Here is a 65,817-nt window from a genome sequence, read left to right as displayed (position 1 = left end):
ACAGGCTGGTCCCAGTCCCTTGGCGCTTCACTGTTGCCAGGTGTCAGTTGTTTTCTCCACAACTTGTCTCGAGTCAGCAACCCCAGACACAGTTTGTAGCAGAACACATGTCCTTGAGCGGTCTAACAAAGAGGCAGTGTGTGTGTATGTGAGACACAAGCCTTATCTCAGCCTACCCCCTAATAGTTCTCCACATTAATCACAGCTTGTTATGTTAAACAGTCTATATCAGTACAGCACAAACCTATTATGTTTAATCATTAATGCTTTCTTATTAAGCTAACAGCACATCTAAAATATAAGAGAATAATTTCCCACACTAACTATAGCTACTGAAACAGATTATGTCGTTTTGCTATGTTTTTGGGGAAGAACATTGTTTGCATCCATCAGCTAGCTAGCTTTTTAATGACCAGCACTGTCCCAGAGCTTTGGGAAGTGTGTCTGTGCTCAAGTGCGGCAGAGGCAGGTGCGCAAGACAAAACTTTACCAGCATCATAGCATACGTATCTGTGAATCGCTGTGACATATTAAATACAAGTGATAGTGTAATCTATGTTGTGATGTCACGAGAGGCTGTGTCCTGGAGGGACGTTACATCCCCCTGAGGTGGCTGCAAACCCAGACAGCTATGGCTCCATCTGCTGGTATGGTCGGGAACTCCACCCCTCTATGGCCAATCTTCCCACGCAGCTGAAACAAATGAGGAGCTGATGAGCTGAAGGTTTGGGAAGGGAAGAGACACAGTCTCCAACCTGGGCTCTCTGGAGGACAAGAGTGCTGCACGTCCACTTCCATGAGGAATATAAGGATTTGGAGATACTTACCTTTGGGAAATACTCACCTTTGGATATATGCACCTGTGGAAATACGTGAGAGACATTTGGAAGGACTTTTTGCTGGGTTGGCCACTAGCTGCAACGTGGGCTACAGTAAGGCTGGGGAAAAGTTATCTGAGCGAGTGAGAATTATGATTTTGGATGTGGAAGAGACATCCCTGAACTGTTAACCCTTAAAGAGCCACAAGAGAACAGAATTTTGTTATATTTTCGTTAATTTCCCAAGACCTATAATAAAATCCTTGTTTTGTTTGAACCTTGTCTCCTTGCACTACTTGAGCAATCCCGCTGAAAGCTGTGTAGCCTCTCGTGACGTCACAGATGGTGGAGAATACGGGCACGCTAAGCGTTAATAGTGCATGTCAGAGGAGGATACCGAAGGTTTGATCACCCAGTTTTCCAAGTTGGCCGTAGGCTCCCCGCCGACTGAAATGGAGGACATATTGAAAGCCCTTGTTGCTGGCCAGCAAGCCCAGATGCAAGCAAACGTGGCTCTCTTGGAGGAGCAAAAGAAAGCCAACCTTCTGAAGGCAGAGGAATTGCAGTTGCAGAGACAGAGGGTGGTCCAAAATACCCGCCCAATAAAGGCAAGTGACTTTATATCTAAGGTGGGAGCTACCGATGACATTGAGGCATACCTGCATGCATTTGAGGCCACGGCCACTAGGGAAGCCTGGCCCAAGCAACAGTGGGTTGGTCTGTTAGCCCCCTTTCTAACCGGGGAATCGCTGAATGCTGTCCGGGACCTGGGCCCTGACCAGGTTACTGACTATGATGCCCTGAAGTCTGAGATCCTCAGCAGATATGGACTCACAAAGTTTGGTATGGCCCAGCGCTTTCACAGCTGGACCTTCCAACCAGACCAACCTCCTCGGGCGCAGATGCATGAACTTGTCCGAATCGCAAGGAAATGGCTGGATCCGCAGAGGAATACAGCAGCGGCGGTGGTGGAGGCCGTTGTGGTGGATCGTTACCTACGCGCCCTGCCTTATGAGGCAAAACGGTTCATCAGTCAACAGGCCTTGACCACGGCTGATCTGACCGTGGAAGCTGTGGAAAAGTACCAGGCCACAGCGGAGATGCTGAATGCTTCCCGAAAAGACCCCCGGAGGGCGGCCCCACCACAAATGGGAAGAACCCGTCCAAAGGACCCCAAGGTCTCGAACCCAGCCACGTCAGGACTTATCCCGGCTCCAGGGGGAGCCAGAAACCAGGCGGGTCCAAGAAGAGTACACCAGGAGGGGGAAACTCGACAGTGTTACCGGTGTGAGGAGATGGGACATATCTCCTGGCAGTGTGGGAAACCAGCCGATGAACCTATGCCCACTGCGGAGTCCTCCAGCTCAGCACCCACACACCGTTTGCCTCGCTCTTGGGAGTCGTAGATGGCGGCCCAGATCGACCCCCCACCTGCCCGGTAACTGTGAATCACCATGATGTGGAGGCCTTACTGGATTCTGGTAGCCGGGCCACCCTGGTGCGTAAGGATTTGGTGGGCCCAACGTGTCTGACCCCCGGGAAAGTCCTCCCAGTTTCCTGTGTCCATGGGGACACCAGAGAATACCCCATTACTGAACTTACAATGACCAGCACACGGGGAACCATACACACGACGGCGGGGGTGGTTGATTCCCTCCCCGTCCCTGTCCTAATTGGACGAGACTGCCCAGCCTTTTACCCACTCTGGAGAGAGTCTCAGGAGAGGATAACCCGAGTACCTCGGAAACGGAGAGGCAAGACTCATCCTGGGAAGGCTCCGGTGCAATCCTCCGAGTTACTCACTCCCGCCCGGGCTCTGATAGGGATGGCAGGTGCCCAGACCGACACAGAGACGGAGCTACAGAATCTGGACAAAGAACTGTCTGGTCTGAAGGGGACCGCTGAGAGGTATCGTTTGTTAAAGCAACAGTTAGACATGAAGACAGAAGAGTTAGATATCCTCCAGGCTAAACTCCAACAGAGCTCCTTCCCTAAGCAACAGGAGGAGCTGGAGAGGCTGCGCAGGACCATCGAGGAGTGTGAGGAGACCCTGCGCAGTAGTAAGGAGGTCCAGAAGAAGGCAGAGGAGAAGTACAAGGTGTTGGAGAACAAGATGAAGAATGCGGTGGCAGAGAGAGAGAAGGAACTGAAAGCTGCTCAACAGAAGCTAAACTCTGCTAAAACCAAGGCTGATGCGTTCAGTAAGAAACTCAAGGAGAGACAACAGGAGGCTGAGTCCCTGGTCCTAGAGTTGGAGGAGTTGAAGAGAGAGCAGGCTGGCAAGCACCACGGCAATGCGGACGCCCTCTCCCGGCGTGATGCCTTCTTCGCTGCCTTTACCCCGACGAGGACGTCGGTCCCGAGGAGGGGGGATGTGTGATGTCACGAGAGGCTGTGTCCTGGAGGGACGTTACATCCCCCTGAGGTGGCTGCAAACCCAGACAGCTATGGCTCCATCTGCTGGTATGGTCGGGAACTCCACCCCTCTATGGCCAATCTTCCCACGCAGCTGAAACAAATGAGGAGCTGATGAGCTGAAGGTTTGGGAAGGGAAGAGACACAGTCTCCAACCTGGGCTCTCTGGAGGACAAGAGTGCTGCACGTCCACTTCCATGAGGAATATAAGGATTTGGAGATACTTACCTTTGGGAAATACTCACCTTTGGATATATGCACCTGTGGAAATACGTGAGAGACATTTGGAAGGACTTTTTGCTGGGTTGGCCACTAGCTGCAACGTGGGCTACAGTAAGGCTGGGGAAAAGTTATCTGAGCGAGTGAGAATTATGATTTTGGATGTGGAAGAGACATCCCTGAACTGTTAACCCTTAAAGAGCCACAAGAGAACAGAATTTTGTTATATTTTCGTTAATTTCCCAAGACCTATAATAAAATCCTTGTTTTGTTTGAACCTTGTCTCCTTGCACTACTTGAGCAATCCCGCTGAAAGCTGTGTAGCCTCTCGTGACGTCACAATGTTTAATAACTACTTTAAAAATGCATGAACGTGTTACATTTTTATGTGACATGCAGTCACATTCAGGTGCTGATTGGTCAAAAAGCTTATTTGACGTGTGTCTTTTTTGACAAGCAAAGACCCAAAGACACGCTGTGAGAAATTTTACAACATGACGTCACAATCACAACACAATCAGAACAATTACGAACTATTTCACGCTGGGAAGATTTTTACATGACAGAAGGCACCATTTCTTGTTTTTAAATTTACGGATAGCCAGGGGCACACTCCAACACTCAGACATCATTTACAAATGAAGCATGTGTGTTTGTGAGTCTGCCAGATCAGAGACAGTAGGGATGAACAGGGATGTTCTCTTGATAAGTGCATGAATTGGACCATTTTTCTGTGCTTCTCTGCATTCAAAATGTAAGTACTTTTGGGTGTCAGGAGAAATGTATTGGGTAAAAAGTACAATATTTTCTTTAGGAATGTAGTGAAGTAAAAGTTGTCCAGAAATATAAATAGTAAAGTACAGATACCCCCCAAAACTACTTAATTAGTACTTTAAAGTATTTTTTATTTAAGTACTTTACACCACTGATATTTTTACCTTTTAAGTAGGGTGAGTATTGGCAAAGTGGGACACTTTCTGAAAATTGACTTTCCGGAACACCTTACAGAATCATCCCATTGTCTTAACCCCCAACATGATAATATTCTAGATAGCTTAAGAACTCTACTACACTATAAAAAAATTAATAAAAAATAAACTAACGTGTGTGTGTCCTCAGATAAGGAGTGCAGGGGATTCGTTCCGGTGCGTGTCTTCAGCCTCTGGGCAACACCTCTTCTCTGTTTGTCCTCCCCTCCATCCCCTCCCTCTCTTTTCTCCTGTCATCTGCCTGATGTCTCTATTGTGTCTGTGCCTCATAGTTCCCCCAGGAAACCTGTAAGGGAGAGGGAAATAGAGAGACAGGAGAGGTTAATCTTAGGGACAGTTCCAAGCCCAGTGCAACCACAGTTTCTTGTTTTTTTGCTTAAAGAATTGGAACTCTATAAGGTCGTCGCCTGCCATACCTCTTTCGTGTCAAGGTACGAGTTGTGCATTCTTTTATGGGTTTTTGGGCAACAATGTTGGTACTGGACTGTCAAATAAAATAAAATAAAATTGTATTTGTCACATGCGCCGAATACAACAGGTGTAGACCTTACAGTGAAATGCTTACTTACAATCCCTTAACCAACAATGCAGTTTTAAGAAAGAATACTAAAACAAATCACAAAAAAATACAATATAAAATAATACGAAATAAAATAAACAAATAATTAAAGAGCAGCAGTAAAAATAACAATAGCGAGGCTAAATACAGGGGGTACCGGTACCGAGTCAATCAATCAATTTCAATCAATTTTATTTTATATAGCCCTTCGTACATCAGCTAATATCTCGAAGTGCTGTACAGAAACCCAGCCTAAAACCCCAAACAGCTAGTAATGCAGGTGTAGAAGCACGGTGGCTAGGAAAAACTCCCTAGAAAGGCCAAAACCTAGGAAGAAACCTAGAGAGGAACCAGGCTATGAGGGGTGGCCAGTCCTCTTCTGGCTGTGCCGGGTGGAGATTATAACAGAACCATGCCAAGATGTTCAAAAATGTTCATAAGTGACAAGCATGGTCAAATAATAATCAGGAATAAATCTCAGTTGGCTTTTCATAGCCGATCATTAAGAGTTTGAAAACAGCAGGTCTGGGACAGGTAGGGGTTCCATAACCACAGGCAGAACAGTTGAAACTGGAATAGCAGCAAGGCCAGGCGGACTGGGGACAGCAAGGAGTCACCACGGCCGGTAGTCCCGACGTATGGTCCTAGGGCTCAGGTCTCTCAGTTGGCTTTTCATAGCCGATCATTAAGAGTTGAAAACAGCAGGTCTGGGACAGGTAGGGGTTTCGTAACCGCAGGCAGAACAGTTGAAACTGGAATAGCAGCAAGGCCAGGCGGACTGGGGACAGCAAGGTGTCAGCATGCCCGGTAGTCCTGACGTATGGTCCTAGGGCTCAGGTTCTCAGAGAGAAAGAGAGAACGAGAGAATTAGAGAGAGCATACTTAAATTCACACAATGTGCGGGGGCACCAGTTAGTCGAGGTAATTGAGGTAATATGTACATGTAGGTAGAGTTATTAAAGTGTGGTGGGGGGAATGCAAATAGTCTGGGTAGCCATTTGATTAGATCTTCAGGAGTCTTATGGCTTGGGGGTAGAAGCTGTTAAGAAGCCTTTTGGACCTAGACATGGCGCTCCGGTACCGCTTGCCGTGTGGTAGCAGATAGAACATTCTATGAATAGGGTGGCTGGAGTCTTTGACAATTTTGAGGGCCTTCCTCTGACACCGCCTGGTATAGAGGTCCTGGATGGCAGGAAGCTTGGCCCCAGTGATGTACTGGGCCGTACGCACTACCCTCTGTAGTGCCTTGCGGTCGGAGGCCGAGCAGTTGCCATACCAGGCAGTAATGCAACCAGTCAGGATGCTCTCGATGGTGCAGCTGTAAAACCTTTTGAGGATCTGAGGACCCATGCCAAATCTTTTCAGTCTCCTTAGGGGGAATAGGTTTTGTCGTGCCCTCTTCACGACTGTCTTGGTGTGCTTGGACCATGTTAGTTTGTTGGTGATGTGGACACCAAGGAACTTGAAGCTCTCAACCTGCAGTTGACTGTGGTATTTTGGGTGCAGTAATTGCAGAATAACTGCAGTCTACTGCAGTTGAATTGCAGTTATACTGCACTCTAACTGCAGTTAAACTGCAAAATTACTGCAGTAAAAAAAAAACGGTGTTATTTTGGACACAGTATTTGCCGCATACTGCAGTTATACTGCACTCTGACTGCAATCCTTTTTTTGTAAGGCCTGGTCAGTCTATGTCATTGAAAGAGCAGACGTTCCTAATGTTTTGTACACTCAGTGTAAATACACTGATATTTTATTGCCATCTTGTGGTAGCCTTGTACTCTACCTCTGCCTCAGCTGAATACAACTCAGAACACAAGTATTACCATTATTGTCCAGGGGGTGGTAGCAGAAATCCAGAAGCATGGCCAATTCTGATATGGGCAAAATCCTAAACATTATGTGCAACAGTGGAATCTGCTGAGGGGAGGACGGTTCATAATAATGTCTGGAACGGAGCTAATGGAATGGCATCAAACCATGTTTTTGATGTATTTGATACCATTCCACCTCTTACGCTCCAGCCATTAACATGAGCCCGTCCTCCCCAATTAAGGTGCCACCAATCTCCTGTTATCTTTTCAACGGCCGTTGTACTGCTTTAAATAAACTTTATCGCTTTAGGACTCTATTCAATCCGCATCGCTGAAGTTCAGCTTTACAGCGTGATTTAAATTTAAAGGCAATGTTCTCGCTTTAACGGAAACTGCTTCAGCTTTACAGATTGAATAGAGCCCTTAAAGAGACGTTTACCTTTCTCTCACCAAGGTATCTCTCAGTAGAGAAGAGCGGACTAAAACAACAATCATATTTTTCCATTTAGTAGCCTAGTTTATCATTTGCAACAATGTTCAATGTAGCTATCATGCAAACAGTGGTGATACATTGACAAAAAAATAACACATGGGGTAGGCTAATGTTGCTATAGGCAATTGCCTATTGGTTGTGTTTCATTTGTTGAGGTGTTGGATAAGTTTATAATTTAATCTAACAAATGTTGAGTTTTAGCATTGGTTAGTTAGTTAAATAAATGGCTACATTGGTTGGTTTTGCATGGCCCGGTGCCCCGGGGGCGCGGACCATTCCATTGGCCCTTGAGTAAAATCTCCACCCACCTGGTGCACCGGACCATGCGAAACGAACGCATCCATTGTAGGGCTGTCCTTGATTTTAAAATATCTTGGTCGACCGAGAGTCGTCTGTTCTTTCGAACAATCGATTGGTCAAAATGTTGAAACGTGTATTTTTCCATATATAGAATAAATATGTTTGAATAAAATCAACTATATGTGGGCTACTGAGCTTGTCTGATGCTTTAAGCACTGCAATTAAAAATGAAGACACACAAATTACTAAAGAGGGAGCCAGAGATCAATATAGCCTAACAGATCAATATAGCCTAACCAGAAGAAGAAAAAAAACTGTTCTCTACCCTCCTCCTCCCACTGCTGCTGGCCTTTCCAGCCTTTATGCTCCTGAAGTTGCTGGTAATAGGTTACACCAGCGGTGGGCAACCTTTTCCATTTGGAGTGCCAAGTTATCGTACCATTTCTACTGATCTGCGTGCCAGTTATGATTTTTTAATATGCACATCTTTGTGGAACAGTTTAATTTAATTTATAATAAAGTCTTCATATCTCAAAGTCAATGTCTGTCACGGTTTCGGCCGAGGCTGCTCCTTCTCCTTGTTCGGGCAGGCTTCGGTGGTCGTCGTCTCCGGAGTACTAGCTGCCACCGTTCGTTGTTTCTGTGTTTGTTTGGTTTGGTCTGTTTTGGTACACCTGTTTCTCATTTTGTCTTAATTATGTGTCCTTTAAGTTCTCGTTGTTTCTGTCTTGTGGTTGTGTGTAGTTGTTCCTTGTCAGCAGGTGCTTCCAGTCAGTTAGTGCTCTATTTTGTATTGGATAGAGAGTCCGCACTTGTTGTGCGTGTTTGCTGTGTTTAGCATTTATACGCTGTGTGCGTTATTTTTCTCGTGCCTCCGGCTTTGTTTGTAGCCGTTCGTTTGTGAACTTTACTAAAGTATTTTTGGACTAGCATCTGTGTCCTGCATCTGATTCCTACACCACACCTACGCCCGCTCTGACAGAATTACACACCACCCATGGAATCAGCAGGAGCAGCAGCAGCGACCGAGTCTTGGGAGGAGCGCGTCCACGGACAGGACGAGCAGATAGCCCAAATCACCAACGCTCTGCAGGGAGTAATGAATACCCTGCATCGCCTGGAGACCAGTTGGGCACCCACGCCTCCTACCACATTACCACCAGCACCGGTCAGTCCCTTTGTCCACGCTCCAGAACCTAGTGGGATTCAGCTCTCGCTCCAGAGGGCGTATGATGGTACCGCTGCCGGGTGTCAAGGTTTCCTCCTACAAGTTGAACTCTACCTTGCCACCGTACACCCGGTGCCCTCGGGACACGAGAGCGTTTCCGCCCTCATCTCCTGTCTCACCGGCAAGGCGTTGGAGTGGGCCAACGCCGAATGGAGGAGAAGAGACCCCGCGACAATCACCTATGCGGAGTTCTCCCGTCGCTTCAGGGCTGTATTCGACCATCCACCTGAGGGGAAGGCGGCGGGAGAACGTCTATTCTACCTCCGACAGGGGAGGAGGAGCGCCCAGGAGTTTGTACTGGAGTTCCGGACTCTAGCGGCAGACGCAGGGTGGAATGAGCGGGCCCTCATAGACTACTTCCGCTGCAGCCTACGGGAGGACGTCCGTCGTGAGTTGGCCTGCAGGGACACCACCCTTACGTTTGACCAGTTGGTGGACATGGCCATTCGCCTAGACACCCTGCTGGCTACCCGCGGACGTCCTGAGTGGGGGTCGTCCATTCCACCCTCCAGCACCTCCGAGCCTAGTCCTATGGAGCTCGGGGGTGCTGGCGCTAGAGAGGAGAGGAGAAGGTGCCCGAAAGGGACCAACCCCTGTACCAACTGTGGCCGTGGAGGACACACTGCGGCTAGGTGCTGGGGGGGGGTCTCCTAGGGGACGAGACGGCAGGCCCCGCACTGGGGAGTCCTTCCAGGTGAGTAGGCGCCACACTTACCCAGAGCTCTCTGTTGTGCACCTAACCATACCTGTTTGTTTCCCACAGGTTGCACCTCGTTCCCAATATAAGGCGCTAGTAGATTCAGGCGCAGCCGGGAATTTTATAGATCAGAGATTTTGTGTAGAGTTAGGGATTCCCCTCCTTCCTGTCAACAATCCTTTTCCTGTACATGCTCTAGATAGCCGTCCATTGGGATCGGGGTTGATTAGGGAGGTCACAGCTCCACTTAGGATAGGGACGCAGGAGGGTCATGAGGAGACTATTCAGCTATATCTTATTGACTCTCCTGCGTATCCGGTGGTGCTGGGGCTTCCCTGGTTGATTACCCATAATCCCTCTATTTCGTGGCAACAGAGGGCTCTTAAGGAGTGGTCTGCCCAGTGTGTAGGGGCGATGTCTGGGCGTTTCCGTAGGGGCGACCTCGGTGGAGAGTCCAAACCAAGTGCCCGCATTGCACATTCCCCCCGAGTATGAGGATTTAGCACTTGTGTTTAGTAAGGCGAAGGCGACGCAATTGCCACCACATAGACAGGGGGATTGTGCGATAGACCTCCAGGTAGGAGCTGCGCTTCCGCGGAGCCATGTGTATCCTTTGTCTCAAGAGGAGAAGAGAGCTATGGAGACTTACATAGCCGAGTCTCTGAGACAGGGATACATACGGCCCTCCACATCCCCTGCGTCCTCGAGTTTCTTTTTTGTGAAGAAAAAGGATGGAGGTTTGCGCCCGTGTATTGATTACCGCAGTCTCAATCAGATTACTGTGAAATACAGTTATCCACTCCCTCTGATTGCGACTATGACGGAGTCTTTACACGGGGCGCGGTTCTTCACAAAATTGGACCTCAGGAGCGCATACAACTTGGTGCGTATTAGGGATGGAGACGAATGGAAGACAGCATTTAGTACCACCTCGGGTCATTACGAGTATCTCGTCATGCCATACGGGTTAATGAATGCTCCTTCAGTCTTCCAATCCTTCGTAGATGAGATCTTCCGGGATATGCAGGGGCAAGGAGTGGTCGTGTACATTGACGACATTCTGGTGTACTCTTCTACCCGAGCCGAGCATGTAGCCCTGGTGCGCCGAGTGTTGAGGAGATTGTTGGAGCATGACCTATATGTCAAGGCAGAGAAATGTCTGTTTTTCCAGGAGCCAGTCTCCTTTTTGGGTTATCAGTTGTCTGCGTCAGGGGTGAAGATGGAGGTTGACCGTGTGTCGGCCGTGCGTAATTGGCAAACTCCAACCACTGTTAAAGAGGTGCAGCGGTTCTTGGGCTTTGCGAATTACTACAGGAGGTTTATCCGGGGTTTTGGACAGGTGGCAGCTCCCATAACGTCCCTTCTAAAGGGAGGTCCGGTGCGCTTGCAGTGGTCTGCTGAGGCTGATAGGGCTTTTGGGAGACTGAAGGACCTGTTTGCCTCGGCGCCGGTGCTGGCGCATCCGGATCCCGCGCTACCATTCCAGGTCGAGGTAGACGCGTCTGAAGCCGGTATAGGGGCCGTGCTCTCGCAACGGTCTGGCACGCCACCGAAACTCCGTCCCTGTGCTTTTTATTCTAAAAAGCTCAGTCCGGCGGAGCGAAATTATGACGTGGGGGACAGGGAGCTGCTAGCCGTGGTACAGGCCCTAAAGGTGTGGAGGCATTGGCTTGAGGGGGCTCAACACCCTTTCCTCATTTTGACTGACCACCAAAACCTGGAGTACATCCGGGCAGCTAGGAGACTGAACCCTCGCCAGGCTAGGTGGAACATGTTTCTGGCCCGGTTCGTTTTTAAGATCACGTACATCCCTGGGTCCCAGAACGGTAAGGCAGATGCCCTGTCCCGGCGGTATGACACGGAGGAGAGGTCCGTTGAGCCCACGCCCATACTACCGCCGTCTTGCCTGGTGGCACCGGTGGTGTGGGAGGTCGATTCCGAAATCGAGCGGGCGTTGCGTACCGATCCTAGCCCTCCACAGTGTCCTGTGGGTCGGACGTACGTTCCACTCGAGGTTCGGGATCGACTTATATATTGGGCTCACACGTCACCCTCCTCTGGACATCCAGGTATTGGCCGGACAGTGCACTGCCTTAGCACTAAATACTGGTGGCCAACGTTAGCCAGGGATGTGAGGGTTTATGTTTCCTCCTGCTCGGTGTGTGCCCAGTGTAAGGCACCCAGACACCTGCCCCGGGGTAAGCTACAACCCCTGCCCGTTCCACAACGACCCTGGTCTCACCTCTCGGTGGATTTTGTTACTGACCTTCCCCCCTCCCAGGGGAATACCACCATCCTGGTCGTTGTGGATCGGTTCTCGAAGGCCTGTCGTCTCCTTCCCATGCCGGGTCTCCCTACTGCCCTACAGACCGCTGAGGCACTATTCACTCACGTCTTCCGGCATTACGGGGTACCCGAGGATATAGTGTCTGATCGAGGCCCCCAGTTTACCTCTCGAGTCTGGAGAGCGTTCATGGAGCGCTTGGGGGTCTCGGTGAGCCTTACCTCGGGGTACCACCCGGAGAGCAATGGGCAGGTTGAACGGGTAAACCAGGATGTGGGTAGGTTTCTGAGGTCGTATTGCCAGGGCCGGCCGGAGGAGTGGGCGAGGTATGTTCCCTGGGCAGAGATGGCCCAGAACTCCCTTCGCCACTCCTCCACCAGACTAACTCCCTTCCAATGTGTATTAGGGTACCAACCGGCTCTGGCACCTTGGCATCAGAGCCAGATCGAGGCCCCTGCGGTGGATGAGTGGGTGCGGCGCTCGGAGGAGACGTGGAACGCTGCTCACATACATCTGCAGCGGGCCATCCGTCGACACAAGGCGAGCACCGATCTCCACCGCAGTGAGGGACCGGTGTACGCACCGGGAGATCGAGTCTGGCTCTCGACCTGCCCCTCCGCCCAACCTGCCCCTCCGCCTGCCCTGCCGGAAGCTGGGTCGGCGGTTTGTGGGGCCTTTTAAAGTCCTGAGGAGGTTGAACGAGGTGTGTTACAGATTACAACTACCTATTGATTATAAGAATATTAACCCCTCGTTCCATGTGTCTCTCCTCAGGCCGGTGGTAGCTGGTCCACTCCAGGACTGTGAGATAGCAGCGACTCCTCCGCCCCCGCTGGACATCGAGGGGGCTCCGGCGTACACAGTTCGGTCCATCCTGGATTCGAGACGTCGGATGGGGGGTCTCCAATATCTCGTGGAGTGGGAGGGGTACGGTCCGGAGGAGCGGTGCTGGGTGCCGAGGAGAGATATCTTAGACCCGTCCCTGCTGACTGAGTTCCATCGTGGTCATCCCACGCGCCCTGCTCCGCGTCCTCCTGGTCGTCCCCGAGGCCGGGGTCGGTGCACGGCTGGTAGCGCGTCAAGGGGGGGGTACTGTTTCGGCCGAGGCTGCTCCTTCTCCTTGTTCGGGCAGGCTTCGGCGGTCGTCGTCTCCGGAGTACTAGCTGCCACCGTTCGTTGTTTCTGTGTTTGTTTGGTCTGTTTTGGTACACCTGTTTCTCATTTTGTCTTGAATATGTGTCCTTTAAGTTCTCGTTGTTTCTGTCTTGTGGTTGTGTGTAGTTGTTCCTTGTCAGCAGGTGCTTCTAGTCAGTTAGTGCTCTATTTTGTATTGGATAGAGAGTCCGCACTTGTTGTGCGTGTTTGCTGTGTTTTGCATTTATACGCTGTGTGCGTTATTTTTCTCGTGCCTCCGGCTTTGTTTGTAGCCGTTCGTTTGTGAACTTTACTAAAGTATTTTTGGACTAGCATCTGTGTCCTGCATCTGATTCCTACACCACACCTACGCCCGCTCTGACAATGTCATGTGGTTAATCATAAATTCTATCTAAATGAAAATGATACAAATCTAAAAGTAACTTCTATTGCCATTATGTAAAAATAGCTTACATAAAGCCAACAAATAAAAACATTGCAGCCTGCAGGTAGAAAATATCCTGATAAAAATAAATATCCTATAAATCACATTGGCTATGCAAGGCCTGTCTGCAAGGAACTTGAAACATTATATCAAGTATTAACATGGTCTGGCCCAAAGCAGCTGGTGCTAGCAAACTTGCAACATTGTATAAAATATTATGGGCCCTCAGAGTTTCCTGTGTCAGTGAGCTCCGGACAGACGGACACAGCTGTAGGCTATTTGCGCAAGGGATAAGAAGTAATCAGGTAGGCCTATTTTATGACGTTTCCACCGGATCAGAGCATGATTTTTATTCCCCTTTCATTCCAAATGGTTATCGAAAGGGAGAGAGCTGGAAAGATTTTTCAAATAGGCTACGTTGAGGAACTATTGTCATTCTCAATGGATGTAAAAACAGACTTTGTTTACTTGTTGTTTGAGAAGCTCCACAGTGATTGTGAGTTAGGACAATCAGAAATAGTATCAGATCCTCAAATGGTTTTGCACGCAGGCCAGGTAGCCTAGGCCTACTTCTATGCGTAATCAGGTGCGTGTCCTTACTCAAGATTGACAGGAGCGCTCCAAACACTCGTAAATTGAATTAAATAAAGCAAAACCTTTTTCTCACAAGTGTAGCCTAGGTGGTGCGCTCTGCAAACGGCGTGTCCACTCCTACAATGATAACGGTAAGACTGTAATAATAATAATATATTGAATGCATTAACAGAAATTGTAATGAGAAATCATGGGAATTATCGTTAAATGTACTACTGGTAATACGAGTGTGCCATTCCCACGGTCTCCGCAATGGATTAGTCCCCTCAGACAGGCATGAATCAGAAAGGTGTCCCGTGTGCCATAATATTTACAAATATAGACAGTACCAGTCAAAAGTTTGGACACACCTATTCATTCAAGGGTTTTTCTTAATTATTACTATTTTCTTAATGCATTTCAGCCAATAAGTTGTGTTGTGACAAGGTAGGGGTGGTATACAGAAGATAGCCCTATTTGGTAAAAGACCATGTCCATATAATGGCAAGAACAGCTCAAATAATAATTACTTTAGACATGAAGGTCAGTCAATATGGAACATTTCAAGAACTTTGAACGTTTCTTCAAGTGCAGTCGCAAAAACCATCAAGCGCTATGATGAAACTGGCTCTCATGAGGACCGCCACAGGAAAGGAGGACCCAGAGTTACCTCTGCTGCAGAGGATGAGTTCATTAAAGTTACCAGCCTCAAAAATTGCAGCACAAATAAATGCTTCACAGAGTTCAAGTAACAGACACATCTCAACATCAAATGTTCAGAGGAGACTGCATGAATCAGGCCTTCATGGTCGATTGCTGCAAAGAAACCACTACTAAAGGAGACCAATAATAAGAAGAGACTTGCTTGGGCAAAAAAACACGAGCAATGGACATCAGACCGGTGGAAATGTGTCCTTTGGTTCGGAGTCCAAATGGAAGATTTTTGGTTCCAACCGCCGTGTCTTTGTGAGACGCAGTGTAGGTGAACGGATGATCTCTGCATGTGTAGTTCCCACTGTGAAACATGGAGGAGCAGGTGTGATGGTGTGGGGGTGCTTTGCTGGTGACACTGTCTGTGATTTATTTAGATTTCAAGGCACACTTAACCAGCATGGCTACCACAGCATTCTGCAGCAATACGCCATCCCATCTGGTTTGGGCTTAGCGGGACTATCATTTGTTTTTCAACAGGACAATGACCCAACACACCTACAGGCTGTGTAAGGGCTATTTTACCAAGAAGGAGAGTGATGGAGTGTTGCATCAGATTACCTGGCCTCCACAATCACCCGACCTCTAACCAATTGATATGGTTTGGGATGAGTTGGACCGCAGAGTGAAGGAAAATCAGCCAACAAGTGCTCAGCATATGTGAGAACTCCTTCAAGACTGTTGGAAAAGCATTCCAGGTGAAACTGGTTGAGAGAATGCCAAGAGTGTGCAAAGCTGTCATCAAGGCAAAGGGTGGCTACTTTGAAGAATCTAAAATAAAATAAAATATATATAGTAACTTTTTTGGTTACTACATGATTCCATATGTGTTATTTCATAGTTTTGATGTCTTCACTATTATTCTACAAGGTAGAAAATAGTAAAAAATAAAGAAAAACCCTTGAATGAATAGGTGTGTCCAAACTTTTGACTGGTACTGTATTTGCCACTGCTTGACAAAAAAATCTTGGTCGACCAACAGCCTATCACAAAACAATCGACCAGTTGACCAAAGGGGTCAGCCCTAATCCATTGTTACATTCAGATAATTTGAGGTCCATCTCTGTGCATATGGCAGATTGTCATTTGGTTTGAAGGAAAACCCCAAAATGCACCAAAAGAGCAAATCTTAACAAAATGAGGCCCGGTGTTAAAACGCCCCTATTGAAAAGCAAATCATTCTAGTCGCTCAGTGAGCCTAGAAGACTAAAGTGACATGGTCCTACATTTACACAATTTGTGTAACATAAGACCAGGGCCGGACTACCTCATTTGGGGCCCTGGGAAAACAGCTAACTTCCTGCATTTCAACACATTTTATGTTGAACAAATTTGCAGTTTTATAATGCTATTGTACACACTTTGTCATGACGAAAATGTATTAGTTTTAAAGCTAATTTCATGCAATTCTACACTTATTGCCATGGGCCAGAGAGAAAAATTGGCTGTTTTATAGCTCATCTCATGCTATTGTTCACATTCTGCTATCATATGCTATCTGGGGGGGCTGTCATGCCCAAATAGTGTCCCCCTGCCAAAAAGTGTCCCCCCCACAATGGTATTCGATGAGTTCTAGCTTCAGGCTTACGTAATGAACCAAAGCATCCATTGCTATGCTGGTTGCTTGGCTCTGTTTTACCTCGTAGCAGTCGTGAAGGACGGAGGACGCGGGCAGTTCTAGTTCTATTTCACCTCATAAGCGCTCGCTCAGTCTGCGCAAAATGATTACCTCAGAATTGCTCTCCAAGGACGGTGTTTTTGAACCTGCTGACTACCTGCTGACTACCATATAGTTGTCTTTATATAAGAAAATATTGTTAAATTGGAATCAATAATTTAATCTGTTTTTAGATTGATGTTGCTAGCTACTGTACTTACTCAGCCTGCCTAGTCAGCTAGCCAGCTAGCTAGCCAGACAGTTTTATTTAGCTAACGTTAGCTAGCTAGCTACTGTAACTGTCATTGTAGCTTTCTGTTTGTATGTAGCTTGAACTTCAATGGCATCCCTCGAGGAGATTTTAGTTTATCTTTCCAACCAGGCGAAGTACTATGAAGGCACCACTGATCTCGACAAGAGGCGCAGCATTCAGAGAAATTCACAATTCAGGGTAACGTTGAGCAGTAAACTTCTATTACATAACTGGGTGGATTTAGCTATGCAAGTGCCTTGCAAAAGTATTCATCCCCCTTGGCGTTTTTCCTATTTTGCTGCATTACAACCTGTAATTTAAATCGATTTTTATTTGGATTTCATGTAATGGACATACACAAAATAGTTCAAATTGGTGAAGTGAAATGAAAAAAATTACTTGTTTCAAAAAATTCTAAAAAATAAATAATGGAAAAGTGGTGCGTGCATATGTAATCACCCCCTTTGCTATGAAGCCCCTAAATAAGATCTGGTGCAACCAATTACCTTCAGAAGTCACATAATTAGTTAAATAAAGTCCACCTGTGTGCAATCTAAGTGTCACATGATCTGTCACATGATCTCAGTATATATACACCTGTTCTGAAAGACCCCAGAGTCTGCAACACCACTAAGCAAGGGGCACCACCAAGCAAGTGGCACCATGAAGACTAAGGAGCTCTCAAAACAGGTCAGGGACAAAGTTGTGGAGAAGTACAGATCAGGGTTGGGTTATAAAAAGATATCAGAAACTTTTAACATCCCACGGAGCACCATTAAATCCATTATTAAAAAATGGAAAGAATATGGCACCACAACAAACCTGCCAAGAGAGGGCCACCCACCAAAACTCACGGACCAGGCAAGCAGGGCATTAATCAGAGAGGCAACAAAGAGACCAAAGATAACCCTGAAGGAAATGCAAAGCTCCACAGCGGCGATTGGAGTCTCTGTCCATAGGACCACTTTAAACCGTACACTCCACAGAGCTGAGCTTTACAGAAGAGTGGCCAGAAAAAAGCCATTACTTAAAAAAAGAAATAAGCAAACACATTTGGTGTTTGCCAAAAGCCATGTGGGAGACTCCCCAAACATATGGAAGAAGGTACTCTGGTCAGATGAGACTAAAATTGAGCTTTTTGGCAATCAAAGAAAACGTTATGTCTGGCGCAAACCTAACACCTCTCATCACCCCGAGAACAGCATAGTGGTGGCAGCAGAATTGAAGGAATGATGGATGGCGCTAAATACAGGAAAATTATTGAGGGAAACCTGTTTCAGTCTTCCAGAGATTTGAGACTTGGACAGAGGTTCACCTTCCAGCAGGACAATGACCCTAAGCATACTGCTAAAGCAACACTTGAGTGGTTTAAGGGGAAAACATTTAAATGTCTTGGAATGGCCTAGTCAAAGCCCAGACCTCAATCCAATTGAGAATCTGTGGTATGACTTAAAGATTGCTGTACACCAGTGGAACCCATCCAACTTGAAGGAGCTAGAGCAGTTTTGCCTTGAAGAATGGGCAAAAATCCCAGTGGCTAGATGTGCCAAGCTTATAGAGACATACCCCCAAGAGACTTGCAGCTGTAATTGCTGCAAAAAGTAGCTCTACAAAGTATTGACTTCGGGGGGGGGGGGTGAATAGTTATGCACGCTCAAGTTTTCTGTTTTGGTCATCTACAGTGCATTTGGAAAGTATTCAGACCCCTTGACTATTTCCAAATTTTGTTACATTACAGCCTTATTCTAAAATGGATTAAATTTAAGTTTTTATCCTCATCAATCTACACATAACTCTTTGGCCTGAATGCCAAGCGTCACGTCTGGAGGAAACCTGGCTCCATCCCTACAGTGAAGCATGGTGGTGGCAGCATCATGCTGTGGGGATGTTTTTCAGCTGCAGGGACTGGGAGACTAGTCAGGATCGAGGGAAAGATGAACGGAGCAAAGTACAGCGAGATCCGTGATGAAAACCTGCTCCAGAGCACTCAGGACCTCAGACGAAGGTTCACCTTCCAACAGGACAACGACCCTAAGCACACAGCCAATACAATGCAGGAGTGATTTCGGAACAAGTCTCTGAATGTCCTTGAGTGGCCCAGCCAGAGCCCGGACTTGAACCTAATTGAACATCTCTGGAGAGACCTGAAAATAGCTGTGCAGTGATGCTCCCCATCCAACCTGACAGAGCTTGAGAGCATCTGCAGAGAAGAATGATTGAAACTCCCCAAATACAGGTGTGCCAAGCTTGTAGCGTCATACCCAAGAAGACTCGAGGCTGTAATCGCTACCAAAGGTGCTTCAACAAAGTACTGAGTAAAGGGTCTGAATACTTATGTAAATGTGATATTTCCGGGGGGGGGTTTATATACATTTGCTAAAAATCTAAAACCCTGTTTTTGCTTTTTCATTATAGGGTATTGTGTGTAGATTGATGAGGGGAAAAAACACAATTTAATCAATTTTAGAATAAGGCTGTAATGTAACAAAATGTGGAAAAAGTAAAGGTGTCTGAATACTTTCTGAATGCACTGTACATGTTGCTAGCTATACATACAGGTAAAAGTCAGTAAATTAGAATATTTTGAAAAACTTGATTTATTTCAGTAATTGCATTCAAAAGGTGTAACTTGTACATTATATTTATTCATTGCACACAGACTGATGCATTCAAATGTTTATTTCATTTAATTTTGATGATTTGAAGTGGCAACAAATGAAAATCCAAAATTCCGTGTGTCACAAAATTAGAATATTGTGTAAGGGTTACATTTTGAAGACACCTGGTGCCACAAACTAATCAGCTGATTAACTCAAAACACCTGCAAAGGGCTTTAAATGGTCTCTCAGTCCAGTTCTGAAGCCTACACAAACATGGGGAAGACTTCAGATTTGACAGCTGTCCAAAAGGCGACCATCGACACATTGCACAAGGAGGGAAAGACACAAAAGGTTATTGCAGAAGAGGCTGGCTGTTCTCAGAGCTCTGTGTCCAAACACATTAATAGAGAGGCAAAGGGAAGGAAAAACTGTGGTCAGAAAAAGTGTACAAGCGATAGGGATCACCGCGCCTAGTCAAGATTGTGAAAAAAAACCCATTCAAAAATGTGGGGGAGATTCACAAGGAGTGGACAGCTGCTGGAGTCAGGGCTTCAAGATCCACCACCAAGAGACGCTTGAAAGACATGGGTTTCAACTGCCGCATACCTCGTGTCAAGCCACTGTTGACCAAGAAACAGCGCGAAAGGCGTCTCACCTGGGCTAAGGAAAAAAAGAGCTGGACTGCTGCTGAGTGGTCTAAAGTCATGTTTTCTGACGAAAGCAAATTTTGCATTTCCTTTGGAAATCGAGGTCCCAGAGTCTGGAGGAAGACAGGAGAGGCACAGGATCCACGTTGCCTGAAGTCTAGTGTAAAGTTTCCACCATCAGTGATGGTTTGGGGTGCCATGTCATCTGCTGGTGTCGGTCCACTCTGTTTCCTGAGATCCAGGGTCAACGCAGCCGTCTACCAGCAAGTTTTAGAGCACTTCATGCTTCCTGCTGCTGACCTGCTCTATGGAGATGGAGATTTCAGGTTCCAACAGGACTTGGCGCCTGCACACAGCGCAAAATCTACCCGTGCCTGGTTTACGGACCATGGTATTTCTGTTCTAAATTGGCCAGCCAACTCCCCTGACCTTAGCCCCATAGAAAATCTGTGGGGTATTGTGAAAAGGAAGATGCAGAATGCCAGACCCAACAACGCAGAAGAGTTGAAGGCCACTATCAGAGCAACCTGGGCTCTCATAACACCTGAGCAGTGCCAGAAACTCATCGACTCCATGCCACGCCGCATTAATGCATTAATTGAGGCAAAAGGAGCTCCAACCAAGTATTGAGTATTGTACATGCTCATATTTTTCATTTTCATACTTTTCAGTTGGCCAACATTTCTAAAAAATCCCTTTTTTGTATTAGCCTTAAGTAATATTCTAATTTTGTGACACACGGAATTTTGGATTTTCATTTGTTGCCACTTCAAATCATCAAAATTAAATGAAATAAACATTTGAATGCATCAGTCTGTGTGCAATGAATAAATATAATGTACAAGTTACACCTTTTGAATGCAATTACTGAAATAAATCAAGTTTTTCAAAATATTCTAATTTACTGACTTTTACCTGTATAGTTATATGGCTGTCATTTTGAGGTATCTAGCAATAAGTTAAACCAGATCAATCAAATGGATAGGTGTAAGCACTTATGGTAATTCCAAATGCCCTTAACTAGGTGTATTCACTAGACAGACACAGACAGAGAGAGGGGGGGAGAGGAAGAACGTGAGAAAGGATGAAAGTGGGAGAGAGAGAGGTGGGAAGAGAATGGAAAATTGAGAAAGAGAAACAGAGAGAGAAAGACAGCAGTGCAAATTGACTTAGACTTTAGTATTTCAACAACTCATCTCTTCCAACCTGTTAGGCAATCACATGTACCTACAGGGGAAGGATGGCCAGCCACACAGGAGGGTGATTTTTACTAAGGAGGAGAAGGAGGCCGTGCTGACCAAGATAGATGCATGCTGGCCATTTCGGAGTGAAGGGCAAGATTGCCAAAATCAACCTAACCTTCTTCTGACGTGGAATTGTCAAGGAGGTGGACAGCTGGGCAAGTGAAATAACCTTTTGTTTATCAATCACATTCTATTGTATCTGAAATTATTATGATTTCAATGAATGTCATATCAGAGAGCACACAATGTTTCAATTGGTCACTTTGTGCTTAAAGGTAGTACCCTGTCTAGCCTGCCAGAAATTTGAGAAGGTGAAGACTGTGGCGCCGGAGTTGAAGCCCATCAAAGTTGTTTCACCATGACACATGATCGGTAAGTGTCCCAATTCAAATTTTGCCCTGATAAGTTGTTTTGTAATGGTTGCTTTATTTGACCACAGCAGAGTTCAATATTATAGAGTGTGTGTGTGTGTGTCGCAGTATCCTTATAAATATGAAAATCTGCATACTGTATGACACAGATATGGGTAAAAATATAGTAATCTTCTCTCTAACACTTTAAATGTTAGGGGTGGACCTCATCGGACCCTTCACGAAATCCAGGAATGGCAACAGCTGGTGTCTGATGGCGACCGATCACTTTACCAAGTGGGGGTAGGCAACACCCATTTAAGGTCAGTAAAGGAAGAGAACGTGCTTAACTCTAAATTCCCTTCTGTAACCCATTAAAAGGGTTGCTTGGAACCAAAAATGTATTTTCATTTTGTATGATACCCATCAAGTACGAGACTGGTGAGGCCACCTCCAAGGCGATGATGGACCCACGGTTCTCCTGAGGTCATCTTGAGTAACCGAGGTCATGAATGCTGGAACAAGTTATGGATGTTATAGGTTATATTCTGTCACCAATGGTTTTATTTATTTTTTACAATTTGTTTTTCCATGGTACATAATCAGACATATTTCAATATCTTACATTGTCAATAGATATCGCTTTCCTACCCCGTCCTCCAAGTTTGGATGAATGGACCAACCAGACCCTCAAGACTGCCATGGGCAAGTCCCTTGACGGGTACCAGGAACGGTGGGAGAACATCCTGAAGGTAATTATCTTTGAACACAACAACAGCGTCCAGGCCTCCATCGAGTATGGACGGGAGCCGCAGCTGTTGACTGAGGTAAACAATGCAATTGTATATACAATTATTCCATATACTGTCGTCTTTCAAATTTGTGATTGACTTAGTGTTGTTGTTTGTCTATTGCTATTTTTGTATAACATACTTTCAGATCACTGAAACCCCACCTGCCTACTCCTCTCTACACTTGTGGCAGTTGTCGAACCAGATCAGAACGCCTTCAAGGACCATATTCAGGCACAGACTGAGAAGGATGTGGAGGTTTTTGACCAGGTAAAAATGATTGTCCACTGTTAATTTATATTCTGGCCCTCCAAGAGATATGTAAGAAATGTATTTGTAATATGAAATATAATTGCATATATTCCTGTTATCAATCAAGGTGAGACTGAACATCGACAAGGCGCAGGAGAAACAGAAGGAGAGCTACCGGAGGAGAATCAATAAGGGGACCAAGTGCTTCGACATCCGGGCAAATTACTTGGTTTGGAAGAAGGACGAAAGGAAGGCGAGACCTGGGGACCAGCTTGAGGTAGGCTATACCTTCCAAAACTGTTGAAAAGTACATAGCTCCCATTTATAACACTGCACTAATCCATCAGATTTTCTCAAAGTAAAATGTAACCTGTGTGTTTGCTTGTTTATGTCTGCCTCCTACCCTGTTCCCTTTAACTCTGCGCCTGTTCGCCAGGACCTAGGGGTTCTGCCCAACACCCAGACGTGGATCCACCTGATGTCCTCCATTACCAACCACCCTCCAACTTTTCATTACATCATCTACAGCTACTGTTATTGTCATGTTATTATCTGCACTTTTTGGCTGTGGCCATTAGTTGGCATGACAGGCCCACAACCTCCCAAAACAATGTCTGTTGGTCCTTACAAAAAAAGATAGCAGTTTTGAAACTAAAATGAAAGTGCAGTAAATGCAGTCGACTGTGATATTTTGGACGCAGTAAATTGCAGAATAACTGCAGTGTACTGCACTCTAACTGCAGTTACACTGCAAATTTATTGCAGTAAAGAAAACATATTTTGGATGCAGTATTTGCAGCATACTGCACTCTACTGCAGTGTTATACTGCACTCTGACTGCAATCTTTTTTTCATAAGGGGGGGGCCTTGGAGCTCAGGGGCCCCAGGGCATGTGCCCTGCATGCTCATTAGATAATCAAGTAAGGCTGCTGATTTCAATTGCACTACACACAGTGCTTGACTTGGGCAGGCGCTCACCAGAAATGAGTACCAGCACCTCAAATGTTCTACTCCTTGAGCTCCTGTTCCTCTTATAGAATATTAGCTCAAAGGTATTGTGGAGCTCCTGCACCTAAATACAAACAATACCTACACCCAACATGAGTACCAGCACCTATTTCAGTCAAAGTCAAGCACTGACTACTCAAGACTTAGCAAGAATGATTCGCATACAATATTTTAATTTCACAAGTTCTGCGGAATCAGGAATCATCCCATGTTTAGAATAGACTCCACTCCATAATTTATTATCCACAACGACAAGGCAACTTTAGACGCAACGCAGCCTTGCGGATGGATACATTTAACACCACTTCGAGTGCAAATAGCCCAACCAGGGAACAATAAATAAAAAATGTCTAAAAGGCACAAAATAAAACAGTTAATCACGGAAATATCTGCCCAATTCCCATCTATAAATCCGACGGTACAGTTGCCAATTCTGAAACCCGAATCTCGCATTTTCGAAGATGAGGGGAACGTGAGAGAGTCAAAAGAGCACACAGAACGAAAACACCTCCCAGCTCTGCAGCGGTCTCCATTTTAGCTCCTTGCCCGGTCGGTACCTCACGTGTTCTGGACTGTCTTTCTCACATGACCCTTGTTTGTCCCCGTGATCAGTACTTCCAACTCCGTATTTCAGTGTCGCTGAATATCACATTTTAAACTGTAACCTTCATGGATATGCTTGAACAGAGTTTGGACAGCTCTACAGGGTAAGAAAACGCATCCTATGCTCACCGCTCGCAATAGCTTCACAGGCCTAGGCACCATCTTCCTTTGCAACACATTAGCGCTAGCAATATGAACAAATGTTTTATTTTCTGTAATATATTTTGTTTTGTAAATCCAATGTATAAGACCAATATATTTTCAAGTGTTTGTCTAATATGTCGTGCTTTGCATCCAGTTATTATTGCTATTGTTTATTAACTCGACTCAGTCAAGCGAGACCAGCGACAGACAGTCTTGTAGGTCAACTATGTAGCTGTAACTGTCAAATTATTACAACCGTTTTAATGTCAGTGATGTGATTAGAAAGTGTATGATGTCGCTTTTTTGTTGTTGAGAAATGCATCAAAATAAGATTCATAATAATGCACGACTTATATACACAACTTCTATACTTCTCAGTGTTACGTTAGTAAAACATTGTACACAATAAATTACACTCCTGTGATTTGTTTGTTTGCAACCCATAATGATGAGCAGCAATGATAATATAATTGGTTAACGTGACATGAAACTGGCTACATTTTGCGCGCGCTTGAATAATGCATTTGGTTCAATGATACCATTATATAGTTTTGCAGTATCCCACTATGGGTTTAATAATAATAATTTACATAATTTGTAAAGCGCTTTTTCTCACACCCAAGGCGCATAATAATAAAAATAATAAAAACAATCCTTGAAGGCTTTAATGAACATCACGGTATTGAGTTGTGCCTTAGACAGAGATCGCAGCCATAATAATGTTTTAGCCTCTGTTAGGATTAAGGGGGCGTTACCAATTTGTCAACGTTTTCGAAGTGGAGGGAAAGTTGAAAGTATAGTGTTGACCTGCTGATGCATGCAAGTTGTATTCTGATTACAAAAAAAACAACGTATTTTCGTTTTGATGGCTAACATCAGCCAATATGCATCAATTTGACTAATTCAGCTTTAGCAGTCTAGTATGGTGACTAGTCCACTTTTCGAATGTCACATTTTCTTCCGCTAACACAACGACAGGGGGCACTCTTGCTACTGATATCAGTGTACAGTAAGAAGTACACAGTAGTGATGCGCGGGTTGACTCCTAACCTGCAGTCCCGTGTTTATATCCGCGGGGCAGGCGGTTTTAGGGTCATTAGGCTAAATAATGTGTGGATGAAGGGCAGGCGGGTTGAATAAAGAGAAAACAATACATACAAAAAATCCATAAACGTATAATTATTATGCAATTTATATCTATATCATTGAGGTTTTTCTTTAATTATGTAAGGCTATCTGGCATTGGTGCGTAAGCCTAAACTTTAGGGCCTAACTGTACGCACGCCAATTGGGAACGGGCAGAAAAAGTGAATGCTGATTTTATGGAGGCAAAAAGCACAATGTCGGAGTTGAATTAAATATTAGAAAAGCTGCGAAATGGAGAGTTGAAAATAAAGAGAAGGGAGGGCCAGAAAAGTAATGTTTGTGAAATATTTTGTGAAGTGGTAAAAGAGGATGATAGCATTGCTGGCAATGTTATGTGTGATGATTGTGAGGTGCTATACAAATTCGACAGTCACAAGACGGGATTTCAAACAGGCCTATGGCACGTCAAGGGAACTGTAGCCTTCTGTTCAGATGGGTTAAATGGAAACTGAAATCTGGACACTGACTGTAGGTCTATAACCTCTCACATAGCCATACTATTAACTCCTGCAGAATTAAGCATTTCTTGCAGTAAAATTATACACAAAATGTAGGCTACATTTTGACTCTGGAACAGGAGTGGACAAAACATTTTCACAGAAAATCTTTCCCGTTTTTTTTTTTTTTTGGGGGAGTTATTGCATTTTCATTAGGGCTGTGGCGGTAATTGAATAACCGTGTAACTGACGGTTATGGATGAAGACCGTCATGAAAATAAAATAACCATAAAAACAGTTTAAATAGGCCTACATGCATTTGAGGATTTTTTAAATTAACTTTATTTTCATGTAGATAAACATGACCTAATAGCGGGAGTGTTTACTAATGACTATAAGCAATTGTTTTGCTAACTTAGTCTGTCTATTAAACGTTCTACGTCTCCTCTTTCCAACTTTCCTTTGATGCTTGAGCAGCTCATCCCTAGATGCGCAGGGTGTAGAGCACTATAGGCTAAAAATAATTAACGTGTGGACTTTATTTTATTCAATGCACGTTTTCATTGCTTGCTAGTAAATAAATCTGCCTTAAAAAAAAATGTTGGATGTGTCTGACTATTTATTAATTATTACAACAAGGTTGTTCTGGCTCAGAGGCCTATAATGCACTAATGTGTCAAATGCGCCAATCTTCTCCAACCTGGCATGGTATAATTTGATACGGAATATTTTCTTAATTGATAGACTGGCCGATATACCACCCTAGGTGAGACTAAAAAAATAGTAGCCTAGGCTATAAAGTGTCGCACTTTTATGAATGCCCATGTGGTAGCCTACCGTTTGTAAAACAGGCAATTTACCGTTAATCCCTGTCATTTGGTTACATACATTTCTGTTAATGCATGTATTAATTACAGTAATTACAAGAGTTCACAACCTGCTACTCTTGTGAGAAACAAGTTTTGGTTTATTTCATACCATCATTTACACGCTCCATGTGAGCAATGAGCATGTGTTTGGTTTCTCTATCCTGTTGGTGTTGACGGCGCACAAGCGCCTGAGCACGTATATAAGTATCTGGCCTGCTTCTCGTAAATGTAAAATGTAGGAAAGTGCCCAGTTGGGCTTCTCAGTCATTTTTTATTTTTTTTACCTCACACAGTAAGTCAACGAAGTCCGTAAAAAATATATATATATATATTGTGATGTCACGAGAGGCTGTGTCCTGGAGGGACGTTACATCCCCCTGAGGTGGCTGCAAACCCAGACAGCTATGGCTCCATCTGCTGGTATGGTCGGGAACTCCACCCCTCTATGGCCAATCTTCCCACGCAGCTGAAACAAATGAGGAGCTGATGAGCTGAAGGTTTGGGAAGGGAAGAGACACAGTCTCCAACCTGGGCTCTCTGGAGGACAAGAGTGCTGCACGTCCACTTCCATGAGGAATATAAGGATTTGGAGATACTTACCTTTGGGAAATACTCACCTTTGGATATATGCACCTGTGGAAATACGTGAGAGACATTTGGAAGGACTTTTTGCTGGGTTGGCCACTAGCTGCAACATGGACTACAGTAAGGCTGGGGAAAAGTTATCTGAGCGAGTGAGAATTATGACTTTGGATGTGGAAGAGACATCCCTGAACTGTTAACCCTTAAAGAGCCACAAGAGAACAGAATTTTGTTATATTTTCGTTAATTTCCCAAGACCTATAATAAAATCCTTGTTTTGTTTGAACCTTGTCTCCTTGCACTACTTGAGCAATCCCGCTGAAAGCTGTGTAGCCTCTCGTGACGTCACAGATGGTGGAGAATACGGGCACGCTCAAGCGTTAATAGTGCATGTCAGAGGAGGATACCGAAGGTTTGATCACCCAGTTTTCCAAGTTGGCCGTAGGCTCCCCGCCGACTGAAATGGAGGACATATTGAAAGCCCTTGTTGCTGGCCAGCAAGCCCAGATGCAAGCAAACGTGGCTCTCTTGGAGGAGCAAAAGAAAGCCAACCTTCTGAAGGCAGAGGAATTGCAGTTGCAGAGACAGAGGGTGGTCCAAAATACCCGCCCAATAAAGGCAAGTGACTTTATATCTAAGATGGGAGCTACCGATGACATTGAGGCATACCTGCATGCATTTGAGGCCACGGCCACTAGGGAAGCCTGGCCCAAGCAACAGTGGGTTGGTCTGTTAGCCCCCTTTCTAACCGGGGAATCGCTGAATGCTGTCCGGGACCTGGGCCCTGACCAGGTTACTGACTATGATGCCCTGAAGTCTGAGATCCTCAGCAGATATGGACTCACAAAGTTTGGTATGGCCCAGCGCTTTCACAGCTGGACCTTCCAACCAGACCAACCTCCTCGGGCGCAGATGCATGAACTTGTCCGAATCGCAAGGAAATGGCTGGATCCGCAGAGGAATACAGCAGCGGCGGTGGTGGAGGCCGTTGTGGTGGATCGTTACCTACGCGCCCTGCCTTATGAGGCAAAACGGTTCATCAGTCAACAGGCCTTGACCACGGCTGATCTGACCGTGGAAGCTGTGGAAAAGTACCAGGCCACAGCGGAGATGCTGAATGCTTCCCGAAAAGACCCCAGGAGTGCGGCCCCACCCCAAATGGGAAGAACCCGTCCCAAAGGACCCCAAGGTCTCGAACCCAGCCACGTCAGGACTTATCCCGGCTCCAGGGGGAGCCAGAAACCAGGCGGGTCCAAGAAGAGTACACCAGGAGGGGGGAAACTCGACAGTGTTACCGGTGTGGGGGAGATGGGACATATCTCATGGCAGTGTGGGAAACCAGCCGAGGAACCTATGCCCACTGCGGAGTCCTCCAGCTCAGCACCCACACACCGTTTTGCCTCGCTCTTGGGAGTCGTAGATGGCGGCCCAGATCGACCCCCCCACCTGCCCGGTAACTGTGAATCACCATGATGTGGAGGCCTTACTGGATTCTGGTAGCCGGGCCACCCTGGTGCGTAAGGATTTGGTGGGCCCAACGTGTCTGACCCCGGGAAAGTCCTCCCAGTTTCCTGTGTCCATGGGGACACCAGAGAATACCCCATTACTGAACTTACAATGACCAGCACACGGGGAACCATACACACGACGGCGGGGGTGGTTGATTCCCTCCCGTCCCTGTCCTAATTGGACGAGACTGCCCAGCCTTTTACCCACTCTGGAGAGAGTCTCAGGAGAGGATAACCCGAGTACCTCGGAAACGGAGAGGCAAGACTCATCCTGGGAAGGCTCCGGTGCAATCCTCCGAGTTACTCACTCCCGCCCGGGCTCTGATAGGGATGGCAGGTGCCCAGACCGACACAGAGACGGAGCTACAGAATCTGGACAAAGAACTGTCTGGTCTGAAGGGGACCGCTGAGAGGTATCGTTTGTTAAAGCAACAGTTAGACATGAAGACAGAAGAGTTAGATATCCTCCAGGCTAAACTCCAACAGAGCTCCTTCCTAAGCAACAGGAGGAGCTGGAGAGGCTGCGCAGGACCATCGAGGAGTGTGAGGAGACCCTGCGCAGTAGTAAGGAGGTCCAGAAGAAGGCAGAGGAGAAGTACAAGGTGTTGGAGAACAAGATGAAGAATGCGGAGGCAGAGAGAGAGAAGGAACTGAAAGCTGCTCAACAGAAGCTAAACTCTGCTAAAACCAAGGCTGATGCGTTCAGTAAGAAACTCAAGGAGAGACAACAGGAGGCTGAGTCCCTGGTCCTAGAGTTGGAGGAGTTGAAGAGAGAGCAGTCTGGCAAGCACCACGGCAATGCGGACGCCCTCTCCCGGCGTGATGCCTTCTTCGCTGCCTTTACCCGACGAGGACGTCGGTCCCGAGGAGGGGGATGTGTGATGTCACGAGAGGCTGTGTCCTGGAGGGACGTTACATCCCCTGAGGTGGCTGCAAACCCAGACAGCTATGGCTCCATCTGCTGGTATGGTCGGGAACTCCACCCTCTATGGCCAATCTTCCCACGCAGCTGAAACAAATGAGGAGCTGATGAGCTGAAGGTTTGGGAAGGGAAGAGACACAGTCTCCAACCTGGGCTCTCTGGAGGACAAGAGTGCTGCACGTCCACTTCCATGAGGAATATAAGGATTTGGAGATACTTACCTTTGGGAAATACTCACCTTTGGATATATGCACCTGTGGAAATACGTGAGAGACATTTGGAAGGACTTTTTGCTGGGTTGGCCACTAGCTGCAACATGGACTACAGTAAGGCTGGGGGAAAAGTTATCTGAGCGAGTGAGAATTATGACTTTGGATGTGGAAGAGACATCCCTGAACTGTTAACCCTTAAAGAGCCACAAGAGAACAGAATTTTGTTATATTTTCGTTAATTTCCCAAGACCTATAATAAAATCCTTGTTTTGTTTGAACCTTGTCTCCTTGCACTACTTGAGCAATCCCGCTGAAAGCTGTGTAGCCTCTCGTGACGTCACAATATATATATATATATATATATATATATATATATATATATATATATATATATATATATCCATTCAAATTAGAATAGTTCCTTGCAGTATTTCAAAATGATTTCCAACACTCTCCCCCTTGATAAATAGGCTGTTGCGTGTATTTGTTTATTTTAATGATTGTCAATTTCATCTTCATACTATAGCATAGCTGTCCCCTTCATACTTTCCTTTTCAATTCATTCTCTTCTGGCCTACTTTTGGAAAGCCTAATGAATGCCTAGGTTTTTTAAAAGTTTTAAGGAAAGGACAAATATTTGCTCTTGTGTCTGACATACGCTGGTGTCTTTGATTGACGGGTGCTTTTACTGGGGTGTGTGAGTTTGCTGATTCTCTATAGGCCTATATGTCCATTCAGAAAGTTTCCTAAAGTATCCTGTCTGGACACCATCTCTTTAATAAAAATCTAACGCTCCTGTTTTCAGTAGCTTAGGCTACATTATTTCTCTCATTACGGCTTCACTGAGTTCAAGTCACAGACACATCTCAACATCAACTGTTCAGAGGGGACAGGGTGAATCAGGCCTTCATGGTCAAATTGCTGCAAATAAACCACTACTAAAGGACACCAATAAGAAGAAGAGACCTGCTTGGGCCAAGAAACACGTGCAATGGACATTAGACCGGTGGAAATTTGTCCTTTGGTTTTGGAGTCCAAATTGGAGATTTATGGTTCAAACCGCCGTGTCTTTGTGAGACGCGGTGTGGGTGAACAGATGATCTCTGCATGTGTAGTTCCCACCGTAAAGCATGGAGGAGGAGGTGTTATGGTGCGGGGGTGCTTTAGGGGTGCCTTAGTGGTGACACTGTCTGTGATTTATTTAGAATTCAAGGCACACTTAACCAGCATGGCTACCACAGCATTCTGCAGCGATACAGGACAATGACCCAACACACCTCCAGGCTGTGTAAGGGCTATTTTACCAAGAAGGAGAGTGATGAAGTGTTGCATCAGATGACCTGGCCTCCACAATCCCCCGACCTCTACCCAATTGAGATGATTTGGGATGAGTCGGACGGCAGAGTGAAGGAAAAGCAGCCAACAAGTGCTCAGCATATGTGGGAACTCCTTCAAGACTGTTGGAAAGCATTCCAGGTGAAGCTGGTTGAGAGAATGCCAAGAGTGTGCAATGCTGTCATCAAGGCAAAGGGTGGCTATTTGAAGAATCTGAAATATAAAATCTATTTTGATTTGTTTAACACTTTTTTGGTTATTACATGATCGAATATGTGTTATTTCATAGTTTTGATGTCTTCACTATTATTCTACAATGTAAAAAATAGTAACCAAAATGAAAAACCATTGAATGAGTAGGTGTGTCCAAACTTTTGACTGGTACTGTATAATGACAGAAGAGAAGCTGTATGTATCTAATTATAGACAAGTTGACTAAACAAATAGCCTAATAAAATGGTTGAAATTATATTTAGGAACATATCTAAATCAGTCAAAACAAAATCATGCACCCCCTGTCAAAAAATCGTTCTGCCGTCTCTGACTGTAGCCTACAGCGTTTATCTATATTAACGGGTTAGGGTCGGGCGCGGGCCTCAAATTTTCACTTTTTCACATATAGTCTGGTGGTTGCGGATGGGTTATTAGCAATTGCGGGTGGGTGAACAAATGACTGACCCGTGCACCACTAGTACACAGTCACTTATAGTCCAGCGGATAGGTGAAATAATTGTTCCATTTTATGATAAAAGTATCAGACTTGATACACTAATACTAGATACATTAAGGAACATTTTAAAGATTGGAAGCGGTATGGGAAGCCTGTCAGTCAATCCAGATGTCCTGTTAGAAGAAAAATAGGGTAAAGTAATTCCAAACAATATAAAAATGTATTTGTAATGTTATCTACCCACTAAATAAACCCCACAGATAATATAGACAATATTTCTCATCATAAAGTACTCTTAAGACCTTCATGGGGGTCACATCAAGGTCATTTTGACCATAGTCCAGCAGCTATAGGAAAACATTTTGGACTTTGATAGAGCCACCAAATTTCACACACAGCTAGGGCATGTCTAAATAAGTATTTTGGGCTATAGTGCCATCACAGATTTTGTTCATTACCCCCCCCCCTGGTGGTCATTTCCAATATGGCCGCGGAAAAGTAGGCTAAGAAACCCAAGATAGGTAACTGGTTGGATAGATTTCACCAGGAATACTCTGCTCCGGTCAGAGAGCAAGCAGATGGCAGAGACAGTGCCAAGGTTCACATATGAATTAAGGACTTGTTGGTTGGACATGGTAAAGTTGGATTTGTTTGTTGTTCTACAACAAAGGAGAGACATGATAAGCAGGTTGCATAACATAAGGTAAAGGTGATAAGGATGAATCTATTAAACCAAGGGCAACATGCCTTGACTTTTTCCACATTCTGTTACGTTACAGCCTTATACTAAAGTTTATGAAATTGTTTTTTCCCCTCATCAATTTACACACAAGACCCCATAATGACAAAGAGAAAACAGGTTTTTAGAAATGTTTGCAAATTTATTAAAAATAAAAAACTGAAATACCTTATTTACATAAGTATTCAGACCCTTTGCTATGATAATCGAAATTGAGCTCGGGTGCATCCTGTTTCCATTGATCATCCTTGAGATGTTTCTACAACTTGATTGGAGACCACCTGTGGTAAATTAAATTGATTGGACATGATTTGGAAAGGCACACAGAGAGATCCTTGATGAAAACCTGCTCCAGAATGCTCAGGACCTCAGACTGGGGCGAAGGTTCACCTTCCAACAGGACAACGACCCTAAGCACACAGCCAAGACAACGTAGGAGTGGCTTCAGGACAAGTCTCTGAATGTCCTTGAGTGGCCCAGCCAGAGCCCAGACTTCAACCCGATCAAACATCTCTCGAGAGACCTGAAAATAGCTGTGCAGCGACGCTCCCCATCCAACCTGACAAAGTCAAGGGGTCTGAATACTTTCCAAATGCACTGTATCTCAAATAAGAAAATTAAGGAAATTACATGACATCTTAATGTTTTTTGTGGGGGTTATCAGGGCAGTCCTTATAATGATGACAAGTGTGTGGCATTGAGAGAGAGTCAACAGGTGAAATCAACTTGGTTGATCAAGTTCATCTCAGTAGTATGCTGCTCCACTCTGAGGGCTTTTGTACAGGCGCCAACCAGCTGTGTGGGGCCGTATTGGACACGATTCACATGGCCATATCTCTATAAATAATTGGTACATACAGCCCAATGATGGCTTAATATGTTTGAGGAGGGTCTGAAAACACAATAAAATAGCCCAAAGATGCCATATATGTATCCTTAAATGTTTTTGTAGAAAAGTGGTGAAAATGTATGCCAACTTAGTTTTTTGTCAGTGTTTTCATGGCTAGTTCCAATACTTTACATGTAAACACTTTAAAAGTCATATGGGTGTTCGTTGAAGTCTATTGATCGCAATGATATATATATATATACAGTGAGGGGAAAAAAGTATTTGATCCCCTGCTGATTTTGTACGTTTGCCCACTGACAAAGACATGATCAGTCTATCATTTTAATGGTAGGTTTATTTGAACAGTGAGAGACAGAATAACAACAAAAAAATTCAGAAAAACGCATGTCAAAGATGTTATGAATTGATTGCATTTTAATGAGGGAAATAAGTATTTGACCCCTCTGCAAAACATGACTGTCACGATCGTCAGGGTAAGGAGTAGACCAAGGCGCAGCGTGATGAACAAACATGACTTTAATTAGTTAAAGCACGAAACAAAACAAGAAACGACTCGTGACGTCCACGGTATCAATGACCGAACACGGAACAAAAACCCACAACCACAAAGGGAAAACATACAGTTTAAATATGGCTCCCAATCAGAGACAACCAGCCAACAGCTGACACTCGTTGCCTCTGATTGGGAGTCACTCAGGCAAACATAGAATACAACAAACTAGAATGAACACCAACATAGAAATACACACATAGAAATGAACACACCCTGGCTCAACATAATGAGTCCCAGAGCCAGGGTGTGACAGTACCCCCCCCTAAAGGCGCGGACTGCGACCGCGCCTCAACTAAACAAACCAAGGGAGGGCTGGGCGGGCATACCTCCTCGGCGGCGGTTCTGGCTCCGGCCTTGACCACCACCCTCCAATACACCCCCCATAGTACCCCTGGTCCAGTCTGGCCCCGCCGGCTGGAGCAGGACTGGACTTAACAGGAGCGATCCTTACCAGGCTGTCGACTCGCACCCCTGGCTTGGTGCGTGGAGGAGGAACGGGCCTTACCAGGCTGACGACGCGCACCCCTGGCTTGATGCGTGGAGGAGGAACGGGCCTTACCAGGCTGACGACTCGCACCCCTGGCTTGGTGCGTGGAGAAGGAACGGGCCTTACCAGGCTGACTACTCGCACCCCTGGCTTGGTGCGTGGAAGAGGGACGGGCCTTACCAGGCTGACTTCTCGCACCCCTGGCTTAGTGCGAGTGGCAGGAACAGGCCGGACCGGGCTGGCGACGCGCACCGTAGGTTTGGTGCGAGTGGCAGGAACAGGCCGGGTCGGGCTGGCGACGCCGCACCGTAGACTTGGTGCGGGTGGCAGGAACAGGCCGGACCGGCTGGCGACGCGCACCGTAGGTTTGGTGCGGTGGCAGGAACAGGCCGGGTCGGGCTGGCGACGCGCACCGTAGACTTGGTGCGGGTGGCAGGAACAGGCCGGGTCGGGCTGGCGACGCGCACCGTAGACTTGGTGCGGGTGGCAGGAACAGGCCGGACCGGGCTGGCGGCGCGCACCGTAGGTTTAGTGCGTGGAGCAGGGACAGGCCGGGCTGGGCTGTCGACGCACACCGTAGGCTTGGTGCGTGGAGCAGGGACAGGCCGGGCTGGGCTGTCGACGCACACCGTAGGCTTGGTGCGTGGAGCAGGGACAGGCCGGGCTGGGCTGTCGACGCACACCGTAGGCTTGGTGCGTGGAGCAGGGACAGGCCGGGCTGGGCTGTCGACGCACACCGTAGGCTTGGTGCGTGGAGCATGGACAGGCCGGGCTGGGCTGTCGACGCACACCGTGAGGCTTGGTGCGTGGAGCAGGGACAGGCCGAACCGGGCTGTGGGAGACGGATAGGAGGCCTGGAGTGAAGAGCGGCCACCACCCGTCCTGGCTGAATGCCTACCCTCACACACTCTGTGTGAGGCATCCGCACAGGACGTACAGAGGCGGTGAACCCCTGGCCTGGTGGCCTTCTGGATCCGCCCCCTTTTCTCCTCCGTCAGCCCGTCGTCCATGCCGTGTGCCCCCCTAAAAATTTTCTGGGGTTGCCTCACGACCGTCCGACGACGACCCTGATCACGCCGTTGCTCCTCTCTCCGTCGCCTCTCCACTGTCTCACTCCATGGCCGGCGATCCATCCCGGCCAGGATTTCCCCCAAGTCCAGGACCCTTTACCGTCCAATATCTCCTCCCATGTCCAGGCTGCCTGCTCCTGGACACGCTGCTCCTCTTTCGCCAGGGCCTTTCCCGGCGCTTCCTCCCATGTCCACCCCAAGGGCTGCCCCTGGACACGCTGCTTGGTCGTTGCATGGTGGGTTTTTCTGTCACGATCGTCAGGGTAAGGAGTAGACCAAGGCGCAGCGTGATGAACAAACATGACTTTAATTAGTTAAAGCACGAAACAAAACAAGAACGACTCGTGACGTCCACGGTATCAATGACCGAACACGGAACAAAAACCCACAACCACAAAGGGAAAACATACAGTTTAAATATGGCTCCCAATCAGAGACAACCAGCCAACAGCTGACACTCGTTGCCTCTGATTGGGAGTCACTCAGGCAAACATAGAATACAACAAACTAGAATGAACACCAACATAGAAATACACACATAGAAATGAACACACCCTGGCTCAACATAATGAGTCCCAGAGCCAGGGTGTGACAATGACTTAGTACTTGGTGGCAAAACCCTTGTTGGCAATCACAGAGGTCAGACGTTTCTTGTAGTTGGCTACCTCATCGCTGTACCCCACACATACAATTATCTGTAAGGTCCCTCAGTCAAGCAGTGAATTTCAAACACAGATTCAACCACAAAGACCAGGGAGGTTTCCAATGTCTCGCAAAGAAGGTCACCTATTAAGCAGATATTGAATATACCTTTTGTGCATGGTGAAGTTATTAATTAAACTTTGGATGGTGTATCAATACACCCAGTCACAACAAAGATACAGGAGTCCTTCCTAACTCAGTTGCTGGAGAGGAAGGAAATCACTCAGGGATTTCACCATGAGGCCAATGGCGACTTTAAAACAGTTACAAAGTTGAATGGTTGTGATAGGAGAAAACTGAGGATGGATCAGTAACATTGTAGTTACTCCACAATACTAACCTAATTGACAGTGAAAATAAGGAAGCCTGTACAGAATAAAATAAATATTCCAAAACATGCATCATGTTTGCAACAAGGCACTAAAGTAATACTGCAAAAACTGTGGCAAAGCAATTCACATTCTGTCCTGTTATGTTTGTGTCAAATCCAATCCAACACATTACTGAGTACCACTCAATACTTTCAAGCATAATGGTGGCGGCATCATGTTGTGGGTATGCTTGGAATCGTTAAGGACTGGGGAGTTTTTCAGGATAAAAAAAGAAACAGAATGGAGCTAAGCACAGGCAAAATCCTAGAGGAAAACCTGGGTGTCTGCTTTCCACCAGACACTGGGAAATTAATTCATCTTTCAGCAGGACAATAACCTAAAACACAAGACCATATTTACACTGGAGTTGCTTACCAAGGAGACAGTGAATGTTCCTGAGTGGCCGAGTTACAGTTTTGACTTAAATATACTTGAAAATCTATGGCAAGACCTGAAAATGGTTGTCTAGCAATGATAAATAACCAATTTGACACATCTTAAAGAATTTTGAAAAGAATAATGGGCGAATGTTGCACAATCCAGGTACGGAAAGCTCTTAGAGACTCACCCAGAAAGACTCCCAGCTCCCAAAGGAGCTTTTATAAAGTATTGACTCAGGGGTGTGAATAATTATGTAAATGAGATATTGCTGTATTTCATTATTAATACATTTGCAAACATTTCTCATTATGAGGTATTGTGCGTAGATGGGTGAGAGAAAAAAATTATATTTAATCCATTTTGAATTCAGGCTGTAACACAACAAAATGTGTAATAAGTCAAGGGGTATGAATACTTTCTGAAGGCACTGTAATATGATATTCTGTTTTGTGTAAATGTTAAGAAAAATGACAGCAAACCTGCCCTGTACACGTCACTTTTTATGTAAAATCCCATAGGAATGTATTATGTCCAGGTGGTTGGTGGCCATCGCCCGCCAGGGGGGTAATGGACAAAATCTGTGATGCTCTAGCCAAAAATACTTCTTTAGACATGCCCTAGCTGTGTGTGAAATTTGGTGGCTGGATCACAAAGTCCACAATGTTTTCCCATAGCCACTGGACTATGGTCAAAATGACCTCAATATGACCCCCATGAAGGTCTTACAATTATTTTATGATCAGAATTGTTGTCTATATTATCTGTTGGGTTGATTTAGTGGGGGTCATATTGACAACATTGTTTGGAATGATTTTACCCTATTTTCTTTTAACAGGAAATCCGATTGGCAGCCATTTTATTAAAATGGCCGCCTTGGTTGACTGACATGCTTCCCAGACTGCCTCCAATCTTTAAAATGTTCCTTAAGGTATTTAGTATTAGTGTACCAAGTTTGATACTTGTGTCATAAAGTGGAACGATCTTGGTATATTTGGTTCTTATTGCTGGACTATTATTATTAATTAGCCTATAGCACATAGCTGTTCAATTGAATATGAGTGTTATAACAGAAAACTCCCTTCTCTCTCCATCAGTCACGAGAAACAGGAAACAGAGGAGGTTCTCCAACTGGAAGGTAGGTATCGGGGTGTGTTAAATTTCCTCTGTTCAAACAGGTAATTATGGAATTTACAAGTGTGTGTGTATGAGAGAGAGCGTAAGTGTGGGTTCTAACATGCTGGTGTGTTTTTCTCAGAGGGTGTGGGGACGGAGGAGCAGACTGCAGTTACCATAGAGAGTGTACAGCAGGCCGCAGCTTTTGCGGATCATAATGTTCAATACCAGTTCCGCACAGAGAACAGTGGAGGACAGGTGAGCTCAATCAATGACCCAGGCAATTTTGAACACACACAGTTCTTACTACCACAGTACCACAAAATCCCCCTTGTCTGGATGAACAAAATAACAAGAAGAATCTGTAGATTATGTGTAAATTATTTTGTCTATAATATGTATACTGTATATTCTGTTTTATTGTTGTCAACACCATTTCTCCAGGTCAAATTCCTGGTAAATGTACTTGGCGAATAAAGGTCATTCTGATTCTATCTGAAATGTTTGGCATACTCCTGTCCTGACCTCTCCCCTTGACGTTCTTCACTCCAGGTGACCTATCGTGTGGTCCAAGTGACAGATGACCAGCTAGAGGCAGCAGGCGACGGGACTGGGGCAGTCAGTGTGGTCTCCACTGCTGCATTTACTGGAGCACAGCAAGCAGTGGCACAGGTGTGTGTATGTATGAGTTTGTTTGTGTGTGCATTAGTGGGCATGCTATTACACATGGCATACCCTATCATCTTAGGGAAGTATTGCTGTCTAATTTGCCTCTCACTCTCTCGGCTGTCATTCAGAACCCCTTCAGTAATGGGGGTAGTCCAGCGGGGGAGACGGTGGGAGGGGAGACGCGTTTTGCCTATTTCCCTGCTGCCACAGTCAGTGATGGGGCATCCACAGCAGTGTCGGTGCAGGCTGACCCAACACTCACACAGGCCGGAGGTGAGTAGCCACCAATCCTAGTATGAAACCCACATATAGTGTAACCATTCACTAGTGCAGCTCATACATAGCATTATGTTATGGTATTGAACAAAGATATACTGTATATATATATTTATTTTTACAAATTAATTTGTAACCCTCTCTTCTGAGTTCCAATCAGTTTTAACCTAGTATCTAGGTGTTGCAGTATGTGGTCTGTAAGTAGTCAGCATGTGAAGGTTATTGTGTGTAAACATGTATGGGCATAACCATAAATAAGGTAGTGCAGTGCCTCCACCTAATAAGTAATGTACCCCTAAAGATATGTATTTGCAGTGAACATAGGCACAAATAGATATCCCCTTGAACTATGATAAAGAATGATCACAACAAACAAGATGTTCATTATTATTAAAGTCAAGACGTATCAATTCCGTTTCAATCCAAAACTCAAGCTTGAATCAGATTATAAACCAACAATTATCAACATAATTTCAATCACATCTATGTACACTTAATTAGTAAGGACCTGGTACTCACAACCCTAAATCCAGATCGCGACTGATGAGAAGCATGCGAGTGCAACAACAGTCTGTCCCATTCAAACACGGTAGATAAAGTCCCTCATCTGAAACGGATAAAAACACAGTCCTCCTCAATTAATCGGGACTGGTCCCAATGTAGTTAATTATATAGCTACAGTTCATCTCTTGTTTTACCACAACCAGTGGCTAATGTTACTCATATCACCCAGAGCTCAGTCTCTCACAGCATCTGTCGGTCGAGCCTCCGAGCGGAGAGAAAAAGCAGAGATCATCCAATGACAGTTGAACCAAAAACAAATCCAACGCTGTCCTCCCTGTGGTCTGGGATGCGGGACTAGCTAACAGTTAATCACTTTGGTTTACTCAGATCGCGTTACAACAACTTTTTAAAACAATAGCTAAAACAATGAAATAGCCGTCTTGCTAGCTCACAGAGTTTGCAGGGTTGTCCTCCCTTCACTCTCTCGCATGTCTAACTGTTGCCTTGCAATGGTCCATCTCCAAAATATGTCCCACATGCAACAGAGTAATAATATAATAATAATATGCCATTTAGCAGACGCTTTTATCCAAAGCGACTTACAGTCATGCGTGCATACATTTTTGTGCATGGGTGGTCCCGGGGATCGAACCCACTACCTTGGCGTTACAAGCGCCGTGCTCTACCAGCTGAGCTACAGAGGACCGTGTGGTCCAAGTGACAGATGACCAGTCCATAAAAAAAAAAGAAACTAAAAGTAACCAGGGGGTTACATATATTTGACTGAATTGAATTTTGACTATTGCCTTTATCTCAATAGGGCAAGAGACGTTAAGTCACAATAGTCTTTCTTGGGAATCCTATAAATCCCTGATTTGTACCACCTCTCTCTGACAACAGGTCAGTTCTATGTGATGATGAGCCCACCTGATGTGTTGCAAGCTGGCACGCCACGGACCATTGCCCCTCGCGCACACACCTACACCACGTGAGTACGGCTTCACCTGCCACACAGTTTAGTGTTCCATACACATTCATCACACCACAATGCTCCCCCATCTATGTAGTTTGTCTCACTTCTCCCAACTCCACATTGGCATAGACTTTCCCTAGCTAAACCTTCAGGAAATTATCACCTCTTAGTATTTACCTGCCTATTTTGGCATGATTGGTTTGTGATTCAAAATAAATCAAAACGTGCAAAAACAAAAACTGTCCCACTTACCTGCCATCCCCAGAGACCTCGGTGAAAACGAGATACTACAGCATGGCAGTTCAAACTGGTGAGGACTACTTTCGTTCGCATCCTCTAAAACTGACCCCCTCTCCTCCCATCCTTGACAGATGTGTGGTGAATCCACTAGTCGTGATGAATCATATGTCTTAGTGTACCTTTCAGGTGAACTTGATGTATAGTGTGTGTATATATAGCTTTGGGTTATAGGTTGACCGAAGGAGTCCTCTTCAATGGGGCGAGGAAACGTCTCGGTAATACTTTATTTGGATAGTCCATCTGTAGATACTCTACAGACTATCAGTAACATTTCAGCTAACAAATCTACTAACCCTAGCCCTAACCCTTATCCTAACCCTAAACTTAAGCCTTACTTTAACCCTAGCAAGCAGTTGCTTATCAATAGATAGTTTGTTGATAGAATGATGGATTCATGCAGGTCCCATGTGGCTCAGTTGCTAGAGCATGGCGCTTGCAACACCAGAGTTGTGGGTTCGATTCCCACGGGGGCCAGTTCAAAAAAGTACGAAAATATATACTACTGCAAGTCGCTCTGGATAAGAGCGTCTGCTAAAATATTACATTTGAACAATGTATTTGAATACACTGTCAATTTGTTTGTTTTTATGAGTGTGGGTTTTACAGTGGGTAACGGTGACATAAAATGGAATCATTTATTTGTCTTTGTCTCTCTTCACAGGAAGATGGATGGTCCACGGGCACCTCGGGATGAGAGAAGGAAAGCACAACACAATGAAGGTAAACTGATTAAAGAAAGTATTTATCTGGCAAATGGAAACTTGAAAGTAAAAGTTCAGACTTACCATGGGCATAGAGAGAAAAAGGAGGAGCCTTACTAAATGTTTTTCGTGTAATCTTTTTTTTTACACTGAACAAAAATATAAACGCAAAATGTAAAGTGCTGGTCCCATGTTTCATGAGCTGAAATAAAAGGTCCTAGAAATTTTCCATACGCACAAAAAGCCGATTTCTCAAAAATGTTGTGCACAAATGTGTTTACATCCCTGTGTGGCTAATCAAGAAGCTGATTAAACAGCATGATCATTACACAGGTGCACCTTGTGCTGGGGACAATAAAATGCCACTCTAAAATGTGCAGCTTTGTCACAACACAATGCCACAGATGTCTCAAGATTTGAGGGAGCGTGCAATTGGCATGCTGACTGCAGGAATGTCCACCAGAGCTGTTGCCAGAGAATTGAGTGTTAATTTCTCTACCATAAGCCGCCTCCAACGTCGTTTTAGAGACAGTACATCCAAACGGCCTCACAACAGCAGACCATGTGTAACCACGCCAGCCCAGGACCTCCACATCCGGCTTCTTCACCTGCGGGATTGTCTGAGACCAGCCACCCGGACAGCTGATGAAACTGTGGGTTTGCACAATTGAAGAAATTCTGCACAAACCATCAGAAACCGTCTCAGGGAAGTTCATCTGTGTGCTCGTCATCCTCACCAGGGTCTTGACCTGACTGCAGTTTGGCGTCGTAACAGACTTCATTGGGCAAATGCTCACCTTCGATGGCCACTGGCAAGCTAGAGAAGTGTGCTCTTCACGGATGAATCCCTGTTTCAATTGTACTGGGCAGATGGCAGACCCTGTGTATGGCATTGTGTGTATACGCGGTTTACTGATGTCAACGTTGTGAACAGAGTGCCCCATGGTGGCGGTGCGGTTATGTTATGGGCAGGCATAAGCTACGGACAACAAACACAATTGCATTTTATCGATTGCAATTTTAATGCACAGAGATAACTTGACAAGATCCTGAGGACAATTGTTGTGCCATTCATCTGCCGCCATCACCTCATGATTCAGCATTATAATGCACAGCCCCATGTCACAAGGATCTGTACACAATTCCTGGAAGCTGAAAATGCCCCAATTCTTCCATGGCCTGCATACTCACCAGACATGTCACCCATTGAGCATATTTGGCATGCTCTGGATTGACGTGTACAACGGCGTGTTCCAGTTCTGGCCAATATCCAGCAACTTTGCACAGCCATTGAAGAGGAGTGGGACAACATTTTACAGGCCACAATCAACAGCCTGATCAACTCTATGCGAAGGAGATGTGCACGATGCATGAGGGAAATGGTGGTCACACCAGATACTGACTGGTTTTCTGATCCATGCCCCTCCTTTTTTTAAAGGTATGTGTGAACAAAATATGCATATCTGTGTTCCCAGTCATGTGAAATCCATAGATTAGGGCCTAATGAATTTATTTCAATTGACTGATTTCCTTATGTGAACTGTAACTCAGCTAAATCTTTCAAAATTGTTGCATGTTGCTGAGTATCTTGTGTAAATGGTGTTGACCCGAGGCTCAATCCCTATGTTTGTCATGTGAGCTTGTATTGAAACCTTAGCTCCTTCAAATTATTAAGATATGGCATTATTAGAGTGCAAATAACTAATAACATATCATGCACATACTGTCAACACTCATTAAATTGGACATCAAGTTTAAACCATGAGACCATGAATCTTTCAATTTGACTCTCTTTATCACTGTCTTTGTTAGTTTCACTAGTCTCCATATCTGTTTCCTTCAACTAGGACCCTTCTACTCTTCCCAATAGGAAAACCCTCTCAATCACTACTGCTAATACACACGGATCACTCTCAAACAATGTTCTGCTTTTACCCCTATTGTAAGGTTTAATAACAAACAAAACAAACATGATAACTTCTGTTCACCGGGATGCCATTGTCCCCTTTTACTTTCTCTTTATTGGAAGGCATTGTTTGCATTTTAGTCTACCCTAACAATGTTACTCTATATATTTATTACCAATTTCCTTTGGATATTCACTTTCTGCTTCACACTCATTAAATGTCTATTATTTTGAGATTAATATATAATGCGCCGAAATTATAAAATACATCGGCCAATTCAGAACGGGAGAGAAACCTTTTATGGTAGCTCTCGACTAGTGTTTCTTTCTGGGATCAACATTTATTATAATTGGGCTAGCATTGCCTAACAGTCCACTGCCAATGGACTGCTCTGTCCATAAGGTTTCTGGCACCTGAGACAGAATAGACAGAGACAGTTTTCCACTTCGTCTCGGGAGTGGTTCACGAATTGGTTTAGACTTCATTGTTGGGGATATCAACGGAAACTCCATCAGGAGTACAATAGATTGTAGCCTTTAGTTTAGTTAAGAAGTCTACCTAGAAAGTTAAACACTTGAGTGGGTGAATAAATAAAATCATGTTCAACATTCATTGGTCCTATTGAACAGGGCATGGGTTTTGTTTCAAAATGTATTACCGGGGTGGTATTCCTTTTAATTCTTGACGAAGGCTCTGATTAACGTGGCAATTCTATTTTTCATTGGAAGCTGTTATAACCTCCCGAGTGGCGCAGTGGTCTAAGGCACTGCATTGCAGTGCTAGCTGTGCCACTAGAGATCCTGGTTCAAATCCAGGCTCTGTCGTAGCCGGCCGCGACCGGGAGACCCATGGGGCGGCGCACAATTGGCCCAGCGTCGTCCAGGGTAGGGGAGGGAATGGCCGGCAGGGATGTAGCTCAGTTGATAGAGCATGGCGTTTGAGATGAAATAAATAAAAGCTGAAATAAATCCATGACATAATAAATAAAATAAATAAAGCCATGACATCATTTTCTGGATTTTCCAAGCTGTTTAAAGGCACAGTCAATTTAGTGTATGTAATCTTCTGACCCACTGGAATTGTGATACAGTGAATTATAAGTGAAATTATCTGTCTGTAAACAATTGTTGGAAAAATTACTTGTTATACACAAAGTAGATGTCCTAACCATTATCATGTGGATCCAAGATGGCGTAGCAGTGCGGTCGTGTACTCTGTTGTGTGTCTGTGTAAATAGCCAGTTTTTTCTTTTTTTTGTCTTTTGTTGTATATAATCCCCTATCACACTTTTCATCCTTCTCACTCAATGTGGAACGGATTCTATTATTTACTTACCTATTATCTAGAATCTCCAGTTGAAACTAGCAACTAGCTACTTGCTATTAGCCACCGTTAGCGGTTTTCACCCAGAACATCTGATTTTCTTCCGGAATAACTGAATCACTGGACCTTAACACCGGATCGCAACCAGCTAGCCACAACCGAATGGATGTTGCTGTTGGCTAATCACCACTGCCCCCAAAGCAAGCACCAGTTAGCCTTGAGCTAGCCTCGAGCCAGGCCCATATCCCGGCTATCTACCTCTCTGTCTACCGGACGGGAGTAGCCAGCTAACTAGCTACTTGTTATTAGCCACCGTTAGCAGGTTTTTTTCACCATTGTCCGTAGCCTGCACTACCTACCAGCCAGCTCTAGCCTGGACTATTATCGACCAGCCTGCCCAGCGCGTTATCAACCCAGAACATATAGGATTTTCTGCTGGAATCACTGAATCACTGGACCTTTAACACCGGATCATCGCAACTAGCTAGCTGCAACCGAATGGATGTTGTGGTTGGCTAATCAGCCTTGAGCTAGCCTCGAGTCAGGACCATCTCCCGGCTATCTACCTCTCTGTCAACCGGACGGGACCTCCTAGTGACGACACGGAGCCCCGCCGATCCATCACGACTGGTCTGCCGGCGTAATCGTCTGTGGTTTCAACAGGCTTCCCGTTGCGACGACCACGAAGATCCATCTGCTAGCCCCAGCCCGCTAGCACACGCAATTCAACAGCCGTACTTCCTGATCGCCTGTGCTGTAGCACCAATTCGAACTGCTCTGACTCACATTGCTGTTCACTGGACCTTATGATCACTCAGCTGCACAGCTGTTACCTGCTGGACTGTTCCTTTACACGGTACCCTGCCTCAGCCCAAACTTTCATCGCCATTACCAGTTGTTGTCTTAGCTCTCTCGAATAACACCTGTGATTGCTTTATGCCTCTCTCCCATGTCAATATGCCTTGCCTATTGCTGTTCTAGTTACAGTGGGGAAAAAAAGTATTTAGTCAGCCACCAATTGTGCAAGTTCTCCCACTTAAAAAGATGAGAGAGGCCTGTAATTTTCACCATAGGTACACGTCAACTATGACAGACAAAATGAGAAAAAACTATCCAGAAAATCACATTGTAGGATTTTTAATGAATTTATTTGCAAATTATGGTGGAAAATAAGTATTTGTTCAATAACAAAAATTTCTCAATACTTTGTTATATACCCTTTGTTGGCAATGACACAGGTCAAACGTTTTCTGTAAGTCTTCACAAGGTTTTCACACACTGTTGCTGGTATTTTGGCCCATTCCTCCATGCAGATCTCCTCTAGAGCAGTGATGTTTTGGGGCTGTCGCTGGGCAACACGGACTTTCAACTCCCTCCAAAGATTTTCAATGGGGTTGAGATCTGGAGACTGGCTAGGCCACTCCAGGACCTTGAAATGCTTCTTACGAAGCCACTCCTTCGTTGCCCGGTCGGTGTGTTTGGGATCATTGTCATGCTGAAAGACCCAGCCACGTTTCATCTTCAATGCCCTTGCTGATGGAAGGAGGTTTTCACTCAAAATCTCACTATATATGGCCCCATTCATTCTTTCCTTTACACGGATCAGTCGTCCTGGTCCCTTTGCAGAAAAACAGCCCCAAAGCATGATGTTTCCACCCCCATGCTTCACAGTAGGTATGGTGTTCTTTGGATGCAACTCAGCATTCTTTGTCCTCCAAACACGACGAGTTGAGTTTTGACCAAAAAGTTCTATTTTGGTTTCATCTGACCATATGACATTCTCCCAATCCTCTTCTGGATCATCCAAATGCACTCCAGCAAACTTCAGACGGGCCTGGACATGTACTGGCTTAAGCAGGGGGACACGTCTGTCACTGCAGGATTTGAGTCCCTGGCGGCGTAGTGTGTTACTGATGGTAGGCTTTGTTACTTTGGTCCCAGCTCTCTGCAGGTCATTCACTAGGTCCCCCCTTGTGGTTCTGGGATTTTTGCTCACTATTCTTGTGATCATTTTGACCCCACGGGGTGAGATCTTGCGTGGAGCCCCAGATCGAGGGAGATTATCAGTGGTCTTTTTTTTTGGTCAAAACTCAACTCGTCGTGTTTGGAGGACAAAGAATGCTGAGTTGCATCCAAAGAACACCATACCTACTGTGAAGCATGGGGGTGGAAACATCATGCTTTGGGGCTGTTTTTCTGCAAAGGGACCAGGACGACTGATCCGTGTAAAGGAAAGAATGAATGGGGCCATATATAGTGAGATTTTGAGTGAAAACCTCCTTCCATCAGCAAGGGCATTGAAGATGAAACGTGGCTGGGTCTTTCAGCATGACACTGGTGACAGTTTCAGCAGTGAGGAAGAGAAGAGTGTGTCGGGAGAGGTCGGGAGAGGTCGTGTTTTTCTCTAGCTGGAGGTAAGCAGGAGGTAAGCTTCTCATATGGTGTTGAGTAAAGCTTAACCATGTATTAGATCGTAGGTAGGTAGTTAGCTGTAGTTAGGTATTGTATTTATTATAGGTTAGTATTGTTGTTATTGTAGGTTTCCGTAGGTAATTGTAGGTTAGTATCGAAGCACGAGGCTAGCTAGCTAGCGGGTAGCTACTGGTAACGATTAGCAACGCTGGAGAGCTGGTTCCAATTGTTAATGTAGTCCTAGCCAACGTTTAATTTTTTGCTGCGTTATGCGTTATGAAAGGAACTAGACACGGACTTGAATTATCTGTTTAGTGTGCTAACACACTCTTGGCAGTTTGTTGTAACCAAGTATTGATGCTAAATTGTGTGTTAATGGATGCTAGCTTGCAAGTTAGCTACGGCGTCATAGCTAGGCTTCGTGGGTTGTTGTGGGTAGTTACTGTGTCTTGGCAGTGTCCTCGGCCGTGCCGGCTGTAGCACGAAGCTAGCTAGCTAGCCGTTCTTCAAACAAAGTCAACACAGTGGCCATTGCTAGCTCCCCAACACGACCAGCTAGCTGTACTGTAGTAGCTAACTACAATATACTTGTCCTAGCTAGCCAACGTCTAATCATTGCTGCGTCATGAAAGGAACTTGACACAGACACGAATGATCTGTTTAGTGTGTTATCACATTATTGGTGGTTTGTTGTGACCAAGTGTTGGTGCTAAACGGTGTGTTATTGTTATTGGATGCTAGCTTGCTAGTTGGCTATAGTGTCATAGTTGGCTAGCTGAATAAAGTGGGTTGAGTCTATTCCTTTAAACATTGAACCGCTGTGGTTCACAACAATTCTGATTTCTAAAGGCGGAAGTTGGGAGAGTTTTTGTTCGGGTGGTTCAGTGAAACAATTTTAGTTTCTGAGGTAGAAGTTTTTGGTGAGGGAGGCCCTGCTCTCTCCGCTCCCAGATGCTTAGCCCATTTCATTCCGATCTCCTCTGCATTTTTGTAGCCATTTGCTACAGCCTGTCAACTATGCCTCTGCCTATCCCTGTTCTCTCCTCTCTGCACAGGCTACACAAACGCACCACACCGCGTGGCTGCTGCCTCTCTAACCTGGTGGTCCCTGCACGCACCACCCACGTGGAGTTCCAGGTCGCAGGCAGCCTCTGGAACTGCCGTTCTGCTGCCAACAAAGCTGACTTCATCCCAGCCTATGCCAACCTCCAGTCCCTCGACTTCCTGGCGCTGACGGAAACATGGATCACCACTGAAAACACTGCTACTCCTACTGCTCTCTCCTCGTCTGACCATGTGTTCTCGCATACCCCGAGAGCATCTGGTCAGAGGGGTGGTGGTACAGGAATCCTCATCTCTCCCAAGTGGACATTCTCAATTTTTCCCCTAACCCATCTGTCTATCTCCTCATTTGAATTCCATGCTGTCACAGTCACTAGCCCATTTAAGCTTAATATCCTTGTCATCTATCGCCCTCCAGGTTCCCTTGGAGAGTTCATCAATGAGCTTGACGCCTTGATAAGTTCCTTCCCTGAGGATGGCTCACCCCTCACAGTTTTTGGGGGATTTCAACCTCCCTATGTCCACATTTGACTCATTTCTCTCTGCCTCCTTCTTTCCACTCCTCTCCTCTTTTGACCTCACCCTCTCACCGTCCCCCCTACTCACAAGGCAGGCAATACGCTTGACCTCATCTTCACTAGATGCTGCTCCTCTACTAATCTCACTGCAACTCCCCTCCATGTCTCCGACCACTACTTTGTTTCCTTTTCTCTCTCACTCTCCTCCCACACTACTCACTCTGCCCCTACACAGATGGTAATGCGCCGCCGCAACCTTCGCTCTCTCTCTCCCACTACTCTCTCCTCTTCCATCCTATCATCTCTTCCCTCTGCTCAATCCTTCTCCCTCCAATCTCCTGATTCTGCCTCCTCAACCCTCCTCTCCTCCCTTTCTGCATCCTTTGACTCTCTGTGTCCCCCTATCCTCCCGGCCGGCTCGGTCCTCCCCCCAGCTCCGTGGCTTGATGACTCATTGCGAGCTCACAGAACAGAGCTCCGGGCAGCGGAGCGAAATGGAAGAAAACTAAACTCCCTGCCGACCTGGCATCTTTTCACTCCCTCCTCTCTACATTTTCTTCATCTGTTTCTGCTGCTAAGGCCACCTTCTACCACTCTAAATTCCAAGCATCTGCCTCTAACCCTAGGGAAGCTCTTTGCCACATTTTCCTCCCTCCTGAATCCTCCCCCCCCTCCTCTCTCTCTGTGGATGACTTCGTCAACCACTTTGAAAAGAAGGTTGACGACATCCGATCCTCGTTTGTTAAGTCTAATGACACTGCTGGTCCTGCTCACACTGCCCTACCCTATGCTTTGACTTCTTTCTCCCCTCTCTCTCCAGATAAAATCCTGCGACTTGTGACTGCAGGCCGCCCAACAACCTGCCCGCTTGACCCCATCCCCTCCTCCCTTCTCCAGACCATCTCCGGTGACCTTCTCCCCTACCTCACCTCGCTGATCAACTCATCCTTGACCGCTGGCCATGTCCCTTCCGTCTTCAAGAGAGCGAGAGTTGCTCCCCTTCTCAAAAAACCAACACTCGACCCCACTGATGTCAACAACTACAGACCAGTATCCCTTCTTTCTTTTCTTTCCAAAACTATTGAGCGTGCCGTCTTTAGCCAACTCTCTTGCTATCTCTCTCAGAATGACCTTCTTGATCCAAACCAATCAGGTTTCAGGACTGGTCATTCAACTGAGACTGCTCTTCTCTGTGTCACGGAGACTCTCCGCACTGCTAAAGCTAACTCTCTCTCCTCTGCTCTTGTCCTTCTAGACCTGTCTGCTGCCTTTGATACTGTGAACCATCAGATCCTCCTCTCCACCCTCTCCGAGCTGGGCATCTCCGGCGCGGCTCACTCCTGGATTGCGTCCTACCTGACCGGTCGCTCCTACCAAGTGGCGTGGCGGGAAGCTGTCTCCGCACCACGTGCTCTCACCACTGGTGTCCCCAGGGCTCGGTTCTAGGCCCTCTCCTTTTCTCCCCTATACACCAAGTCACTTGGCTCTGTCATATCCTCACATGGCCTTTCCTATCATTGCTACGCTGACGATACACAACTAATCTTCTCCTTTCCCCCTTCTGATAACCAGGTGGCGAATCGCATCTCTGCATGTCTGGCAGACATATCAGTATGGATGACGGATCACCACCTCAAGCTGAACCCCTGGCAAGACGGAGCTGCTCTTCCTCCCGGGGAAGGACTGCCCGTTCCATGATCTCGCCATCACGGTTGACAACTCCGCTGTGTCCTCCTCCCAGAGTGCGAAGAGCCTAGGCGTGACCCTGGACAACACCCTGTCGTTCTCCGCCAACATCAAGGCGGTGACCCGGCCTCCTGCAGGTTCATGCTCTACAACATTCGGAGAGTGCGACCCTGCCTTACACAGGAAGCGGCGCAGGTCCTGGTCCAGGCACTTGTCATCTCCCGTCTGGACTACTGCAACTCGCTGTTGGCTGGCCTCCCTGCCTGTGCCATTAAACCCCTACAACTCATCCAGAATGCCGCAGCCCGTCTGGTGTTCAACCTTCCCAAGTTCTCTCACGTCACCCCCCTCCTCCGCACACTCCACTGGCTTCCAGTTGAAGCTCGCATCCGCTTACAAGACCATGGTGCTTGCCTATGGAGCAGTGAGGGGAACGGCACCTCTGTACCTTCAGGCTCTGATCAGTCCCTACACCCAAACGAGGGCATTGCGTTCATCCACCTCTGGCCTGCTGGCTCCCTTCCTCTGCGGAAGCATAGCTCCCGCTCAGCCCAGTCAAAACTGTTCGCTGCTCTGGCACCCCAATGGTGGAACAAGCTCCTCACGACGCCAGGACAGCGGAGTCACTCACCACCTTCCGGAGACATTTGAAACCCCACCTCTTTAAGGAATACCTGGGATAGGATAAAGTATTCCTTCTAACCCCCAAATTGTAAAGTGGTTATCCCACTGGCTATAGGGTGAACGCACCAATTTGTGAGTCGCTCTGGCTAAGAGCGTCTGCTAAATGACGTTAATGTGCCCTTGTGCAAGGCACTTAACCCTAATTGCTCCTGTAAGTCGCTCTGGATAAGAGCGTCTGCTAAATGACTAAAATGTAAATGTAAATGTCTTGTATGTCTTCCATTTCCTAATAATTGCTCCCACAGTTGATTTCTTCAAACCAAGCTGCTTACCTATTGCAGATTCAGTCTTCCCAGCCTGGTGCAGGTCTACAATTTTGTTTCTGGTGTCCTTTGACAGCTCTTTGGTCTTGGCCATAGTGGAGTTTGGAGTGTGACTGTTTGAAGTTGTGGACAGGTGTCTTTTATACTGATAACAAGTTCAAACAGGTGCCAATAATACAGGTAACGAGTGGAGGACAGAGGAGCCTCTTAAAGAAGAAGTTACAGGTCTGTGAGAGCCAGAAATCTTGCTTGTTTGTAGGTGACCAAATACTTATTTTCCACCATAATTTGCAAATAAATTCATTAAAAATCCTACAATGTGATTTTCTGGAAAAAAATATTCTCAATTTGTCTGTCATAGTTGACGTGTACCTATGATGAAAATTACAGGCCTCTCTCATCTTTTTAAGTGGGAGAACTTGCACAATTGGTGGCTGACTAAATACTTTTTTTCCCCACTGTAGTTATTATTATACAATTTCACTGTAGAGCCCAAAGTCCCTCTCAAACTGCCTCAAATAGCTCCTTTGTTCCATCCCCCATACACACGGAGACCGGCTCAATCGGTGCCTCCAGTGATGCTATCTCTTTCATTGTTACCCAACGCTTAGGTTTACCTCCACTGTACTCATACAGTGGGGAAAAAAAGTATTTAGTCAGCCACCAATTGTGCAAGTTCTCCCACTTAAAAAGATGAGAGAGGCCTGTAATTTTCATCATAGGTACACGTCAACTATGACAGACAAAATGAGGAAAAAAAATCCAGAAAATCACATTGTAGGATTTTTAATGAATTTATTTGCAAATTATGGTGGAAAATAAGTATTTGGTCAATAACAAAAGTTTCTCAATACTTTGTTATATACCCTTTGTTGGCAATGACACAGGTCAAATGTTTTCTGTAAGTCTTCACAAGGTTTTCACACACTGTTGCTGGTATTTTGGCCCATTCCTCCATGCAGATCTCCTCTAGAGTAGTGATGTTTTGGGGCTGTCGCTGGGCAACACGGACTTTCAACTCCCCTCCAAAGATTTTCTATGGGATTGAGATCTGGAGACTGGCTAGGCCACTCCAGGACCTTGAAATGCTTCTTACGAAGCCAATCCTTCGTTGCCCGGGCGGTGTGTTTGGGATCATTGTCATGCTGAAAGACCCAGCCACGTTTCATCTTCAATGCCCTTGCTGATGGAAGGAGGTTTTCACTCAATATCTCACGATACATGGCCCCATTAATTCTTTCCTTTACACGGATCAGTCGTCCTGGTCCCTTTGCAGAAAAACAGCCCCAAAGCATGATGTTTCCACCCCCATGCTTCACAGTAGGTATGGTGTTCTTTGGATGCAACTCAGCATTCTTTGTCCTCCAAACATGACGAGTTGAGTTTTTACCAAAAAGTTCTATTTTGGTTTCATCTGACCATATGACATTCTCCCAATCCTCTTCTGGATCATCCAAATGCACTCTAGCAAACTTCAGACGGGCCTGGACAGGTACTGGCTGAAGCAGGGGACACGTCTTGCACTGCAGGATTTGAGTCCCTGGCGGCGTAGTGTGTTACTGATGGTAGGCTTTGTTACTTTGGTCCCAGCTCTCTGCAGGTCATTCACTAGGTCCCCCCATGTGGTTCTGGGATTTTTGCTCACCGTTCTTGTGATCATTTTGACCCCACGGGTGAGATCTTGCATGGAGCCCCAGATCGAGGGAGATTATCAGTGGTCTTGTATGTCTTCCATTTCCTAATAATTGCTCCCACAGTTGATTTTTTCAAACCAAGCTGCTTACCTATTACAGATTCAGTCTTCCCAGCCTGGTGCAGGTCTACAATTTTGTTTCTGGTGTCCTTTGACAGCTCTTTGGTCTTGGCCATAGTGGAGTTTGGAGTGTGACTGTTTGAGGTTGTGGACAGGTGTCTTTTATACTGATAACAAGTTCAAACAGGTGCCATTAATACAGGTAACGAGTGGAGGACAGAGGAGCCTCTTAAAGAAGAAGTTACAGGTCTGTGAGAGCCAGAAATCTTGCTTGTTTGTAGGTGACCAAATACTTATTTTCCACCATAATTTGCAAATAAATTCATAAAAAATCCTACAATGTGATTTTCTGGATTTTTTTTCCTCAATTTGTCTGTCATAGTTGACGTGTACCTATGATGAAAATTACAGGCCTCTCTCATCTTTTTAAGTGGGAGAACTTGCACAATTGGTGGCTGACTAAATACTTTTTTCCCCCACTGTATCCTTCCCTGAATCTATTCTACAACGCCCGGAAATCTGCCCCCTTTATTCTCTGTTAGCCGTATCCTTATTCTAGTCCTCCTCTGTTCCTCTGGTGATGTAGAGGTTAACCCAGGCCCTGCAGCCCCCAGTATCACTCCTACTCCCCAGGTGCTATCATTTGTTGACTTCTGTAACCGTAAAAGCCTTGGCCTTTTGCATGTTAACATCAGAAGCCTCCTTCCTAAGTTTGAGTAATTCACTGCATTAGTACACTCCGCCAACCCTGATGTTCTAGCAGTGTCTGAATCCTGGCTTAGGAAGGCCACCAAAAATTCAGAAATTTCCATCCCCAACTACAACATTTTCCGTCTAGATAGAACTGCCAAAGGAGGTGGAGTTGCAATCTACTGTAGAGATAGCCTGCAGAGCTCTATCATACTATCCAGGTCTGTGCCCAAACAGTTTGAGCTCCTACTTCTAAAAATCCACCTTTCCAGAAATAAGTCTCTGTCACGGATTCTGCCGAGGCTGCCCCTCCTCCTTGCTCGCTGCCCCTCCTCCTTGCTCGGGCAGGCTTCGGCGTTTGTCGTCACCGGAATACTAGCTGCTGCCGATCTATGTTCTATGTTTCTATGTTGCACCTGTTGTCTATTGTTACACACCTGTTGCCCATTATGTGATAACTCCTTCCTTATTTAACCCAGTGGCTCCCAATGTGTTTTGTGCGTGTTTGTTTTTCGTTTCGTGTGTCGTTGGTGAGCGGGTTAGTTCCTCCCTGTGTGGAGGTGTTCTGTATTGTTGTTTTTACTTATTTTCGGTAAAGTATGTTTCTTAGAGTTCTGTGTCCTGCGCCTGACTTCGATCCACCGCATTACACTGACACTCGTGACAGTCTCTCACTGTTGCCGCTTGCTACAGACCCCCCTCAGCCCCCAGCTGTGCCCTGGACACCATATGTGAATTGCTTGCCCCCCATCTATCCTCAGAGTTCATACTGCTTGGTGACCTAAACTGGGATATGCTTAACACCCCAGCCATCCTATAATCCAAATTAGATGCCCTCAATCTCACACAAATTATCAAGGAACCTACCAGGTACAACCCTAAATCCGTAAACATGGGCACCCTCATAGATATCATCCTGACAAACTTACCCTCTAAATACACCTCCGCTGTCTTCAACCAGGATCTCAGCGATCACTGCCTTATTGCCTGCGTCCGTAACGGGTCCGCGGTCAAACGACCACCCCTCATCACTGTCAAACGCTCCCTAAAACACTTTATTTTATACTGATCCAACAGTATTTTCATGTGATTGTAGGAAATCCAATTCCTACTATTAGAGACACCCCTGTGCTTCCATTGATCAATGTTAACCGGACAGATTCATTATTATAGAGTACAAGAGATCTTTCACCATTAAGGCTTGGCTGGAAAACAGACAGTCCCTCACAGATTTTTAAGTAAGGTCTCTTACCTTTTTAAGTTGTGGCCAGAGGGATGTCTGAGGCCAAGCTGAGCGAAACGGATCAAAAAAGTCAGGTTGCTCTCATCCGGGTCATGGCACCAAATGTTGTGGAAAATTCGATGCAAAGATTATATTTCATGATATAATAGAAAGATCTTTAATACAAGCAGCTGCAGGGGAGATTTACTTCTGATTTCACAGGGAAGAACTCAAGGAAGAAATGGTTACATGTCCCTTATATAGTGGGAGGTGATAATACAATCATATTGTTTACACAACAGTTATTTTAAAACAATCAACAGTTCCGGAACACAATGGCATTGTGTTAGGGTGCAGACATACCAGGAGTCTATGAAAGGCATAACGTCACAGTCCAACACAGAACATACCCCTTGAGAAGTTACAACAGCTCACCCCAAATTCTGCCACCACAGGAGTATGGCTCATGCTGTAGCTTTGACAACTAAGCTATGGGATTATTGTATTTGCAGTGGAAAGGCGGAGAAGAGACAAGATCAACAACTGGATCGTCACTCTCTCAAAGATCATCCCAGACTGCAACATAGACAGTACTAAGACTGGAGCAGTGAGTGTGGTCAATTTGTCTATAGAGATTAAGTCCCATTTGAATCCACTTTATAATTTAAGACACTTACAGATGGTATTGGCCGGTTTCCTGGACACAGATTAAGCCTAGTCCTGAACTAGAAAGCATGCTCAATGGAAACTCTCCACTGAAATAGGTTTTTAGTCCAGAACTAGGCTTAATCTATGTCCGAGAAACTGACCCGCAATTGCAAATTGTTCGAAATCACGATTTCTTATAATATAATTAATGTGCAACCTCTTCTCTCCAGAGTAAAGGAGGGATCCTGTCGAAAGCGTGTGACTACATCCGGGAGCTGAGACAGAATAACCAACGATTGCAGGACAGCTTCAAAGAGGTGTTGAGAGTTCAGGCGGACAACGAGCTACTCAAACAACAGGTACACAATTATATGTGTAACTCGCACCTTCCACTCTGCTGTCTGTGTCAACAACACGCCAGGGGTGTATTCAATGGTGCACACCGTAGCAAAACATTTTACAACGTAAAACATTTTGCAACGAATAAGATAATTGCTTATTGGACAAGTTTATTTTAGTCCCTCCCTGTTTCAGCCTGTTTGCATTTGTTTTGTAATTATTTTATGCCTACAGTGGCTTGCGAAAGTATTCACTCCCCTTGGCATTTTTCCTATTTTGTTGCCTTACAACCTGGAATTAAAATGGATTTTTTGGGGGTTTTGTGTCATTTGATTTACACAACATGCCTACCACTTTGAAGATGCAAAATATTTTTTATTGTGAAACAAACAAGAAATAAGACAAAAACACAGAACTTGAGCGTGCATAACAGTTCATCCCCCCAAAGTCAATACTTTGTAGAGCCACCTTTTGCAGCAATTACAGCTGCAAGTCTCTTGGGGTATGTCTCTATATGCTTGGCACATCTAGCCACTGGGATTTTTGCCCATTCTTCAAGGCAAAACTGCTCCAGCTCCTTCAAGTTGGATGGGTTCCACTGGTGTACAGCAATCTTTAGGTCATACCACAGATTCTCAGTTGGATTGAGGTCTGGGCTTTGACTAGGCCATTCCAAGACATTTAAATGTTTCCCCTTAAACCACTCGAGTGTTGCTTTAGCAGTATGCTTAGGGTCATTGTCCTGCTGGAAGGTGAACCTCCGTCCCAGTCTCAAATCTCTGGAAGACTGAAACAGATTTCCCTCAATAATTCCCCTGTATTTAGCGCCATCCATCATTCCTTCAATTCTGACCAGTTTCCCAGTCCCTGCCGATGGAAAAACATCCCCACAGCATGATGCTGCCACCACCATGCTTCACTGTGGGGATGGTGTTCTCGGGGTGATGAGAGGGGTTGGGTTTGTGCCAGACATAGCGTTTTCCTTGATGGCCAAAAAGCTCAATTTTAGTCTCATCTGACCAGAGTACCGTCTTCCATATGTTTGGGGAGTCTCCCACATGGCTTTTGGCGAACACCAAATGAGTTTGCTTATTTTTTTCTTTAAGCAATGGCTTTTTTCTGGCCACTCTTCCGTAAAGCTCAGCTCTGTGGAGTGTACGGTTTAAAGTGGTCCTATGGACAGATACTCCAATCTCCGCTGTGAGATGCCGTGAGTTTTGGTGGGTGGCCCTCTCTTGGCAGGTTTGTTGTGGTGCCATATTCTTTCAATTTTTTAATAATGGATTGAATGGTGCTCCGTGGGATGTTCAAAGTTTCTGATATTTTTTTTATAACCCAACCCTGATCTGTACTTCTCCACAACTTTGTCCCTGACCTGTTTTGAGAGCTCCTTAGTCTTCATGGTGCCACTTGCTTGGTGGTGCCCCTTGCTTAGTGGTGTTGCAGACTCTGGGGCCTTTCAGAACAGATGTGTATATATACTGAGATCATGTGACAGATCATATGACACTTAGATTGCACACAGGTGGACTTTATTTAACTAATTATGTGACTTCTGAAGGTAATTGGTTGCACCAGATCTTATTTAGGGGCTTCATAGCAAAGGGGGTGAATACATATGCACGCACCACTTTTCCGTTATTTATTTTTTATAATTTTTTGAAACAAGTAATTTTTTTCATTTCACTTCACCAATTTGAACTATTTTGTGTATGTCCATTACATGAAGTCCAAATAAAAATCAATTTAAATTACAGGTTGTAATGCAGCAAAATAGGAAAAACGACAAGGGGGATGAATACTTTTACAAGGCACTGTATGTATGAAGGTCTTATAAAAGGCCTACATTGAAAGTATTTTCTCACATTTGGTAGTCTTGGCATTTGGTTGTTAACATTGTTTAATTGTGACGTTCGGTCATGTTATAGATTGAGGAGCTGAAGAATGACAATGCACTGCTTCGAGCTCAGCTACAACAGCACGGCATAGAGATCAATGGAGATACAACACCACAGTGATGGACTGGACACACACTCTCTTACTCACTGGAACACTGGTAAAATACAAATACTTATAGAAAACATGAAAGTACACATGCTAACGCGCATGCATCATCAGAAATTGAACAGAGGGCTTGAGAGGAAGAAGTGATGGACTGCTGACTGATCAAGCCCCCTCCAACCCCCACACACACTCTTCCAAGGCTGAAAGCTGAAATTCATGACTCTGTAGCTAAATGAGTTCCCCACCTCTGCTCAAAGAATAACCAACTCTTTAAATGTCGTGCTTTCACCTGACTCTGTTTTAGCTATGGACAATGACAATTCACATTTATTCTGTTTTAACCTACTGCAGTTTTCCTTTGCTTTTTTACTGGCATTTGTTGTGAGTTATACTACCGTGTCTGACATAAATGAATCCTTTTGTTTGTCATTTAATTTATTAGTTAACAATGAATGTGTATACAGAATGAAAATACAATTGCAGTAGGGATCATAGTGCAAATATATGGCTGAACTTTGCTGTTCCATTTTCCCAATGTAGACAAATCCGGTACCTTCATGCTTTGATGCACACCATTTCAAAGGGTTGTTTCATTGTTAAGTGGAGGTAGATAAGAGAATACTGATTAAGGTGTTTTAAAGGCATGCAAAGTAAAGGTATGGTTGTTGTATGGACACTAGGCCTGAGATTGCAGAATGTCAGGGCAGTAGGTGATAGCATAGCTCAGGTCATTAGGACGATATATAGCATTGGTTCCCAAATTCATTTCAGTCCCCTCTTCCTTGCTTAATTTCTCTATCTCTTTTGTTGTCCCATCTGGTGCACAGTAAATCATTTAACCTGAATATCAGTTTTACTATATGGTAATGACACATATTGGGCATTAAATCATGGTATGTATCTGTTTGTGATAGGTCACTTACTGGTATTCAATACATTAATTGGAGCATGTGTCAGTGTTGCCATGTATAAGATGATAAATGTCCCTGTGAAGGGAGCCTGAGTCTCTATTACAGGGGAGGCTCATTTACAGACATTCAACTCAAATATGGGACACTGGGTAACTCAACTCAATTCATGTTATTGAGGATCTGAGGGAGAGTTGTAGATGATGATTTTCACCATGTCCTCCAGTCATTTAAAAGTTTGGGAACCAGTGCTATGAAGGATAATTATAGCACATCCCAGGTCAGCAGTGCTTTAAGGAATTGTTTGTGAGTGAAGGTTGTCAGCATCCTTGTTTTATCTCCACTGAAAGCATTCACAGCATGACATTCTAACCACTGGCAAGATTTATTCCAATTGTACTATAACATTTCAATGTTTATACCATAGCATTGATACGATCATTGGATTGGTTCTGTAGTAAGGTGGAGGGGCATTTTCAAGAGCTATATGCCCAATTCCAAATCGATCCCTAGGCCCTACACTTGGATTGGATAGGTAAGCAATATGGTGTTTGTTCCAACTATCATTCTGATTGGCTAGGTGACTTTTGCCATATTGCTTACATCATATCATTTTAGGTCTACACTAGTGCCTTGGGGATAGTGGCAAGAGGTGGGTTTGGAATTGAGCTGCAGTCTTAAAGGATTGGTTCAGAATTTGTACCAAATCTGTTTTTGATGTAAAGGGCATGTTGTAGAAGGGTCCAGACACACTAGCGATTTCACTTGGTTTTGAGAAACTTGGACACTCGCAATAGACTTCCTCATTGCTAGTTCTGCAGTATGCTGCTTCTCTGTGTAGCCTGCTCAGCACAGCTGGTAGGGGAAATGGCTTGAGTCGAATAATAAAATGGAATATAATGTTGTGAATAAAGTTCGGAATAACACAATTTCATGTGTACAACATCTAAAGACCTGCATCACTATACTGAGAGCATTGCCGTTTCTAAAGGATGTATTTGGGTGTTTTTGGAGCCTTTTTTCCCATAGCTCCTATACTGCAGAACGAGCAATGAGGAAGTCTATTGCGGGTGGTCTTAAGTTTCTCAAAACCAAGTGAAATCGCTAAAAAAATGGACACTTCTATAACATACCATTTACATTTCAAAAATGATTTGGTTTAGAAATTCTTGGTTCTTTCGACCAATCGATTGGTCAACATTTTTAAATGTGTATTTTTCCATATATAGACACACCCTATGTGTTTTAATAAAATTAACTATATGCACTGAGCTTTTCTGATGCTTTAAGACACAAATGACTCAAGAGGAAGCCAGAGAGAAAGATAACCAGAAGGAAAGAAACTGTTCTGACCCTCCTCCTCCCGCTGCTGCTGACCTTCGCATATTCTGCCTTTATGCTCCTGATGTTGCCGGTAATAGACTACACAATAGGCCTTGTTGTAACTATATTTGAGAAGGCCAAGTGAAACGCGGGAGAAAGCGCTCACTGAAGATTCAGTTCAGCACCTTGGGGAGCGCCACTGCAGCGATCACTGTCAAGCATATAAAACCTGTCAATGTTTTAGCATGCAACTACAGAGTAGGCTAACTTACTGTTTTCAAGTGGTATGTCATATTCGTTGTTGAACTATGAGCAAACCGCTGTTTGCACAGTTTGCATTCCACTTTTTGCTTGTCTTAAGTATGCCTAATAAGAGTATCAAGTAGCCACTGTATGTACCGGTAGGTAAGTCTTAGGCTATGATTAGGCTCATTTGTGTGTGCCGTCTGGAAAGAATCTGGCGGATACACAGTTAAATGAAAGGGGATGTTTGGCATATACGTTAAAAGTAATACACCATACAATTCAGGAAAACACATTTGTTATAAAATAATATTTACACTATTGTTCTTACATAATTTAACCATCTACAATTTCAGTAGCACATACAGTGCCTTCAGAAAGTATTTATAACCCTTGACTTATTACACATTTACAGCCAGAATTCAAAATGTATTAAATAAATAAAAATCACCAATCTACACACAATACCGCATAATTAAAAAGTGAAAACATGATTTTAGAAATGTTTGCAAATGTATTGAAAATGAAATACAGAAAATCGAATTTACATAAGTATTCACACACCTGAGTCAATACTTTGTAGAAGCACCTATGGCAGCGATTACAGCTGTGAGTCTTTCTGGGTAAGTCTCTAAGCCCTTTCCACACCTGGATTGTGCAACATTTGCCCATATATTATTTTCAAATGTCTTCGAACTTTGTCAAATTGGTTCTTGATCATTGCCATTTTCAGGTTTTGCCATAGATTTTCAAGTAGATTTAAGTCAAAACTGTAATTCGTCCACTCAGGAACATTCACTGTCTTCTTGGTAAGCAACTCCAGTGTAGATCTGGCCTTGTGTTTTAGGTTATTGTCCTGCTGAAATATGAATTAATCTACCAGTGTCTGGTGGAAAGCAGACTGAACCAGGTTTTCCTCTAGGATTTTGCCTGTGCTTAGCTCCATCCCGTTTCTTTTTTATCCTGAAAAACTCACCAGTCCTTAATGATTACAAGCATTTACATTTACGTCATTTAGCAGACGCTCTTATCCAGAGCGACTTACAGTTAGTGCATACATTTTTTTTTTTTTTATACTGGCCCCCCGTGGGAATCGAACCCACAACCCTGGTGTTGCAAACACCATGCTCTATCAACTGAGCTACCTCCCTGCCGGCCATTCCCTCCCCTACCCTGGACGACGCTGGGCCAATTGTGCGCCGCCCCATTGGTCTCCCGGTTGCGGCCGGCTACGACAGAGCCTGGATTCGAACCAGGATCTCTAGTGGCACAGCTATGCAGTGCCTTAGACCACTGCGCCACTCGAGAGATACAAGCATACCCATAACATGATGCCGCCACCACTATATTTGAAAATATGGAGAGTGTTGTATTGGATTTGCCCCAAACATAACGCTTTGTATTCTGGACAAAAAGTGAATTGCTTTGCCACATTTTTTTGCAGTATTACTTTAGTGCCTTGTTGCAAACAGGATTCATGTTTTGGAATATGTGTATTCTGTACAGGCTTCCTTCTTTTCACTCTGTCAATTAGGTTAGTATTGTGGAGTTACTACAATGTTGTTGATCCATCCTCAGTTTTCTCCTATCACAGCCATTAAACTCTGTAACTGTTTTAAAGTCACCATTGGCCTCATGGTGAAATCCCTGAGTGGTTTCCTTCCTCTCCAGCAACTGAATTAGGAAGGACGCCTGTATCTTTGTAGTGACAGGATGTATTGATACACCATCCAAAGTGCAATTAATAACTTCACCATGCTCAAAGGTATATTCAATGTCTGCTTTTATTATTTTTACCTATCTACCAATAGGTGTCCTTCTTTGCGAGGCATTGGAAAACCTCCCTTTGGTTGAATCTGTGTTTTAAATTCACTGCTCGACTGAGGGACCTTACAGATAATTGTATGTGTGGGGTACAGAGATGAGGTAGTCATTCAAAAATAATGTTAAACACTATTGCACGAAGAGTCAATCTGTGCAAGTTATTATGTGACTTCGGACCCTTTTTTTCAATTTTCGCCTAAAATGACATACCCAAATCTAACTGCCTGTAGCTCAGGACCTGAAGCAAGGGTATGCATATTCTTGATACCATTTGAAAGGAAACTTTTTGAAGTTTGTGGAAATGTCAAATGAATGTAGGAGAATATAACACATTCTTTGAAATGCAAGAGAAAGGCCACAATATAATATTGCAGTTTAGGCGCAATTTAGATTTTGGCAAGCAGTGTGTGTACAAAGTTTCAGATTGATCCAGTGAAGCATTGCAATACTGAACTATTTTGTATCAAGTCTGCCCAAATGTGCCGAATTGGTCAATGTGCCGCCCCCAGGTGGTGAAGGTAGGAAACAACATCTCCACTTCGCTGATCTTCAACACTGGGGCCCCACAAGGGTGCGTGCTTAGCCCCCTCCTGTACTCCATGTTCACCCATGACTGCATGGCCAAGCACGCCTCCAACTCAATCATCAAGTTTGCAGACGACACAACAGTAGTAGGCTTGATTACCAACAATGACGAGACAGCCTACAGGGAGGCGGTGAGGGCTCTTGGAGTGTGGTGCCAGGAAAATAACCTCTCACTCAACGTCAACAAAACAAAGGAGATGATTGTGGACTTCAGGAAACAGCAGAGGGCGCACCCCCCTATCCACATCGATGGGACCGCAGTGGAGAAGGTGGAAAGCTTCAAGTTCCTTGGCGTACACATCGCTGACAAACTGAAATGGTCCACCCACACAGACAGTGTGGTGAAGAAGGCGCAACAGAGCCTCTTCAACCTCAGGAGGCTGAAGAAATTTGGCTTGGCACCTAAAACCCTCACAAACTTTTACAGATGCACAATTGAGAGCATCCTGTCGGGCTGTATCACCGCCTGGTACGACAACTGCACCGCCCGCAACCGCAGGGCTCGCCAGAGGGTGGTGCGGTCTGCCGAACGCATTACCGGGGGAAAACTACCCGCCCTCCAGGACACCTACAGCACCCGATGTCACAGGAAAGCCAAGAAGATAATCAAGGACATCAACCACCCAAGCCATTGCCTGTTCACCCCACTATCATCCAGAAGGTGAGGTCAGTACAGGTGCATCAAAACTGGGACCGAGAGAATGAAAAACAGCTTCTATCTCAAGGCCATCAGACTGTTAAATAGCACATTAGAGGCTGCTGCTGCCTATTGAAATCACTGGCCACTTTAAGAAATGGAACACTAGTCACTTTAATAATGTTTACATATCTTGCACTACTCATCTCATATGTACAGTTGAAGTCGGAAGTTTACATACACCTTAGCCAAATACATTTAAACTCAGTTTTTCACAATTCCTGATATTTAATCCTAGTAAAATTGTTTAACTTTGGTCAAACATTTCGGGTAGCCTTCCACAAGCTTCCCACAATAAGTTGGGTGAATTTTGACCCATTCCTCCTATCAGAGCTGGTGTAACTGAATCAGGATTGTAGGCCTCCTTACTCGCACACGTGTTTTCAGTTCTGCCCACACATTTTCTATAGGGTTGAGGTCAGGGCTTTGTGATGGCCACTCCAATACCTTGACTTTGTTGTCCTTAAGCCATTTTGCCACAACTTTGGAAGTATGCTTGGGGTCATTGTCCATTTGGAAGACACATTTGCGACCAAGCTTTAACTTCCTGACTGATGTCTTGAGATGTTGCTTCAATATATCCACATAATTTTCCTTCCTCATGATGCCATCTATTTTGTGAAGTGCACCAGTCCCTCCTGCAGCAAAGCACCCCCACAGCATGATGCTGCCACCCCCGTGCTTCACGGTTGGGTTGGTGTTCTTCGGCTTGCAAGCAAACCCCTTTTTCCTCCAAACATAACGATGGTCATTATGGCCAAACAGTTCTATTTTTGTTTCATCAGACCAGAGGACATTTCTCCAAAAAATACGATCTTTGTCCCCATGTGCAGTTGCAAACCGTAGTCTGGCTTTTCTATGGCGGTTTTGGAGTAGTGGCTTCTTCCTTGCTGAGCGACCTTTCAGGTTATGTTGATATAGGACTTGTTTTACTGTGGTTATAGATACTTTTGTACCTGTTTCCTCCAGCATCTTCACAAGGTCCTTTGCTGTTGTTCTGGGATTGATTTGCACTTTTCGCACCAAAGTACGTTCATCTCTAGGAGACAGAACGCGTCTCCTTCCTGAGCGGTATGAAGGCTGCGTGGTCCCGTGGTGTTTATACTTGCGTACTATTGTTTGTACAGATGAACGTGGTACCTTCAGGCGTTTGGAAATTGCTACCAAGGATGAACCAGACTTGTGGAGGTCTACAATTATTTTTCTGAGGTCTTGGCTGATTTCTTTTGATTTTCCCATGATGTCAAGCAAAGAGGCACTGAGTTTGAAGGTAGGCCTTGAAATACATCCACAGGTACACCTCCAATTGACTCAAATGATGTCAATTAGCCTATCAGAAGCTTCTAAAGCCATGACATCATTTTCTGGAATTTTCCAAGCTGTTTAAAGGCACAGTCAACTTAGTGTTTGACCCACTGGAATTGTGATACAGTGAATTATAAGTGAAATAATCTGTCTGTAAACAATTGTTGGAAAAATTACTTGTGTCATGCACAAAGTAGATATCCTAACCGACTTGCCAAAACTATAATTTGTTAACAAGAAATGTGTGGAGTGGTTGAAAAACGAGTTTTAATGACTCCAACCTAAGTGTATGTAAACTTCCGACTTCAACTGTATATACTGTATTCTATAATATTCTACTGTATCTTAGTCCATGCCGCTCTGTCATTGCTTGTCCATATGTATATATTCTTAAATTCCATTCCTTACTTAGATTTGTGTGTATTGGGTATACAGTGAGGGAAAAAAGTATTTGATCCCCTGCTGATTTTGTACGTTTGCCCACTGACAAAGACATGATCAGTCTATAATTTTAATGGTAGGTTTATTTGAACAGTGATAGAAAGAATAACAACAAAAAAATCCAGAAAAATGCATGTCAAAAATGTTATAAGTTTATTTGCATTTTAATGAGGGAAATAAGTATTTGACCCCTCTGCAAAACATGACTTAGTACTTGGTGGCAAAACCCTTGTTGGCAATCACAGAGGTCAGACGTTTCTTGTAGTTGGCCACCAGGTTTGCACACATCTCAGGAGGGATTTTGTCCCACTCCTCTTTGCAGATCTTCTCCAAGTCATTAAGGTTTCGAGCCTGATGTTTGGCAACTCGAACCTTCAGCTCC

At 45.0% G+C, this 65,817-nt stretch overlaps 1 protein-coding gene and 1 long non-coding RNA gene across 2 annotated transcripts; both read left to right on the top strand.

Moving 5' to 3' along the window:
* The first annotated feature begins 22,056 nt into the window (after positions 1-22,056).
* Positions 22,057-23,195, top strand: LOC121572758. The gene is made up of 3 exons (XR_006001905.1): positions 22,057-22,491; positions 22,601-22,750; positions 22,910-23,195. It is a non-coding gene; the product is annotated as an uncharacterized LOC121572758 (long non-coding RNA).
* Positions 23,196-23,500: 305 nt separating this feature from the next.
* Positions 23,501-58,538, top strand: usf2 (upstream transcription factor 2, c-fos interacting). The gene is made up of 11 exons (XM_041882790.2): positions 23,501-24,188; positions 38,157-38,197; positions 38,318-38,433; positions 38,728-38,847; positions 38,973-39,117; positions 40,525-40,612; positions 40,863-40,907; positions 41,559-41,617; positions 55,631-55,725; positions 55,997-56,125; positions 58,034-58,538. The coding sequence occupies exons 1-11, from the start codon at positions 24,151-24,153 to the stop codon at positions 58,121-58,123; spliced, it is 966 nt and encodes a 321-aa protein (XP_041738724.1). The 5' UTR covers positions 23,501-24,150; the 3' UTR covers positions 58,124-58,538.
* Positions 58,539-65,817: the final 7,279 nt, after the last annotated feature.

Source organism: Coregonus clupeaformis, chromosome 8 (genome assembly GCF_020615455.1).
Source record: "Coregonus clupeaformis isolate EN_2021a chromosome 8, ASM2061545v1, whole genome shotgun sequence".
Lineage (NCBI taxonomy): Eukaryota > Metazoa > Chordata > Actinopteri > Salmoniformes > Salmonidae > Coregonus > Coregonus clupeaformis.
This window is presented reverse-complemented; position numbering and strand designations above follow the sequence as displayed.

Excerpts from the sequence above, each read along its gene's own strand:
- usf2 (XM_041882790.2), top strand. The coding sequence starts at position 24,151 with ATGGATATGCTTGAACAGAGTTTGGACAGCTCTACAGG. Across the intron at positions 39,118-40,524 it reads AACACTCACACAGGCCGGAG|GTCAGTTCTATGTGATGATG; the intron begins GTGAGTAGCCAC and ends CTCTGACAACAG. Across the intron at positions 41,618-55,630 it reads GAAAGCACAACACAATGAAG|TGGAAAGGCGGAGAAGAGAC; the intron begins GTAAACTGATTA and ends TTGTATTTGCAG.